Consider the following 65,119-nt stretch of genomic DNA (forward strand, 5'->3'; position numbering starts at 1 on the left):
CATCATTATGCTTCTGACGAAGATGCTGAGAGAACTGTGAGACGCTGGTTGTGGAAACAGAGTGTCGACTTCTTCCGTGACGGCTTCAGAAAACTTGTTCATCCTTGGCAGAAATGTATCCAATTGTCTGGTGATTATGTGAAAAAGTTTATAGTGGTAGCTAAAGAGCACATTCTGAGGATTATTTCTGCGTTTGATTTATTAAAATAGTCCCATCCAAACCCAAGTAACGAAGGTGGAGGCATTACTTTTCATTCAACCCTCGTACTGTATTTCCAGCTATTGTCAGAACTGGTAGGCATTGGTTATACAATTCAAATACAGTGTTCATTTACTTATCGCGGGTGTTATGTTCCAGGACCATCCACGAAAAGTGAAAATCCGCAAAGTAGGGACGCTATATTTATAGCGTCCCTACTTCGTCTAGCCTTTGCACTTCCTTACCCGCCTCTTCTGCACTCGCCTGGTGTGTTGGTCCCACTAGAGCTGGAGAAATGGACTCAAGTGGCAAAGGGAAGGAGGTCGGCCCTGGCTCCTCCTCCCTCTCCCTGCTAGATCTGCCTTTGTTTTTGCTGCTGCTGCTGCCTTTGCCTGTATTGTTGCCACCGCCTTACCTGATGCCTGCACCTTGCAGGCCGAGGGCAGGTGCCCTCCTCCCCAAAGAGGCGTCCCAAAGGCAAGATGTATATGTCCTTTGTAATCCATGCAACTCTTAACTACCACCCAATAAACACCTCTGGAGCTACTTCCAGGGTCGTGATAGCGCAGTAGGCCGCACCACCCTCTCTTTCTTTCCCATTGGCCACCAGGTAGAGCCTCACTCCATCCACCACTGCATAAATAATGTAATGTAAAAAATCGCAAAACAGGAAGTCCATGAAAAGTGAACCACGAAGTAGCGAGGGATTACTGTACTTTGCATATTATTTGTCAAATACAATATACGTTATCCTTTCTGTCGTCTTTTTCTTCATAAGTCAGATCATTAAAACATTGCCTCATTCCCACTCTGTCAACTTTCATACGAAAAATTATTTGATTAGTTTCAACCAGACGCAGAGCCTTCACAGCAGTGGCACCATCACTCTGGAATACTCTGCCACCTGAAGTCCATGCCTTGCAGAACTTAACAGCTTTCCGCAGGGCATGTAAGACACACCTGTTTCGACAGGCTTTTAATGTTTGATAGTGTTGTTTTTAAATTGTTTTAAATTGCTTTTAAATTTTGTTAGATTTTAGCTATTCTTGTAAGCCGCTCCGAGCCCCAGGGGAGTGGCAGCATATAAGTTTAAATAATAAATAGATAAATAAATAAAATAAAGGGTAATCATCCCAAGTGAAATGTACCCGAATTGGGTTGTTGTAGGTTTTTTCAGGCTATATGGCCACGTTCTAAAAGCATTCTCTCCTGACGTTTCGCCTGCATCTATGGCAAGCATCCTAGAGCTAGCTACAGCAGACAAGAGTTCTTTGTCCCACCCTGGTCATTCCATAGATATATAAAGCCATTTTCCTAGTTCCAACAGACCTCACAACCTCCGAGGATGCTTGCCACAGATGCAGGCGAAACTTCAGGAGAGAATGCCTCTAGAACATGGCCATATAGCCCCCAAAAAAACCTACAGCAACCCAGTGATTCCATCCATGAAAGCCTTCGACAATACATTGTACCCGAATTCCTAGCTCAAGAGGTTTTTTTGTTCCATTCTCTACCAAGCAATATATTTTCTAACAGGTTTTCCCACATGCAGGTTACGAACAAGATAGATTCTGTTCTTGAGCTGAATTTGTATGTAAGGCAGAACAGGTAACGCCAGACCAGTGGTTCCCAAAGTGTGCTCCACATTCAGTGCCATAGACACACAACATATATAGGCAGACACACAGAGGCTATTTAACTTTCCAGCCTCATGAAGGCATGCTTTGAATTCCGGCCACCGGGGGAGCTGCCACTTCACCATCCACTTGTGACACCAATGGAGTACTTCCTCATTCTTTTGCATGGAGCTGGAGAGTTTTATGGTGTCGTAAATTGGTTAAATTAGCCTCCCCGCATAAACTCTACCTAAATTTCCTACTTGACAGATGCAATTGTATTTCAGGCTACAAAGGTCAACAGCAAGCTAGACAAATGGTCAGGAGCTTACTCCAACCCGGGCTGGCTTCAAACCCATGACCTTTCAGTCAGTAGTTATTTTAATGCAGCTGACTCCCAACCAGCTGAGCAACAACCCAGTATTACATCTTTATGCTTGAACAGCCATGTATTTATAGAAGTTTCATTCCATAAGCTGTTGATCACAATTAATTATTAATGCATAGAAAAACTAACTTTAATCAATTCTGAAAATCCAGTGTCAGCTGGGATGCATGCTCAGGTCATATTACCACATCCCCTATGACCTCATGCTGGTCAACAGTTCCCAGATCTCTTGCTGACTTGTCCCAGATTAAGTAATTTATTTCTTATTTCTCAGAGATACGTAAAACTCATAATTCCTATACGGTCTCTAGTGTAATCACATTTTTTTGGTTGTGTCAGGAGCGACTTGAGAAACTGCAAGGCACTTTTGGTGTGAGAAAATTGGCTGTCTGCAAGGATGTTGCCCAGGGGATGCCTGGATATTTTGATGTTTTACTATCCTTGTGGGAGGATGTGGACTCTTCTTGATTGGTGTTAGCCTTGTGTTGACTTCCTTCTTAACATAAGGAATGTTGCAAACATTTCTCTTAACTTGAAATAACCATTGTCACAGTCCTTATCAGAGTTTCTTTTCAGTTCTTATTAGCAACTTTTAATTACAGTCCAGCAAGCAGGTAGTTAGTCATTGCAGGCCTTAATATTATACTGCTGTCCTCAAAATTATTAACTTCATCCATACATTCTTCCACTCATGCCCACACATCATATTCAATTCACGTTTCTCAAATCTGCATATTAAATATTTGTGACACATTGTGGTGGGGAGAGGTCGGCCATGTGGAAGAGAGCTCCAGTTTGTGGGCGAGCGATTGAGGAGAGGCTCTAGCACGTCTTACTGAAGACGTGTACCTGTCTGCAGAGAGAGAGAGCTAAAGAGGCAGTTGGGATCTCTCCACGGAGTACATACACAAGTAGCTACCACCACGTTCCTCTCCTTTGCAGCTACTCAGCCAGGTGTGCGTCCTTGTCCTCCCCCACCTCCCAATCGTAAGCAACAATGGCACAGATTCTTACACTTCGTCCTCCTAGACACAGACACGAGCTCATTCATTCATTCCTTTGGCTGGCACGCTGCAATAATAGACTGGACACCAACAGGTATGGCCAGACGAGGCCCTGAAGGACAAGGAGCAAAACAGGCACATTCACACACAAGGCAGGACAGTGGGATGCCACTACTATATATTAATTTTTTCTTTGCTGCCACCAAATATTTATTAAGGATTCTTTTGCTGCCACCACTTATTGATTAATAGGTCACTTTCTTCAATAGAATGTTTAAAAAGCCACTCAAACTCTTCAGATGAAATAAAATAAGAATATTATGTTTATTTTGTTCTTGAACAGTAAAGATGCGTTTGTTGTTCATTCGTTCAGTCGTCTCCGACTCTTCGTGACCTCATGGACCAGCCCACGCCAGAGCTCCCTGTCGGCCGTCACCACCCCCAGCTCCTTCAAGGTCAGTCCAGTCACTTCAAGGATGCCATCCATCCATCTTGCCCTTGGTCGGCCCCTCTTCCTTTTTCCTTCCACTTTCCCCAGCATAATTGTCTTCTCTAGGCTTTGCTGTCTCCTCATGATGTGGCCAAAGTACTTCAACTTTGTCTCTAGTATCCTTCCCTCCAGTGAGCAGCCGGGCTTTATTTCCTGGAGGATGGACTGGTTGGATCTTCTCGCAGTCCAAGGCACTCTCAGCACTTTCCTCCAGCACCACAGCTCAAAAGCATCGATCTTCCTTCGCTCAGCCTTCCCTAAGGTCCAGCTCTCACATCCGTAGGTTACTACAGGGAATACCATGGCTTTGACTAGGCGGATCTGGTTACATTAAATTGTCAGAGAATGGTGTTATAACTTGAGTTTCTTATAAGGCATGTTCCACACACAGGAATACAAACAGGATATTTTGAACCTTTTGAACCCTCTTTCCACACCAGCACTCTTAACACTATAGAGGCCTACTAAATTTCTTATTCCTTCTCCCTGAAGGCTTTAACTATTTTCCTCAAAGGTATCTTCCTAACAAACAGTTCCCAAAACTCTTCTTTCCTTCCCCTTCAAATATCTTAACTATTCAAACAACAAACTCCCAACTGACAACTGTGGCTGTCTTAACTCCTTCCTTTCCTTCTGGCTCTACCCATGTTCAGTTGCTAGGCAACTCCCTCCAATTTCAACAGCCAATCAGACTGCACTTGCAGCTATGAAGGTGCCTGATCGTGCCACCCCCCTGCTCTCCTTAGCCTTTCCAAGCCAGGCCAGTTTACTGCCTTTACATCAGCCCTGTAAGGTAGGCTAATCCACTACATATGCGTTCTCGCTAGCCCTTCAACCTCCCTCTTTAAACAGGTTTGTTTATGCTTAAAGGGGGGAGGGGGAAGGGGAAGGGATAGTGAAGATGGCAGGAGGCCGCCCATGTGCCCTCAGTAAGAGATGCAACAGCAGAACATCAGGGTGGCTGCGGAGCCTTTCCTCATCCGCTCACCCACCAGCCTTTGCTTCCGCTTTCTCCACTTTGCATCCAAAGCTTGGCCCGTATGCAGAGGCGGCCCTAGGTAATTTTCAACGGTATTTGGGCGCCCCCCCCCCCCACACCAATCATTGATATATATTTTCTATTGGTCGTGGGAGTTCTGTGTGCCATATTTGGTTCAATTCCATCATTGGTGGAGTTCAGAATGCTCTTTGATTGTAGGTGAACTATACATCCCAGTAACTATACTTGCTGCACTTGCTCCCTTGCCTGGCCCGCTTTGGGTGCGGAGGCGTGCCTGAAGACCCTGGCGTGTGCACCAAAAGTCACCTCTTCTCCTGACTTTCTCCTCAGCCATTGGGACCAAGAGAGAGAGAGAGAGAGAGGTGGAGATGCCCACCTTTCCTGAAGGTAGGCGCAAAAACAAAGGAGGGAGCGGAGGTGGGAGATACCTCCAGCCGGAGGGGCTCTCTCTCTCTCTCTCTCTCTCTCTCTCTCTTGGTCCCAATGGCTGAAGAGAAAGTCAGGAGAAGAGGTGACTTTTGGTGCACACGCTGGGGTCTTCAGACACGCCTCTGGACCTGAAGCGGGCCAGGCACGGCGGCTCTGCCCCTTGGCCCACCCGTGGATTGGGGAGAGGAGAGGAGGCAGGTGGTGCGCTGGGGGATCGGGAAAGGGAGCTGGTCATGGGGAAGGGATCGAACGCGGAGAACGATTGAGCACCGGCTCTGCTCGCGCACCCGGTGGCCGGGTGGAGCAGGAACGAGAGGGGCTAGGCGAGGCTCAAGGGCCCGGCCCCTTTGGGAAGAGGATCGCCCGGCAGCGAGGCAAGAAAGCCGAGGCTCCCCCCGGACTGCTAGGGCTGTTGTGAGCTGAGGGGGCGCTCCTCAAGTGGTGGTCGAGGGGCATTTACAGAGGAGCCTCTGCGCCCCTGGCAAAAAAAAGTGTTCTGCGACCGCTTACTTCGTGTAATGGACGAGCCGCCCCTGCCCGTATGCCCTTGGAGGAGGAGGAGGAGGAGGAGGAAAGTGCAGAGCCCCTCAGTTAGTGCTTCAGATGCACTCTACAAAAAGAAAAAAAATATACCGTATATACTCGAGCATATGCCGACCCAAATATAAGCCAAGGCACCTAATTTTACCACAAAAAACCTGGGAAAATGTATTGACTCTAGTATAAGCCAAGGGTGGGAAATGCATCAGCTACTGGTAAACTTCATAATAAAAATAGATACCAATAGGTAAAGGTTTTCCCCTGACATTAAGTCCAGTCATGTCCGACTCTGGGGGTTAGTGCTCATCTCCATGTCTAAGCCGAAGAGCCAGCGTTGTCCGTAGACACCTCCAAGGTCATGTGGCTGGCATGACTGCATGGAGAGCTGTTACCGTCCCGCCACATAGAATCATAGAATCATAGAGTTGGAAGAGACCTCATGGGCCATCCAGTCCAACCCCCTGCCAAGAAGCAGGAATATTGCATTCAAATCACCCCTGACAAATGGCCATCCAGCCTCTGTTTAAAAGCTTCCAAAGAAGGAGCCTCCACCACACTCCGGGGCAGAGAGTTCCACTGCTGAACGGCTCTCACAGTCAGGAAGTTCTTCCTAATGTTCAGATGGAATCTCCTCTCTTGTAGTTTGAAGCCATTGTTCCGCGTCCTAGTCTCCAGGGAAGCAGAAAACAAGCTTGCTCCCTCCTCCCTGTGGCTTCCTCTCGCATATTTATACATGGCTATCATATCTCCTCTCAGCCTTCTCTTCTTCAGGCTAAACATGCCCAGTTCCCTAAGCCGCTCCTCATAGGGCTTGTTCTCCAGACCCTTGATCATTTTAGTCGCCCTCCTCTGGACACATTCCAGCTTGTCAATATCTCTCTTGAATTGTGGTGCCCAGAATTGGACACAATATTCCAGATGTGGTCTAACCAAAGCAGAATAGAGGGGTAGCATTACTTCCTTAGATCTAGACACTATGCTTCTATTGATGCAGGCCAAAATCCCATTGGCTTTTTTTGCCGCCACATCACATTGTTGGCTCATGTTTAACTTGTTGTCCACGAGGACTCCAAGATCTTTTTCACACGTACTGCTCTCGAGCCAGGCGTCCCCCATTCTGTATCTTTGCATTTCATTTTTTCTGCCAAAGTGGAGTATCTTGCATTTGTCACTGTTGAACTTCATTTTGTTAGTTTTGGCCCATCTCTCTAATCTGTCAAGATCGTTTTGAATTCTGCTCCTGTCCTCTGGACTATTGGCTATCCCTCCCAATTTGGTGTCGTCTGCAAACTTGATGATCATGCCTTCTAGCCCTTCATCTAAGTCATTAATAAAGATGTTGAACAGGACCGGGCCCAGGACGGAGCCCTGCGGCACTCCGCTCGTCACTTCTTTCCAAGATGAAGAGGAAGCATTAGTGAGCACTCTCTGTGTTCGTCCACTTAACCAATTACAGATCCACCTCACCGTAGTTTTGCCTAGCCCACATTGGACTAGTTTCCTTGCCAGAAGGTCATGGGGGACCTTGTCGAAGGCCTTACTGAAATCCAGGTACGCTACATCCACGGCATTCCCCGCATCTACCCAGCTTGTAGCTCTATCGAAGAAAGAGATCAGATTAGTCTGGCATGACTTGTTTTTGATAAATCCATGTTGACTATTAGCGATGACTGCATTTGTTTCTAAGTGTTTGCAGACCACTTCCTTAACAATCTTTTCCAGAATCTTGCCCGGTATCGACGTGAGGCTGACCGGACGGTAGTTGTTTGGGTCGTCCTTTTTTCCCTTCTTGAAGATTGGGACCACATTGGCCCTCCTCCAATCTGCTGGAACTTCTCCCGTTCTCCAAGAACTCTCAAAGATGGTTGCCAATGGTTCCGAAATGACTTCCGCTAGTTCCTTCAATACTCTTGGGTGTAGTTGATCTGGCCCTGGGGACTTGAACTCATTAAGAGCGGCCAGGTATTCCTGGACGACTTCTTTCCCCATTTGGGGTTGGATGTCCTCCAATCCCTCATCCACTCCATCTTGCTGAGGTTGAAGACTCTCTTTTTGTGAGAAGACCGAGGCAAAGAAGGCATTAAGTAGTTCTGCCTTTTCCCTATCCCCTGTCAGCATTGCCCCATCTTCTCCTCGAAGAGGTCCTATCGCCTCCTTGTTTTTCCTTTTTCTACTGACATAAGAATAGAAGCCCTTTTTATTGTTTTTAATGTCCCTGGCAAGTCTGAGCTCGTTTTTTGCTTTAGCCTTGCGGACCTTTTCCCTACAGGTGTTGGCTATTTGTTTGAATTCTTCTTTGGTGATTTCTCCCTTTTTCCACTTCTTGTGCATGTCTCTTTTGTGTCTTAGCACAGTTAGAAGTTCTTTGGACATCCATTCTGGCTTCTTTGCACTTGTCCTATTTTTTCTCTTTGTTGGCACGGTTTGCAATTGCGCCTTGAGTATTTCACTCTTGAGAAATTCCCATCCATCCGTAGCTCCCTTGTCTTTTAGTATCTGTGTCCACTGAATGCTGCTCAGCGTTTCCTTCATTTTTTGGAAATCCGCTCTCCTAAAGTCCAAAATGCGGGTTTGACTTGTCTTAGTTTCGGCCTTCCTTTGTACCTCAAATTGCAGGAGCACATGGTCACTTGCCCCTAAGGATCCTACCACTTCGACCGCATCGATCAGGTCCTCCGCATTTGTTAGGATGAGATCAAGAGTAGCCAATCCCCTTGTTGCCTCTTCTACCTTCTGGACCATGAAATTGTCTGCAAGGCAAGCGAGGAATTTGTTGGACCTTGTACTCTTGGCCGAGTTTGTTTTCCAGCAAATATCGGGATAGTTGAAATCGCCCATGACTACTACATCTCTTCTCTGTGCCTGTTTGGTCAACTGTTGGCAGAAGACTTCATCAAGATCTTCCTCCTGGCTTGGGGGTCTGTAGTAGACACCTACAACGACATCTTTTTGAGTCCCAGTTCCCTTGATTCTTATCCAGATGATTTCAAGCTGGTTTCCCAGATTGCTGTCTTGAATTTCTTGTGCAGCATAAGAGTTTTTGACATATAAGGCTACTCCGCCTCCTCTCCCCTTTGTTCGGTTTCTGTGAAAGAGGTTATACCCCTCGATATCTACATTCCAGCGATAGGAGTCATCCCACCAGGTTTCAGTGATGGCTATGATATCATATTTGTGGTGTTGTGCTAGAAGTTGGAGTTCGTCTTGTTTATTTCCCATGCTCTGTGCATTAGTGTAAAGACATGTGAGCCCCTGGGATCTTCCCTTGAGCTGTTTAATTGGTATTATTGTGCTTTTGGTACGTGGTCCTTGTTGTGTTTGTGCAGCCCTCCGTTTAGCCTTCTGGCGATTCCCAGACATTATGGGTAAAGTAGTGTTCGCAAGGCTGTTGTCCCCCTCCCCCGGTGGACCTAGTTTAAAGTGCGTCTAATGAGGTTTGCGAGTCTGTGAGCAAAAAAGTGTTTTCCTACTTGTGTGAGATGCACCCCATCCCTTGCCAGTAGGCCATCCTCCTGGAATAGCAGGCCATGGTCGAGGAAGCCAAAGCGTTCCTCCTGACACCATTTTCTAAGCCAGTCATTGACCTGTACTATTTTTCGGGCTCTTGTGGGTCCGTGCCTTACAACAGGGAGGAGGGATGAAAAGACCACCTGTACATTACATTCTTTTAGCATTGCTCCTAGAGCTCGAAAATCATTTGTGATCTTTTGAAACGTATGCCTTGCAGTATCATTGGTTCCTACATGAATCAACATGAGGGGAGGACGGTGATAGGGCTTGAGGAGCCTGGTGAGCCTCTGAGTGATATGGTGTATTTTTGCCCCCGGTAGGCAGCATATTTCTCGAGCCATCCCATCCGGTCTGGAAATGACAGCTTCCGTTCCTCTAAGGAGGGAGTCGCCTACTACCAAGACCTGTTTACTTTCAGGAATGACAGCGCCCCTTTTGTGCAATGTAGTGTGTAGGTCTCCAGAAAAGTGATCCTGTTGGTGTGAATTGTGTAGGTGAAAAGTGTTGTCCTCCTCCTCGACATCCCCGGTGCATTCGTCAAGGACAATCCATTGAGATTGGTCCAAGAGCCTATGGTTCTCCTGTATGTGTTCCTGTTGCTCCTGGTCTATGGTTGGGGATGGTACACCTGCAGGATTGTGCAAGTGTGAATGTTGTGAAGTGTTGTCCCAATCAGGGCTGTCCCCCGCACACTGATCAAGGATGAGCCACTGATCAGTATCTAAGCCATTCTGGTCTTCCCCAATATGTTGTGTTTCTTGGTCAGGTGCTAGTTGTGTGAGAATTTGGAATCTATTGTGTAACTGCAGCTGAGCAGAGGTATTCTGAGGAGGCTTCTGGGTCCTATGTGTCCTTCTAAGGGTGACATTTCTCCAAGCCTGAGGGTTGTCCACATCTGAGGTGCTGTTCTGTTGAGCCTCCCCATAATGTTGGTGGTGCCACAGCAGTACCTATTGATCTACTCACATTTGCATAACCTTTACCTATTGGTATCTATTTTTATTTTGAAATTTATCAGTTGCTGCTGCATTTCCCACCCTAGGCTTATACTCGAGTCCTTTTTGGAGTCTTGCTTCTCCAACATAAACGGGTTGGATAAGCAAAAATGTTGGATAATAGGGAGGGATCCCTGGTGACGCCATCGGTTAAACTGCTAAGCTGCTGAACTTACTGAAAGGTTGTTGGTTCGAATCTGGGGATTGGGATGAGCTCCCACTGTTAGAATCATATAATCATAGAGTTGGAAGAGACCTCATGGGCCATCCAGTCCAACCCCCTGCCAAGAAGCAGGAATATTGCCTCAGCTTCTGCTAACCTAGCCATTTGAAAACATGTAAATGTGAGTAGATCAATAGGTACCGCTTCTGCGGGAAGGTAACAACATCCCAATCCCTGTATATTTCCAATTTTCTATTCCTGGATTGCAACTCCCAGCAATCCTCCAGATATATAAGATAGATAGATTAGATAGAGGTAGGTAGATAGATGATAGATAGATAGATAGATAGATAGATAGATAGATAGATAGATGAGAGAGAGAGAGAGAGAGAGAGAGAGAGATGATAGATCAGGAGGACTGCTGGGAGTTGCCATCCAAGAATAGATAGAGAAGGAAGAAAGGGGAGAAAGAGGAAGGGAAAGAAAAAGGGGGGGGGAAGGAAGGGAAGAGTAAGGGAAGGAAGGAAGGAAGGAAGGAAGGAAGGAAGGAAGGAAGGAAGGAAGGAAGGAGAGAATAAAAGAAAAAAGGGAAGGAAGGAGAGAAAGGAGAGAAAGAGGGAGGGAAGGTTGGGCACAACAATGTGTGAAAGTCATGCTGGCTACATGACCTTGGAGGTGTCTACGGACAATGTCGGCTTTGGTTTAGAAATGGAGATGAGCACCAACCCCCAGAATCAGTCACGGCTGGACTTAATGTCATGGGAAAATCTTTAACTAGCTAAGGAAGGATTAAGGAAAAGCCTATTAAAAAAGCAAATTATGTTATGTTATATTATGTTATGCTTTTACAAATTAAGCACCAAAACATCATGTTTTATAACAAATCAACAGAAAAAAGGAGTTCAATACAATACACAATAACGTTATGTAGTAATTACTGTATTTACGAATTTAGCACCAAAACATCGCAATGTATTGAAACAGCTGTGGATCCGGGCAGGAGGCAGACTGCGTTGGATAATACAGAATGTTGGGTGAGCGAAGGTTGGATAAGCGAGGCACTACTGTAATAATAATAAAACTTCATTTGTATCCCGCCCTATCTCCCCATGGGGACTCAGGCTGGCTTCCAACATAGCATTTATTTATTTACTTACTTCATTTCTACCCTACCTTTCTCAATTCGGGAGGGAAATCAAGGCGGCATACAAATCCGGCAAGAATTCAATGCGGCACAGGTAAACAATAAAACATATTTCACAAAAATATAAACAATCTAAGCATATAAGCAATTAAAACTCATATCAATCTACCTAGTAACAGGCAAACATTCAATGCTTATATAAACAATGCAGAGTTAGATATAGATCTAAAATTATATATACTAATTTCACCTATGCATTTCCCTATGTATCTATGTTTATAACTATCTAGACGTCTCTCTCCATATGTGTGTATGTCTGCATATCCCCCTGTAATATTTGCAAGCTCTATCTATCTATATTCATATCTATGTAGACATATCTATATATATTTGTGTATGCATTTCTCCACTATAATATTTGCTAGTTTTAAACATCTATATTCATATATATCTATCTAGACATCTTTATATATAGATAATTATATCTATATTAGATTTGCAGTGACTTGCACACGTGGGGGGAAATTTCATATATAAATATATAGATAAATAGATAGATATAGATATAGAACTAGCAAATATTACAGTGGAGAAATGCACATGCACACACACACACAGATATACAGATATATATGTACCTCTATATTTATCGATATCAATATCTATATCTATATACGATTTGCAGAGATTTGCAAATATTTGAGGGGAAATTCATATATAAAAATAATGTATACATATAGATTTATTTATTTATTTATTTATTTATTTATTTATTTTATTTATCGTGTCATCAGCAACCATTGTATTACAATTCTAACAGAGCAAAACAAACACAGAGATTAAAAAGAAAAAGAAAAAAAAGAAAGAAAAAAAACCACACAGATTTTGTAAATTTGGTATTTGGTTAAATGTCCTTTGACCAGTATCTGGCCACTTGGAGTGCCTCTGGGGTTGCCGCAAGAAGGTCCTCCATTGTGCATGTGGCAGGGCTCAGGTTGCATTGCAGCAGGTGGTCAGTGGTTTGTTTTTCTCCGCACTCGCATGCCGAGGATTCCACCCTGTAGCCCCATTTCTTAAGATTGGCTCTGCATCTCGTGGTGCCAGAGCGCAATCTGTTCAGCGCCTTCCAAGTTGCCCAGTCTTCTGAGTGCCCAGGGGGGAGTCTCTCACTGGTATCACCCATGAATTGAGGTGCTGGGTTTGGGCCTGCCACTTTTGGACTCTCGCTTGCTGGGGTGTTCCAGCGAGTGTCTCTGTAGTTCTAAGAAAACCATGTCTTGATTTAAGTCGTTGACGTGCTGGCTGATACCCACACAGGGGATGAGCTGGAGATGTCTCTGCCTTGGTCCTTTCACTATTGGCTGCTACTTCCCGGCGGATGTCAGATGGTGCGATACCGGCTAAGCAGTGTAATTTCTCCAGTGGTGTGGGTCGCAGACACCCCGTGATAATGCGGCATGTCTCATTAAGAGCCACATCCACTGTTTTAGTGTGATGAGATGTGTTCCACACTGGGCATGCATACTCAGCAGCAGAGTAGCATAGCGCAAGGGCAGATGTCTTCACTGTGTCTGGTTGTGATCCCCAGGTTGTGCCAGTCAGCTTTCGTATGATGTTGTTTCTAGCGCCCACTTTTTGTTTGATGTTCAGGCAGTGCTTCTTGTAGGTCAGAGCATGGTCCAAAGTGACTCCCAGGTATTTGGGTGCGCTGCAATGCTCCAGTGGGATTCCTTCCCAGGTAATCCTCAGAGCTCGGGATGCTTGTCTGTTCTTAAGGTGAAAGGCGCATGTCTGTGTTTTAGATGGATTAGGGATCAGATGGTTTTCCCTGTAATAGGCAGTAAGAGCACCTAGAGCTTCGGAAAGCTTCTGTTCTACCATCTCAAAGCTCCCTGCTTGAGCAGTAATGGCACGATCGTCAGCATAGATGAAACTCTCTGTCCCTTCTGGCAGTGGCTGGTCATTTGTGTAGATGTTGAACATGGATGGAGCAAGCACGCTCCCCTTGAGGCAGGCCGTTCTTCTGTTTCCGCCATCTGCTTCTCTGGCCCTGGAACTCAACAAAAAAGCTCCTGTTTTGTAGCAGGTTTCCTATGAGGCGGGTGAGGTGGTCGTCCTTTGTGATATTATACATTTTTCTCAGGAGGAGGCGGTGGTTCACAGTATCATAGGCTGCTGACAAGTCTATGAAGACAGCTCCTGTGATCTGCTGCCTTTCAAAGCCATCTTCTATGTGCTGGGTCAGGTTCAGCACTTGCGATGTGCAGCTTTTGCCTTTTCTGAAGCCAGCTTGCTGTGGGATCAGACAGGGGTCTATATTTTCCATAAGTCTCTCCAGAACTTTGTAGAGGTGGCACAACATGGAGATTGGTCTGTAGCTTTTTGGGTCATTACGGTCTTTGCCTGGCTTCAAGATGGCGATGACTCTTGCTTTCCTCCAGATTTTGGGGATCTGACAAGATGCAGTGCAGTTGTTCATCAGCTCCAGCAGCCAGCGCCTTGCTTTTGGACCAAAGTTCTTGATTTGTTCCATCCGTAGATCATCCAGGCCAGCTGCTTTGCCATTCTTACATTTGTTGAGAGCCATGTCCAATTCAGTAGATGTAAAGGGTTCATGGAGGTTGTTGTTCTCAATCTCTGGTTGTCTGGCTATTGGTTTCTTTCCTACTTTGGTGGCAAGGTTGGGTTTCCCATTCTTCAAGAGTTGGTGTGCCATCTGATCTGCCTTTATGTTGGCATGGGTATTAGTTTGTGAGGGATCGTTGCTCAGGCGTCTCAGCAGCCTCCACGCCTTCTGGCTGCTCCTGCCAGATATATAGATAATATATACATATATATTATTGTGTGTTATTGTGTTATTGCCCCAACTTTATTCTCCATCTTCATCGCTATGATACTTCACCTTGTTGATGGGAAGCTTCCCACCGGAGTGGAAATCATCTATCGGACAGATGGCAAGCTATTCAACCTCAGCAGACTGAAAGCCAAAACCAAGGTCACAACAACATCTGTTATAGAACTCCAGTATGCTGATGACAACGTCGTCTGTGCGCATTCAGAAGAAGATCTACAAGCCACTCTAAACACCTTTGCAGAAGCATACGAGAAGCTCGGCTTGTCATTGAACATTGAAAAAACCAAGGTGCTTTTCCAGCAGACACCAGCCAACCCCTCTCCAATGCCAGTGATACAGCTTAATGGTGTAACATTCGAAGATATTGACCATTTCCGCTACCTTGACAGCCACCTCTCCACCAAAGTCAACATCGACGCCGAAATACAACACCGCCTGAACTCTGCAAGCGCAGCATTTTTCCGAATGAAGCAGAGAGTGTTTGAGGACCGGGACATCCGTAGGGAGACCAAGGTGCTTGTTTATAAAGCTGTTGTCCTGCCAACCCTGCTATATGCCTGCGAAGCGTGGACTGTCTACAGACATCACATGCAACTCCTGGAACGATTCCATCAGCGCTGCCTCCAGAAAATCCTGCAAATCTCTTGGGAAGACAAGCGGAAGAAGCAAAGACCACCAGCATTGAAGCAATGGTCCTCCGCCACCAACTCCGCTGGACCGGCCATGTTGTCCGGATGCCCGACCACCGTCTCCCAAAGCAGTTGCTCTACTCCGAACTCAAGAACGGAAAACAGAATGTTGGAGGACATGAAAAGAGATTTAAAGATGGGCTCAAAGCCAACCTTAAAAACTCTGGCATAGACACTGAGAACTGGGTAGCCCTGGCCCTTGACCGCTCCAGCTGGAGGTCAGCGGTGACCAGCAGTGCTGCAGAATTTGAGGAGGCACGAGTGGAGGGTGAAAAAGAGAAACATGCCAAGAGGTAGGCGCATCAAGCCAACCCCGACCGGGACCGCCTTCCACCTGGAAACCAATGCCCTCACTGCGGAAGAAGATGCAGAGCAAGAATAGGGCTCCACAGCCACATACGGACCCACAAGAATATTGGAAGACAATCATCCTCGGAAAGCGAGGGATCGCCTAAGTAAGTAAGTAAGTAATATACATATATACAGGTACATGGAAATCTCTAGGTATCTATATGTATATAGGATTTGCAAAGACCTGCAAGCATGTGGGGAGAAAATTCATATATAAAAGTATTGCAGATAGATAGATAGATAGAGATATATAGGTACATAGGGATTGCAAAGGCTTGCAGGGGAAATGTATACATATCTATAGGAAAGATTAACAAATATTTCAGGGGAAAGTGCTTTTATAAGACACACACACACATATAGAATCATAGAGTTGGAAGAGACTTCGTGGGTCATCCAGTCCAACCCCATTCTTCCAAGAAGAAGGAAAATCACATTCAAAGCACCCAAGACAGATGGCCATCCAGTCTCTGTTTAAAAGCCTCCAAAGAAGGAGCCTCTACCACACTCCGGGGCAGAAAGTTCCACTGCTGAACGGCTCTCACAGTCAGGAAGTTTTTCCTAATGTTCAGATGGAATCTCCTTTCCTGTAGCTTGAAGCCATTGTTCCGCGTCCTAGTCTCTAGGGCAGCAAAAAATGCAAAACAAAAACAAAAAAAGCTTGCTTCCTCCTCCCTATGACTTCCCCTCACCTCTTGATATATGGCCCTCATCATGTCTCCTCTCAGTCTTATCTTCTAAGGCAGTGTTTCTCAACCTGGGGGTCGGGACCCCTAAGGGGGTCACGAGTGGGTGTCAGAGGGGTCGCCAAAGACCATCAAGAAACACATTATTTTCTGTTCGTCATGGGGATTCTGTGTGGGAAGTCTGGCCCAATTCTATTGTTGGTGAGGTTCAGAATGCTCTTTGATTGTAGGTGAACTATAAATCCAAGTAACCTCAAGCCCCTGGTGGCGCAGTGGGTTAAAGCACTGAGCTGCTGAACTTGTTGACCAAAAGGTTGCAGGTTCAAATCCGTGGAGCAGTGTGAGCTCCTACTGTCAGCCTGAGCTCCTGCCAACCTAGTAGTTCGAAAAAATGCAAATGTGAGTAGATTAATAGGTACCGCTCCGGCAGGAAGGTAATGGCACTCCATGTAGTCATGCTGGTCACATGACCTTGGAGGTGTCTACAGACAATGCTGGCTCTTCAGCTTACAAATGGAGATGAGCACCACACCCCAGAGTCTTTACCTTTACAACTCCCAAATGTCAAGGTCTATTTTCCCCAGACTCCACCAGTGTTCACATTTGGGCATATTGAGTTTCCGTGCCAAGTTTGGTTCAAATCATCATTGCGTGAGTCCACAGTGCTCTCTGGATATAGGTGAACTACAACTCCCAAACTCAAGGTCAATGCCCACCAAACTCTTCCAGTATTTTCTGTTGGTCATGGGAGTTCTGTGTGCCAAGTTCAGTTCAAATCCATTGCTGGTAGAGTTCGGAATGGTCTTTGATTGTAGGTGAACTGTAAATCCCAGCAACTACAACTCCCAAATAACAAAATCAATCCTCCCCCAACCCCACCAGTATTCACCTTTGGGTGTATTGGGTATCTGTGCCAAATTTGTTCCAGTGAATGGAAATACATCCTGCATAGTACGATTTATAAAAGTAGTAAAATGACAGTTATGAAGGAGCAACAAAAATAATGTTATGGTTGGGGGTCACCACAACATGAGGGACTGTATTAAGGGGTCACGGCATTAGGAAGGTTGAGAACCACTGTTCTAAGGCTAAACATGACAGCTCTTTAAGCCGCTCCTCATAGGGCTTAAATATCTCCATACCCTTGATCATTTGAGTTGCCTTCCTCGGGACACATTCCAGCTTAGAGACAATAATACTGGAGAGATTTATTTATTTATTGTATTTGTATACCACCTTTCTCAGCCCACAGGCGACTCAAGGAGGTTTACAGGGCAACAATTCAATGCCCACAACAACATAAATACAATTTAAAACATTAACATATAATATAAAAACCATAACAAAATCAATAGAACTATAAATCATTAGCGTCTCCTTGTTAAAAACATTGTCCTATGTAAGTTACTCTGCATTTGCAAACGCTTGCTCAAAAAGCCACGTCTTGACTTTTTTCGGAATGTTAAAAAGGAGGGGGCTGATCTGATATCTCTAGGGGAGGGCATTCCATAGCCGAGGCGCCACCACTGAGAAGACCCTGTCTCTCGTCCCCATCAGACGTACTTGTGACGAAGTATTCTTGAAACTGTTGGGGATAGAGCAAGCCCTCCGTTCTGCATTTCACCCCATGACAGACAGGGCCACTGAGAGGGGACAAAAAACCTTTCAACAATTTTTACATTATTACAGTAATTATCAACAGGATGATTGGGTAGATTTTCTACCTCTTTGCTGAGTTTTCTTATAATAATTTGAATCTAAACCATAAGACTCAGAAATGAAATGTGTTTTGGCAAGGCAAGCCATATTTCCAACATGCAGTTTTGTCAGCAAAGCGACATAAAATGGTCACTATGACACAGCGGATACCAGATAAACCACATACATGTCTTTCTGGCATGAAGCAAGTATGTTTTTATTTCCGCTGGTTTTATTGAAGTTACATGAAAAGGTGGATACAACCAAATGCCATTAGAATTACTTTTGTCAAACTTTTATTACTCTCTGCATATAACATTTGTTCTTGTTCTCTCCTCTCAATGTCTTCCATTATCAAATTTATATTCTCTCGTTTCTTTTTAGGTTTTGCCTTCTGTTTTTCACTTTCATGGGGGTCCTCTGCCCCTAACCAGAAAATGTGGATGGATAACTGTATATGTTGTGTTGAAAAGCTGAATGCTAAAAAGCCAAAAAGAAAAAGAAAAAAAAAAGAAAAAGGAAACGCTTGTGTATCACCCACTTATCTATATTTTTAAACTGTATGTCCTTATAAAAATGTATAAAACTTATAAAATTATTATTTCTCAATAGAAATCTGATCTTCCATTTGAACCTGCAGCTGGGCGTGCACTTTAAGGAAAGAGGGCCATTCCCTCCTACACTGCAGAGGCCTACAGACTATGGAATATACATTATCTCCGCACCCTTCACAAATGTTTCATCAGTACACCTTTCGGACCACAGTTCTTCTCACTCACAGAAGACAGAGACCTTATGAAGGCCATATGAGTTCTCTGGTGTCTACTCAACAGATGTCGCCAAGGGAAGCCTCTTCCACATTCAGAGCACAATAGGGTTTTTTTTCCAGTTTGAATTCTCCGGTGGACAATCAAATGTGCACTCTGTCGGAAGCATTTCCCACATTGAGAACATTCATAGAATTACTCTCCAGTGTGAATGGTTCCCCAAGGCCTTTCTCTTAGCAAACCTCTTGCCACACTGAGAGCATTTACAGGGTTTCACTCCAGTATGAAGTCTTTCATGTGTCTTTAAGCTAGATTTCTGAGTGAAACATTTGCCACACTGAACATTGATAGGGTTTCTCTCCAGTATGAAGTCTTTCATGCGTCTTCAAGGTCTTTCTTTCAGCATAACTCTTGCCACACTGAGAGCATTTATAGGGTTTCTCTCCTGTTTGAAGTCTTTGATACATCTTTAAGTTAGATCTCTGAATGAAACATTTGCCACACTGAGAGCATTTATGTTGTATGTCAACTTGTTCATCAGCCTGTGATTGCGTCTAATGCTCATGATGGGAATGATACTCATGATGATGTTCATGTTGAGAATGATGTTCATGTTGATTATGTAGATTGGGAATGGGGATGATGTTACTGATGGTGAGGGTTTGCCCAGGCCGGAGTTAAGTTCAGAAGAGAGGTCCGAGCAAGGACACATTTCATCGCCTTTCTCAGAGCAGCAGCCTGAAAATGATGCTGAGATTCTTGTGTCAGGTGCAGAAGGAGAAGATAGTGAAACCTTGGACAGAAAGCAAAGTTTAGTAAACAGAGGCAAAACTTTCAAAATCTCAGGCACTCTGCTCGTTTACAGCAAATGAAAGAGAATAAACCCTTATTTAGTGGGAGAATGAGAAAGAATGCTTTCCTGGTGGTTTCGGCCTTTGGAAAGTGTTTATAATGATTTATGGGAGACTAATGCCTTAGCTGAGTCAACGTTGTTAATTCATGCTGGTTTCGTTTTCGAGTGCTCTATGTTTTATATATCTAGTTGTTGCCAAGTTTAAGTTTTTGACTGAGAGTTCCTGCTGTTTTGTTTCATGGTTTCAAGTTTGTGGCTTCATAGATTTCTAACAACGTTGACTCAGCTAAGGCATTGGTCTCCCATAAATCATTATAAATCATTATTAACGTTGTTAATTCATGCTGGTTTCGTTTTCGAGTGCTCTATGTTTTATATATCTCGTTGTTGCCAAGTTTAAGTTTTTGACTGAGAGTTCCTGCTGTTTTGTTTCATGGTTTCAAGTGTGTGGCTTCATAGATTTCTATGTACTAATTGACCTGGTTTACTTCTAAATTCCTGGATTTTCTTGGATTTTGGATTTTTACTGTTTTACTGTTTTTTACTGCTTTGCCAACATATATTCTACAATAAAGTGGTTGCTGATTTTACCAAGCTGGTGTGGTGTTTCAAGTGCAGTACAATAATTTCTAGAGTTTCTCTCCGGTATGAATGATTTGATGAATCTTCAGGGTCTTTCTTTCAGCAAAACTCTTGCCACACTGACAGCATTTATAAGGTTTCTCTCCAGTATGAATTCTTTGATGGTCCCTCAAGCTAGTACTTCGAGTAAAACACTTGTCACACTGCCAGCATTTATAGGGTTTCTCACCTGTATGAATCCTTTGATGCGTCTTCAAGTTCTGTCTGTCAGCAAAACTCTTGCCACACTGAGAGCATTTATAGGGTTTCTCTCCTGTATGAATTCTTTGATGCTTCTTCGAGGTCCTTTTGTCAGCAAAACTCTTGCCACACTGAGAGCATTGATAGGGTTTCTCTCCAGTATGAATTCTTTGATGGACCTTCAAGCTAGAACTCCGAGTGAAACACTTGCCACACTGAGAGCATTTATGGGGTTTCTCTCCAGTATGAATTCTTTGGTGCCTCATCAAGCTGACTCTCTGGGTGAAACACTTGCCACACTGAGCGCATTTATAGGGTTTCACCCCAGTATGGCTTATCTGGTGCCTCACCAGCTTCTCTTTCTGGCTGAAGCATTTCTCGCACTGAGAACATTGATATGGCTTTTGTCCAGTGTAACTTTGCTGGTGGATTACCAGGTGTGCTCTAGATTTGAAGTCATTCTCACTAGTAGCACATTTATGCAGTTTCCTTCCTGTAGGAAAATGTTGAGATCTCTGTAAAGTCTGTCCGTGGTTCTTGCTTCCTTCTCCATCTTCAGCATCTTTCTTTCTTGAGTTCAGATCAGCAAACTCATCTGGCACATTGTGGTTTTTTCTTCCATACTTGGAGAACAAGGACTTCTCCATGTCTGTGGAGGCCTTGTTGTCGTCATCTATAAGGCCTTTGGTGTGTTTCCTCTCCATCTCCACTAAATTCTTCGACTCCTGACCTCTAAGCTGGTGTCTCCTCTTCTGAATGTTGGATGCCATAGGGAAACCCCTCTGAGACACTTCTGCTGGCAATGTCTCCATTGGCTGAAGTATCTTCATCTCATTCCAACATGCCATTTCATCACCTGAAGAGAGAGAAAGGGGATATTTGTTTCTGTTCTGGCCACTAACATAAAATATGTGTGCAGATTTGTTAAATGTGGATTTAATATGTGTTTGGTATGAATGTGTTTGGTATGAATGAACTGAGTGAAAGGAATGAATGAATGAGAGCTAACAATTTTGGAAACACCCTTCTGAAGGTTAAGGCCTGCAATGTCTAAACCATTAACTCTCTGCTTGATGAATGGCAATTAAAACCTGCTAATGAGAACTGAAATGATTGACCTGCCCTAGTAAACTGTGATAGGAGAAATGTTTACATCTGTTTACATCTGTCAACATTTGCTGACTGGAAACCGGATTAACTCAAAAGGAAATTATCTCTGGTAACGTTACTCAAAGATAATGCTCTTTTAAGATTAATGATTGGTTTCGATATCACCAACTGCATGAAAGATACAAAAAAGATTTGAGGATTGGATTTGCAACCAAAGAATCAGAATTGGAAAGAATTTGGAAAAGGGGGGATAAAGGGTTAATCTCTAGATTATATAAATACATACTAAGTTATAACATGGAGGACAACAGAGTCAAGACAGTAATGATATCCTGGGCCAAGGACCTAGGCAGACCAATAGAATTGGACAAATGGGAATACCTATGGAATAAAGAATTTAAATTTACTTTATCGGGTTCAATCAGGGAGAATCAATACAAAATGTTTTACAGATGTTATATCACTCCAGCTACATTGGCTAAAATAGACAAATCACAACAAGGTATTTGCTGGAGGTGCAGGAAACAGAAAGGGACATTTCTCCACATGTGGTGGACCTGTGTGATCATACAGGAATTTTGGGATAAGGTAATTAAGGAGACAAATAAAATGTTACATAACAAGATTTAAAAAAGCCCAGGACTGTGTCTGCTAGGTCTACAGAGAGAAAATAATAATCAAAAGGACCAAGAAATATATCAATATAGCTTTGCAGCGGCAAGATTGACCATAGCCAAAGATTGGAAAGGGGAAAAAGGTCTAACCAAAAAGGATTGGAGGGAAAGAATGCGAGAATATATGCTAATGGCCAGACTAACTTATAACAGGAGGAATAAGAGTAATGAGGACTTTCTAGAAAAATGGAAGTTGGCCTTAGCATATCTGAATAGAGAGTCAGTAACATAGAGGTGCTCCATTAGGAATTTAGGTTTACCATGAATAAGGATAGATAAATAGGCTTAAAGGCTTCATAGTGTTTCGGTGCGGGAAGTCATGGTGAAGGGTGCACTGATTTCCTGTATGTTATGAAAAAAATTAATATTAAGCTCTGACTGAAAGCAGTGGAAAACAGCCAGAAATAGCAAGTTTATGTGTATTAAGATATGTAAATGATAATAATTTGTACATAACGTCAAAATTAACTGATTGATTGAATAAGGTAGATAGGCATGTACACGTCAAAAATATTGGTACCTGATTATATCTGGTATGTCCCAGATTTGCCATGGTTTGCTTTTCTGTTATGTACCATAATCAAAATAAACAGTTTTAACAAACAAAAAAAATGCTCTTTTAAGTCAAAGCCAGAACACAATGGTTTGCTACCTGAAGACAAACATCTATGTCAGGGAGGTGCAGACTCCAGATAATTTCAACAGGACAATGATCTACAGCTTTTTGGAACAACATCAGCAGAATATTCCTATAAAAGACTCAATCTAATAATTCTCAAGTGTGACAGACAGCTGTACCGTTCACCTGCCATGTTCTATTGACAAAGGTGGCATACCTTTGGAGAGTGTCAGATCTACTATGGGAAAAGCAGGATTCTGGACACTTGTCTCCTTTTATTTATTTATTTCAAACATTTTACCCCGCCCTTCTCAACCCCTAGGGCTTGGGTTCTCAACCTGGGGTCCCCAGATGTTTTTGGTCTATAACTCCCAGAAATCCCAGCCAGTTTACCAGCTGTTAGGATTTCTGGGAGTTGAAGGCCAAAAACATCTGGGGACCCCAGGTTGAGAATCACTGCTCTAGGGGGACTCAGGGCAGCTTCCAATTGGCAATAATTCAATGCCGCATCATAAAATACAAAATAGCAAATATAACAATTAAAACATGAACATTAAGAAAGAAAGATTAAACAGTATACTTACGATCCATTTGGCTATTGCTAGTCTGTTGGCTATTTATCTAGCCATATACTAATGATTACTTTGCTTAACTTATCCAAATCCACTTCCAAGCCATAGTCAAACATTATAAATTGCCCTTTAACCTAATTGCCTGAAGGCCTGGTCCCACAACCATGTTTTTACCTTCTTTCTAAAGGTGAGGAGGGATGACGATGACCTAATTTCCCCGGGAAGCGAATTCCACAGGCGGGGGGCTACCACCGAGAAGGCCCTGTCCCTCGTCTCCACCAAACATATTTGAGACAAAGGCGGGGCCAAGTGCAGGGCCTCCCCAGAAGATCTTAAGTTCGAAGGTGGGACATACCCTGGACTGAAGTGGGACAGGTACGCTGGACCGGAGTCGTATAGGGTTTTATAGGTCAAGACCAGCACTTTAAATTGTGCTCGGAATTGGATCGGCAGCCAGTGGAGCTAGCACAGCGGGGGGTGGTATGCTCCCTGTATGACGCTCCGGTGAGTAATCTAGCTGCCGCCCGTTGGACTCATTGCAGTTTCCGAACAGTCTTCAAAGGCAACCCCACGTAGAGCGCGTTGCAGTAATCTATTTGGGATGTGACAAGAGCATGGACCACCGTGACCAGATCCGACTTCCCAAGGTACAGGAGAAGGTGGCGCACAAATTTTAATTGTGCAAAAGCTCTCCCGGCCACCACCGAGACCTGGGATTCCAGGCTCAGCATTGAGTCCAGGATCACTCCAAAGCTGCAAACCTGCATCTTCAGGGGGAGTGTTACCCCATCCAACACAGGCTGTAACACTGTGCCCTGTTCGGCCTTACGACTGACCAGTAGGACCTCTGTCTTGTCTGGATTCAATTTCAATTTGTTAGCTCTCATTTAACCCAACACAGCAGCTAAGCACCCCCTCTGGCTTCTTTTACCAGCCAGGATGGGCAGGGGTCTAGGATGCATGTGGTAGGTCTCACCTCTCCAAGGATCCTGTCCACATCCTCAAGCTGAACCAATTGAAATGAATCCAATAAAACCGGACAAGCAAGTGCTCGTGTCACATCCTTTTCTCAAGGGAAGAGAAAGGAGTGTGATTCTGGAGTCATGATAAGCTTTCAAGGAGTCTGTTTCTGCTGTAGGGAAAACAGAGATCTGATCCATGGCATTGTTCTTAGGGAAAGAGGATGCATTTTGGAAGTTTTGGAATTGTGCGTTGGCACACTGCAGAGAAAACAGGGTCTAGCCTAAGCAGGCACTTCTCCTAGGAGGGAGAAAAGATATGGTCATATTTGAATGAATACATGATGATGAATGAATGTTTATATCTGTATGAATATTGAGTAAAAATGCAATCCGCCTCCCATTGCCTGGGCTGGCCGCTCTACCTGCGGGAACTTCTCCCACCACCAAGGGGGCTGCTGGGAAGAAGAAGCCCCTTCTGGCACAATGGCGGAAGAATGAAGTTTCCTTTGGCACCATGGCGGAGGAAGGAAGGCAAGGAGGGAAAGTGAGTAGGGGGAGGATGGCTGTGAGGGTGCAGGGAAACCCGCGAAACACCGAGTCCGCGGTACGTGAACCACAAAGCGGCGAGGGAACACTGTAGTTCATTTTACATGATTGAGCAAGCGTTTACAAATGCAGAGTAGCTAACATAGGAAATCGAACGATTTGACAATGGAACTGGACAATGCTTGATAATAATGAGACGCTAATGATGTTATTTTTATTGCTTTTGTGGTGTTTTATATTGTTTAATGTTTTAATCTGTATTATGTTTTTATATGTACTGATTGTTGGAAACCACCTTGAGTCGCCGATTGGCTGAGAAAGGCGGTATACAAATACAGCAAATAAATAAATAAATAAATAACTATTGAATTTTCTGCTCCCGCCTCCCCAAAAAACATGGAAGTTCTGCTGAACCGCACTGTCTTTAAAACATCGACTGTGACTGAAAAACAACAGAACTTCAAATCAATCAATCTATTGCACTTCATGAAGAACACACACACACACACACACACACACACATTAGGGCTGTCCAAACACGGAAAAATTTGTTTCTAAACTCGATTCGTTTTTAGGGTTTTTTTGCATTTCGTTATTTAAAAGAATTCCGAAATTTTCCTTTAAAAAAGTTCGATATTTACGAAATTTCGGAAATCATAAAACAATTACGAAACAATTAATGGCGGCCGTGATCGCGCAATACGCTAAAAAAACTTCTGAAGCTTCCCTCTCCCTCTGTTGTTGACTGTTGGTGTAATAATTATATTTGTTTTCACTGAGAAAACAAACAGCAACCCTAAAACTTGCACCAGACATGCGGAAATAATAACAAAACATTTACGAATCAATAACGAAACAATTACGAAACAAATTGGAAAAATTCGTTTCGTTTTTTAGTTGCTCCTGAATGGTTCAATATTGCTTTGTTATAAAAAAATACGATTTTTTAACGAATTACGAAATTACGAAACCGCCCAGCCCTAATACACACACACACACACACACACACACACACACATACATACATACACGCGTATTATCCCGTTTGCCTTTTTCTGGCACCAGAAGTTAAAAGTAACTCATTTGACTGCACAAGTTTGTTTGTTTGTTTGTTTATATATTTACTATATTTGTATACAGCCCTTCTCAGTCCTTAGATGACTCAGAGCGGTTGTTTTTCCCAGGCAGAGTTTCTTTATGTTCAGACCAATGCCTAACTTCCTTTCTTTTAAGTTATCTATAATAATTGGAAGAGTTTGAGAGAAGAAAATGATTCCCATAGCTGCTGAGAAGTCTCTGAATCCAGAAATCAGCTTCTAGGTCTTTATTCTACCTAGGTATTTTGTTTTACAATTGTATTATATGGTTTTATATTTTATTATTGTTTCTTTCCCATGTACATTGAGAATAGTATATAAATTAACAGTAATATATGTTTTTATTCATATGTAACCCACTCTTGTAACCCACTAGAGAACATGGAATCATGCAATGATTTTGGATGATGTGATTTCAATAAGTGTTTTAAGGTTTAATACTTTAATACTGAAGATTTATACTTTTATCGGTGTTAATATTGTATTTAATGTTATGTATGCTAAATGTTTTAATCGTTTTTTATGTTATTGTGGGCATCGAATTGTGCCAATTGTAAACCACCCTGAGTCGCTCTCGGCTGAGAATGGTGGTATATAAATATGTTAAATAAATAAATAAATATCCATTTCTAAGCTGAAAAGCCGGCGTTGTCTGAAGACATCTCCAAGGTCACGTGGCAAGCATGACTGCATGGAGCACTGTTACCTTCCTGTCGGAGTGGTACCTATTGATCTACTCACATTTGCATGTTTTAGAACTGCTAGGTTGGCAAAAGCTGGGGCTGACAGCGGAAGCCCATGCCGCTCCCCGGATTCAAACCTGTGACTTTCGGTCAACAAGTTTAGCAGCTCAGCACTTTAACCCACTGCGCCACCGGGGGCTCCGTTTGCAGTTGTAGTTGCTGGGATTTATAGTTCACCTAGAATCAAAGAGCATCCTGAACTCCACCAACGATGGAATTGAACCAATCTTGGCACGCAGAACTCCCATGACCAACAACAAATACTGGAAGGATTTGGTGGTCATTGACCTTGAGTTTGGGAGTCGTAGTTCACCTACATCCAGAGAGCACTGGGGACTCAAACAATGATGGGTCTGGACCAAACTTGGCACAGGTACTCAATGCACCTAAATATGAACACTGGTGGAGTTTGGGGAAAATAGAACTTGACATTTGGGAGTTGTAGTTGCTGGGATTTATAGTTCACCTACAAAGAGCATTCTGTACTCCACCAACGATAGAATTGGGTCAAACTTCCCACACAGAAACCCCTGCCTTGAAGAGACTCACTGGTACGAGTCTTTCACCAGCCTCACATGCTCTCCCTTGCCTGCATATGCACACCATGCTGCCATGCACCAAGCACGCCTGCTCTCCCCTTCCCGCGTGGAGTCTCTGAAACAGCCCTCCCCTTGGTTGAGAGGACTGAGAGGCGAGCCAATCACAGCAGAGAAGGGCGTTTGGTGGGAGAATTCACCATCTGTTTCCAAAAACAAAGAGAAGGTCAGACGGAGAAATCTTCAGCCTTCTCTGCCAAAGGGGTTCCCAAGACCACCAGAAATATATGTTTTCTGATGGTCTTTGGCAACCCCTCTGAAACCCTCTTGCGAACGCTAGGTTAAGGAACGCTGACCTAGGGGTTACTTTTCAGGCCTCTGGATCCTGAAAATGTCACCAAATAAGGCACTACAAAATGCTCTCCACAGAAGAAAAGCTACTGTTTTTTCTACACAAAAGATGGTCAATATATCCCAACATATGTTAAGGGTTTTCCAAGCAAAGGGAACGGCCCAACTACTATACGCAATACCGGTTTGGATCTCAGGCTTCCCATCCCAATAGAACAAGTCCTATTGATGTTTCTCAGAAAACCATTTGCAGTTCCTAGCTGTGTTCCCTTCACAGTTTTAAGACTGCAAACAGGAACAGTTTAATTGGAATCAATAGCTTGGAGGAAGGCTCTAGGATACTGAACTGAGAGGGTATATAAGGAGTTTGAAGTGGGGGACACACACACAGAGGGTTGAATGAAAAGTAATGCCTCCACCTTTGTAACTCCTCAACAGATGGCAGTACTGGTATGCAGCAGGTACTGGCTTGTTCAGTAGACTCTCCTCTACAATTCCATTTTGACTGGAAGCCTTAGCATTGAACACTTGTGTTGTTAAAGTGCGAAGTATGGAACCCTGCACAGACAGTCGGTCAATGCAACTTAAGCAACAAAGTCTCCAATCCCCCACCCAACCCCATCAATATTCAAATTTGGGCGTATTGGATATTTGTGCCAAATTTGGTCCAGTGAATGAAAATACATCCTGTACACCAGCTATTTACATTACGATTCATAACAGTAGCAAAATTACAGTTATGAAGTAGCAATGAAAATAATTTGATGGTTGGGGGTCACCACAACATAAGGAACTGTATTCAGGGGTTGTGGCATTAGAAAGGTTGAAAACCACTTCCCTAAGACATAATTTCTCTATTTTGAATCATAGAATCAAATCAAAGAGTTGGAAGAGACCTCATGGGCCATCCAGTCCAACCCCCTGCCAAGAAGCAGGAATATTGCATTCAAATCACCCCTCACAGATGGCCATCCAGCCTCTGTTTCAAAGCATCCAAAGAAGGAGCCTCCACCACACTCCGGGGCAGAGAGTTCCATTGCTGAACGGTTCTCACAGTTCCTAGAGTCAACCTAAAGAGGTTGACTCTAGAAACCTCTGTTAATTCGAGGGATGAATTAAATTTTGGAGATGTTCTCAGATGGGCAAGCTTTTGCAGCAGTGGTCAGGACCACAGGGAAAGTATATTTCACCTTAAGGTTAAAGGCAGCAAAGTATTGGTACCAGGGAAAATTTCAGAGGGTTGGATTTGAACTAGAGTCTGAGGTTCACACATTAGGATCGACATTAAACCATTTATTACATGTTAAAATATTCCATATTCAGCTCCTTGCATACATTTAATCACTAAACATCTATTTAGTTTGAAAAACAATTTTAATCGGCTTCAACTGGTTCAGTGCACACTACAAAATGAAGGAATAAACTGGTTCAGTGCACACTACAAAATGAAGCCAACATGCCTTAGTCCTGTCCTGTGTATATTTGAAATCTGGGAAAGTGTTGCCATGGAAGCAGGAGCAATGCAGGATGAGGCGTCACGGAAATAAACTGTCAGTTGGAACTTTGTTGCATTCTCTAATGCATACTTTTGAATTAAAGCCTACCGACTTTCTTTGTGAGGTAATTTCTTCACCAGAAAGCTACAGATCCAGACACTGAGTGATACTGTCCCCATGCTGTGGCCCCTCATCACTTTGCCAAACCCTTGGACTTCCCACCCTCTTTAGTAGGAGTAAACTGGTTCAGTGCACACAACAAAATGAAGGAGTAAACTGGTTCAGTGTATACTACAAAATGAAGCAAACATGCCTTAGTCCTGTCCTGTGTATATTTGAAATCTGGGAAAGTGTTGCCATGGAAACAGGAGCAATGCAGGATGAGGCGTCATGGAAATAAACTGTCAGTTGGAACTTTGTTGCATTCCCTAATACATGCTTTTGAATTAAAGCCTTCCGACTTTGTGAGGTAATTTCTTCACCAGAAAGCTACAGATCCAGATACTGAGTGATATTGTCCCCATGCTGTGGCCCCTCATCACTTTGCAAAACCCTTGGACTTCCCACCCTCTTTAGTGGGAGTAAACTGGTTCAGTGTACACTACAAAATGAAGCCAACATATACATCTTTGCTAAACAGGTATAATTTATTCTACTGTTGTTGTAAATAGATTTATAAAGTTGGGAGAGACCCGAGGACCATCCCGTCCAATCTTCTGCCATGAAGGGGTCCCTTAGGGAGATAGGGCAGAATACAAATAAAGACTTACTGGTCACCTTTCTCTAGACATCCTCTTTGTTATCGATATCATTCTTGAATTGTGCAGCCCAGAAGGGTTATCCAGCTGAGGTCTGACCAAAGCGGGATAGGGCAATAAGACTTCTAAGAAATGGATAAGGAGCTGTAAACAAGCAGAGACTGATTTCATGGTGCCTTCCCCTTTGCATAATGGCTAGCACATTATATCTCAGTCTGGCATCGGGGAGGGGAGGGAAGAGGCTAAGCCCGAATACTCAGAAATGAAACGTGTCAGCAAAACCACAAATGTGGTGCAAAATGGTCACTATGATACAGTGGATACCAGATAAACCACATACACATCTTTTTGGGATGAAGCAAGTATTTTCAGGTGACTGCTTTTTATTTCTGCAGAGGATGTTTCTGGGTGGATTGCAGGTACATGAAATGGTGGATACAACTAAATGCCATTAGAATTACTTTTCTCAAGCTTTTATTACTGCCTGCATATAGATTTTGTTCTTGTTCTCTTCTCTTAATTTCCTCTATAATCAAGTCCACATTCTCTCGTTTCTTTTAAAGTTTTGCCTTCTGCTTTTCACTTTCAAAAAAATGGAAACATGTGTAACACCCACTTATCTAGATTTTAAAACTGTGTATCCTGACTTGTAACATTATGGGGTTGTAGGTTTTTCGGGCTATATGGCCACGTTCCAGAAGCATTCTCTCCTGACATTTTGCCTGCATCTATGGCAAGCATCCTCTGAGGATGCTTGCCATAGATGCAGGTGAAACATCAGGAGAGAATGCTTCTAGAACGTGCCCATATAGCCCGAAAAACCTATAACAACCCAGTGATTTCAGCCATGAAAGCCTTCGACAATACATGTAACATAATTATTTCTCAACAGAAATCTGGTCTTCCATTTGAACCTGCAGCACTTTAAGGAAGGAGGGCCCCCAATTCCCTCCCATCCTGCAGAGGCCTACAGACAATGGTGTATACATTATCTCAGACCCTTCACAAACCCTGATGTTTCATCAGTGCACCTTTCGGTCCACAGTTCTTCTCACTCACAGAAGACAGAGACCTTATGAAGATCATATGAGTTCCGTGGTGCCTATTTGGCAGGTATCGTCAAGGGAAGTGTCTTCCACCTTCGGGGCACAATAGGGTTTCTTTCCAGTATGGATTCTCCAGTGGATAATCAAATGCGCGCTCTGTCGGAAGCATTTCCCACATTGAGAACATTCATAGGGTTTCTCTCCAGTATGTATTCTTTGATGCCTCCTCAAGCTGTCTCCGTGAACGAAAGACTTGCCACACTGAGAACATGCATATGGACTCTCTCTAGTATGAATTCTTTGATGCGTCTTCAAGCTGCGTCTCTGATTGAAACTCTTGCCACACTGGAAACACTCATAAGGTTTCTCTCCAGTATGAATTCTTTGATGGCCCTTCAAGCTGGATCTCACAGTGAAACACTTGCCACACTGAGAGCATTCATAGGGTTTCTCTCCAGTATGAATTCTTTGATGGTCCTTCAAGCTAGATCTCAGTGTGAAACACTTGCCACACTGAGAGCATGTATAAGGTTTCTCTCCAGTATGAATTCTTTGATGGTCCTTCAAGCTAGTGCTCTGAGAGAAACACTTGTTGCACTGAGGGCATTTATAGGGGTTCACCCCAGTATGGATCACTTGGTGCCTCACCAAATTATATTTTCGGCTGAAGCTTTTCTCACACTGAGAACATTGGTATGGCTTCTGTCCAGTGTGACTTTGCTGGTGGCTTGCCAGGTGCACTCTAGATTTGAAGCCATTATGCAGTTTCCTTCTTGTAGGAGCATTTTGGTATCTCTGTAAAGACTGTCCGTGGCTCTTGCTTCTTTCTCCATCTTCAGGACATTCAACATCTTTCTTTCTTGGCAGCTGGTATTCCATCTTATGAAAGTTGGGTGCCACAGGCAAACTCCACTGAGATGCTTCTGGTGGCGATGACTCTACCTGCGGAGATATCGTCATCTCCTTCCAACACCCCTTTTCATCACCTGAAGAGAGAGAAAGAGGACATTTGTCTCTATTCTGGCCACTGCTTTCCTAATTTGTGACATCTGCCATCTCTTGATTTCCATCTGAATCAAAATGTCTTTGCTCACCTTGGATCATGTAAGTATATGTTTATGCATGTGTATTGATACCTCACCCCCACTTTACATTCTGAGCTTTCTGCATTAAACCTAGCATTAGAAAATTAAAGGCAAACATGGCTGATTTATAGAAAAGCTGCTCCAACTAATCATGTGGAAAGTTACTTGGGGCACTGAAGACACGGCCGACCCTTTCCATTTCCTTCCACATCATCTGCACATATGCAAGTCTTACAAAAGTCGCAGAACTGAATGCATATTCAGTTCCATGACATATGTTTAGTGTTCCTAGTCAAAGCCAGTCTCCTCTTTACTAACAAGATTTATTTATTTATTGTGTCAGAAGTGAGTTGAGTGTACAGTTAAACCGCATTTAAAAACACAAAGTAAGTTTTAAAAAAGAACTTGGCATTCTATTAAATGTCCTTTGACTAGAAGCTGGCCATTTGTGAGTGCCTCTGATGTTGCTATAAGAAGATCCTCCATTGTGCATGTGGCAGGGCTCAGGCTGCATTGTAGTAAGTGGTCTGTGGTTTGCTCTTCTCCACACTCGCATGTTGTGGACTCTATTTTGTAGCCCCATTTCTTAAGGCAGGCTGTGCATCTCGCAGTGCCAGAGTAGTCTGTTCAGCACCCCCCAATCTTCTGTGTGCGCAGAAGGGGGTTTCTCATCTGGTCTCAGCTACTGATTAAGGTGCTGAGTTATAACCTGCACTTTTGGATTCTCACTTGCTGAAATGTTCCAGCAAGCATCTCCCTCGATCGTAGGAAGGTGTTTCTTGATTCATGCCATTGGCATGCTGGCTGATAACCAAACAGAGGATGGGGCAGAGATGTCACTGCCTTGGTCCTTTCATTATTGGCTGCTACTTCCCAACAGATGTCAGGTGGTGCAATGCCAGCTAAACAGTATAATTTATAGATGCAGGCGAAACGTCAGGAGAAATGCCATATAGCCCGAAAAAACCCACAAGAACTTAGTATAATTTATCGTGTGATAATGTGGCATGTCTCATTAAGAGCCACATCCACTGTTTTAACATGATGCAATGTATTTACACAGAGCATGCGTATTCAGTAGCAAAGCGCAAGGGCAGATGTCTTCACTGTATCTGGTTGTGTTCCCCAGGTTGTGCCAGACAATCATGCCATCAGTGCTCAGGCAAGGAGCTTTGAAGTGGTTGAACAGAAGCTCTCGGAAGCTTTAGGTGCTCTTACTGCCTATTACAGGGAAAACTATCTGATTCCTAATACATCTAAAACAGTGCTTTTCCTAGTTCCAACAGACCTCACTACCTCTGAGGATGCTTGCCATAGATGCAGGTGGAACCTCAGGAGAAATGCCTCTAGAACATGGCCATATAGCCCGAAAAAACCTACAACAACACAGTGCTTTTCATCTTATTTATTTGCAGTATTTGTATACCCCCTTCTCAATGCCAAAGGGGAGTCAGGGTTGTCACAGTGTTGACAACAATTCAGTATTATGAACAGACAAGCATCTCAAGCTCTGAGGATTACCTGGAAATGAATCCCACTGGAGTACAACAAGCACGCCAAAATACTTGGGAGTCACTCTGGACTGTGCTCTGATGTATAACAAGCACTGCTTGAATATCAAGCAAAATATCAAGCTGACAGAGTGGGTGCTAGAAATAATATTGTACTAACAAGATGAAAATAGCACAATTCAATATTCTCAATGGCTCTAAATTTGAGTCCCTGAAATGGTATGTAACAAAACCAGCACCATATGAGCTACCTAGCTGCTTCTCAAAGATCTTTTACTGGGGTGATAAAAACATCATCTAAAATAACAGAATATAATGACAGTGCCAGTCCCCGTTGAGAGTGATGATGATGTATTCTCTTCAACCATGGTTCTATACTTCAAAAATATCTGCTGATGAAGGGATCAAAAATATTAATGAGCTTCATAAATGCCAGGGTAGCAAATCAGGACACTCCTCCCAATCTTGGTCCTTTTGAAAGATCTCCATCTTGAGTTCTCAGAAATGCAATCAGCTTTAACGGCTTTACTCTCCAGCATGTCTCTTCTGATGCCTAGTCAATTGATGTTTCCATCTGAAACACTTCCCACACCAAAGGCATTCGTATGGTTTTTCACCAGTATGAATCCTCTGGTGTCTCATCAAGTTCTCCCTGCGGTTAAAACTTCTCCCACACTCAAGACATTTGTACGGTTTCTCTCCAGTATGGATTATCTGATGTCTGGTTAATTCTGTCCTACTAGTAAAGCTTTTCCCGCACAGAGAGCATATATACAACTCTCTCCTTGAATCACCCTTCCGATGCTTCTTCAAAGTTTGTCTGTGTTTAAGGCTTCTCTGATCTGCCAGACAATCATAAGGTTTCTTTCCTGGGTGGATATTCTGGAGTTGAACAGAAATATTTCTTTGATGGGGACTTTCCCCACGTGTGGAAATGACTTGCTGGTTCTCTCCTTTAAGCATTTCCTGAGGCTGACTGAGAAACGATTTCGTCAAGATATCTTCCCCCGACATGGGGCATCCTATAGGGCTTCCCACCAGACCTGTGACCCCAAGATCAGACTTGTAGCAGGATTTTCTTCCACTCTTGGGAAGCAAGGCCTTTCCTCCTTCTACGGGCACTTGGGAGGTTTCATCAGCAGCACATTTAAGACTTCGAGTCAGCCCACTGGGTTCTTTGTGTTTCTCATCTGGTGGCTTTCTCTTCTGTCGTCTCTCAGACCCATATCTGGGGTCCTGGATTTTGGGTGTCATGGGGACACTCTGACGAAGAGTTTCTGCCCGCACCTTGTGCCTTTTATTTGGCAAAGATTCCCCCGGCTCAGAGGTCCCTGTCTGGATCCAACATCTCTTTTCATTACCTAAAGAGACACAGAGAGTAATTTCGTCCAAGTCCTCGTCACCTTTCTCATCCCCCAAATTCTGTTTCCTTCTACTTCTCATTACTGATACTTCTATCTCTTAATTGCCACTTCAGGATTTGTTATTTTCTTATTCTCTTTACATACATTTCACTTTTGCTTTGAGAGAATGTGTGATTCTGCTTCTGTTCTGGGAGGAAATTAAAGAAAAAGAGAGCCAACTTGGCTTCCTTCACTGGTGGCTACTCCATGTGTTTTGCTGGACATAATAATTCTATAATCGAGACATTTGGAGATTCTTTCCCCCTCCTGATGTGGGAATAATTCATTTTTTAAAAAAGACATGTTCTGGGTTTTCATGAGGTTTATCTTCAATTCAATCTCCCTGATAGTTCAATGAACTTGATCTCAGGGAGACATTTTCTCAATATTTAGGATACCTATGTTTCCCTTCAATAGGAATTCTTCGTTGACTCAGAATGTTCTGTTCATTTTTCCTGCGTTTACTTCATGAATATTGTGTTCTCACCCTCTATGGCTTTCCTTGTACATGTCAACCTCCTTTGACGCTGATCAGGGTCAGCTTTTGAGATGTTCTTCTTGGTTTTCCAGGAGACTTTGTGACTCTGTGAATCCCTTTGACTACATTTGGGGAACCAGAGCCTTCACCTATAAAACCTTTTACGGTTCAGACCCCGTTTACCCATCCGAACGTATTCTCCCCTACAAACCATCAAGGGTGTTAAGATCTTCTAGAGAGGGCCTGCTCTCGGTCCCACCACCTTCACAGTTGCGGCTGGTTGGGACGAGAGACAGGGCCTTCTCTGTGGTGCCCCCCCCCCCCGGCTATGGAACTCTCTCCCAAATGAAGTTAGATCTGCCCCCTCCCTCCTGACTTTTAGGAAGCACGTGAAACCTTGGCTGTGGAATGAGGCATTTGCTGAGACCGGTAAATGACTAAAGTACTGACCACAATGTGTGGACTGAGTTGGATGTTGTTTTATTTTGGCAAATTGGTTTTATATGTATTTTTTTAAATTTTAACCTATTGTTATGTATTATGTTTTAAATTGTTTTATTGTTAGCATTGAATCCTTGCCGTGAGCTGTTCTGAGTCCCTCCACAGAGGTCAGAGAAGAATGGGATACAAAAGTTGTAAATAAATAAATAATAAATAAATTCACCAAAATACCACCTCATGGTTTTGTTTAGCCTTTTCCTGCCACAAGAAATGCCTAGCCTTCCTAACTTCTTTGGAGCTCACAGAAAGCCCTTCCTTTCCCCCCTTGGACTCACTTCTTTGTCCACACGTCTCCTCCGTCAACAATCCGTCTCCTTGGTTTACAAGTGGCACTGCCTCAGGCCTCTCCTCCAGCTCACCCCCTCCATGCTGAGACGCCTCCACCTTGAGAGAAGTTGGCTTCCCCTCACCTGCAAACAAAGAGGGAAGAATTTTACATAGGGACCACCAAATGCAGCGCCAAAACACAAATCAAGGAACATGAAAGGCACTGCAGACTACTTCAACTAGAGAAGTCAACCATAGCAGAGCACCTGATGAACCAACCTGGACACAGCAGATTATTTGAGAACCCAGAAATGCTGGACCACTCTCACAACCACCATGTTGAGAAGCCATTGAAATCCATAAGCACGTGGACAATTTCAACAGAAAGGAGGAAACCATGAAAACGAACAAAATCTGGCTACCAGTATTAAAAATACTCCCAAATTATAACAGCAAAACAACACTCAAACACTGGGGAACTCCAGAGAGGAAACCATCAAGTACAGCTAATCACCTCTCAACAAAAGATTCCCCCAGGCACTAACAAGCCACACTAAAAAAACTGCCAGGTCATCAAATGCTAATCAGGGTGGCCAACTGAAACATTCACACCTAGTTCCAACAGGCAAGGGTTCTTTGTCCCACCCTGGACATTCCACAGATTTTTAACCCATTGTCCTAGTTCCAACAGACCTCACTACCTCTGAGGATGCTTGCCATAGATGCATGTGAAACTTCAAGAGATAATGCTTCTGGAACATGGCCATATAGCCAGAAAAACCTACAACAACCCAGGGAAGAAATCTGTCCATGCTCAGAAGGCTTTGTCCTGAACTGTCTCCTGCACCTTTTCCCAACCCTAGCTTCTCCTTCTGCCCCCGGGAGAAGTTAGCTACGCCCATTTCATTATTCTGTTTCATGAGTATGTCAACTTTGTACAAAAGACTATGTCTCACGATTATGTCTGCATCTCACAAGTTGATACATACTAAAGGGGGAATGCCAATGTTCTGAACAAAAAATATAAAGGAAATAGCTGTCCCCTGCCTTGCGTTGCTGTGGCCCACATTAGGGTTCTTTGTGGGAGGTTTGGCCCAATTCTATCATTGGTGGGATTCAGAATGCTCTGTGATTGTAGGTGAATTATAAATCCCAGCAACTACAACTCCCAAATGTCAGGATTCTATTTTCCCCAAACTCCACTAGTGTTCACATTTGGGCATATTGAGTATTCGTGTAGAGTTTGGTCCAGATCCATCATTGTATGAGTGCACAGTGATCTCTGGATGTAGGTGAACCACAACTCCAAAACCAAAGGACACTGTACACCAAACCTTTCCAGTATTCTCTGTTGGTCATGGGAGAACTGTGTGCCAAGTTTGGTCCAATTCCATCGTTGGTCGGGTTCAGAATGCTCTTTGATTGTAGGTGAACTATAAATCCCAGCAACTACAACTCTCAAACGACAAAATCAATTTTATTTTTTTAGTGAAGGACATACATTGGGTTGTGTGTCTTGTGTCCAAATTTGGTGTCAATACATCCAGTGATTTTTGAGTTCTGTTAAGCCCACAAATGAACATTACATTTTTATTTATATAGATTTCATGTTTACAGTTGGGTCCCATGTCCATGACTCCTCATTACGTACAAGTAAATCTACCCTGGGCTAGGAATCCAGAGAACACTTTTTAGAAATCCCTAGGTGCTGCAGCACGACTCTATGGTCAATGTCTGCTGGAAACTGGTCGCAGAATTGTACTGGGGGATCCTAAGGAGAACATTATAATTAAATTCACGCACAATAAAATCTGCAAATGTGGAGGGCTGGCAGTAATACTTGAACCCGTTTCTCTTTCTCTCTCCCCTCTCAATTTCTAAAAGTGACAGGTTATGGATCTGAGCTGCCCTTACCAAACAGCTGGGCGTTTCCACCCTCCTCCTGCAGGACTTGCCAGAAGATGGTCTGTTGGCCCGGCTGGGACAGCGTCCGCTCAACCCTGTGCAAAGAGACGGCTGTGTCTTTGCAGTCCAGCAGACCCTGGAAATGCAAGACATGCCCATCAACAAAAGTCAGGCCCTCCTGCGTGCGCAACAGTATTGACATAAAGATTCATCTGCTTGTGGTTCCGTTGCATTAACTCTATAGTGTAGATGCATCCTCAAACAGGCTGATATTCCTCTTACATTTTCTATCTAGAACAGGCATGGGCAAACTTCGGACCTCCAGGTGTTTTGGATTTGTTCATTTATTTATTTATTTATTTATTTACAGTATTTATATTCCGCCCTTCTCACCCGCAGGGGACTCAGGGCAGATCACAATGCACACAGACATGGCAAACATTCAATGCCATAGACACACAACATATATAGGCAAAGACACAAAGGCTATTTAACTTTCCAGCTTTCATGAGGGTATGGTTTTTGAATTCTGGTCACCGGGGGAGCTGTTGCTTCACCATCCACTTGTGACAGTGATGGAGTACTTCCTCATTCTTTTTGCACGCTGCTGGAGAGTTTTATGACGTCCTAAATTAGTTAAATTAGCCTCCCCGCATAAGCAGTACCTAAATTTCCTACTTGACAGGTGCAATGAGCTGCAAAGGTCGATAGCAAGCTAGACAAATGGCCGGAAGCTCACTCCGACCCGGGCTGGCTTCGAACTCATGACTTCTCAGTCAGTAGTGATTTTAATGCAGCTGTGCCACAACCCTACCGACTGTTAGGAATTGTCAGAGTTGAAGTCCAAAACACCTGGAAAGCCCAAGTTTGTTCATGTCTGATCTAGAGCATGGGTTGACAGAGTGAATTTTCTGCAGTCTGTATTTGGGTTCTTGAAAGTAGCATTCAGGATCTAGCAGAAGAGTTCAATAAACTGTGAAGCCCTAAGCCAGTGGTTCTCAACCTGGGGTCCCAGATGTTTTTGGCCTTCAACTCCCAGAAATCCTAACAGCTGGTAAACTGGCTGCGATTTCTGGGAGTCCTGGGGACCCACAGGTTGAGAACCACTGCCCTAAGCTATCTGTGGTATCCATAGAGGGCTAAGAAATCCAATACTTGCAGATACCACGGACGTACTTTTGTGAGGTCCGACCAAAACATAAGAGAGTGAGACTATGACTTTCTTCGATCCCAGACACTCAACTTCTATGAATGCAGCCAAGAATTGCGTTGGCCTTTTTAGCTACTACATCAGACCATTGGTTCATGTTCAGTTTGTGGTCTATAAGACTCCTGAATGATCCCTTACTGTTATTATTAGCCAATATTATTAGCCAATTATTATTATAATTATTATTATAATTATTATTATAATTATTATTATTAGCCAATATTACTGTAGAATAATACTTTGGATTTGGGCAAAACTAAATGAGATTACTTACCTCATCCAGCCCAGCTTCTGTCTTAACTTGTCCTTCAGGAGGAAACACAGAAACGGAAGGACTTGGGCCTTTGATTTCACCACCTGCAAAGAATAAATGGGGATTCTTTTTAGAAAGCAAATGGGTTGGATAGAGCCAAAGGAAGATGCTGGGCAAGTGCAGCCTACCCTCCTCTCCAATTCATTAAAAAATGGTTTTCAAAAAGAAATTGCTCAAACACCTTTTCACCTCATGGGCCATGTTTGTAGTTTTACAAGGTCTTTAGCCTTCTTTGCCAAAGAGAGCTGTTGTCTCCCTAATTTACAGCTCCAATAATAATAATAATAATAATAATCCCCCAAGTGAAGAGTTTTTGGAAGGATATATTTCTCGAAATAAACAACATTATAGGATCAGATATTACGCTGGATGCCAGGTTAGCATTATTAATGGACACCACGAAGCTGAATTTAGAAACAACTAAGAAAGAATTGGTGATTATTTTACTCACAGTGGGAAGAATTATAATAGCAAAGAACTGGAAAATAGTAACTAATCAAACACTGGATGCATGGTATAGGGAGGTATGGAACGTAGCCTTAAATGATAAATTAACAATGGAAATGAGGGTATTCAGGGGGAAATTAACAGATCGGATTTTGAGGTATACTGGTCGGTCTTTATTAAATATGCCTTAGTGAGCGAAAATGGAAAACAACAGAACTTTGTTGGTCAGGAATTTTGGATATGACATTTGATTAATGGTTGATTTATAAATACATGGTGAAGGAAAGGATACTTGTTCAGGCCTTGGTGGTGGGGCTATGTGTTTGTACAATGTTCACTGTTTTGTGTTTTGTTTACACTGTAAGCTGTTATTGTATGTAAATAAAATCTTACAAAAATTTAAATAATAATAATAATAACTTTATTCATATACCCCGCCACCATCTCCCCAAAAGGACTTGGGGTGGCTTACATGGGGACCAAGACCAGCATATAAACAAGGGTTACAAAATAAAACACAATTAGAAACATATAACTAATAATAATAATAATAATAATAATGAACATGCAAATAAATATGAACATGCAAAAATACTGTGGGACTTTCGAATCCAGACTGACAAAGTTTTGAAACACAATACACCAGACAGCACGACTGTGGAAAAGAAAAAAGTCTGGATTATTGATGTCGCCATACCGGGTGACAGTCGCATTGAGGAAAAACAACAGGAAAAAACTCAGTCGCTATCAAGACCTCAAAATTGAACTGCAAAGGCTCTGGCATAAACCAGTACAAGTGGTCCCAATGATAATGGGCACACTGGGTGCCGTGCCAAAAGATCTCAGCCAGCATTTGGAAACAATAAAAATCAACAAAATCACGATCTGTCAACTGCAAAAGGCTACCTTACTTGGATCATTCGAAAATACATCACACAGTCCTAGACGCTTGGGAAGTGTTTGACTTGTGATTTTGTGATACAAAATCCAGAATATAGATCTCATTTGCTGTGACATACTGTGCTTTTGTGTCAATAATAATAATAATAATAATAATAATAATAATAATAAAACTTTATTTATATCCTGCCACCACTTCCCCAAAGAGTGACTCAGGGCGGCTTACATGAGGCCAAGCTAGATAATACAATTACAATAAAATGAATACAAAACAGCAAAAATAGCAACGCAATAAAATAAGGCAATGACGTAAGTGAACATAAGAACAAAACAGAGCAGTGCAAGATACAGTAACAAACAGACACAATGGGCGGGCCAAATGTACACATAAAGTGATAAAACCCTGGATGAGATGACAATGAAAAAAATGTGTTTGTAAGGGAGGAGAGCATGGAGGACGTAACAATATTAATATTATAAATAAACAATATTATTAAAATAATTAAAACCAGAAAAGTTTAAACATTATAAACATACATAATCAACTAACATCAACAACCAGTAACTGGAAAAAGTGGGCATGTTAAGTTTCGAGAGGACAGGGCAAGGGCTTGTGCAAATGTACTATGAGCCCATAGTATTGAGTCATATCAGTTAAAAGAATGGCAGACTATATGAATTCTACAAGGTAGGTGTAGCCTATGTGTGGCACATTCATTGTCACAGACCTGTGAAGCCTTACCTAGCAAAGGGATCGCGGCATATTTCACCGGCTGGGCTTCTTCATAAATCTGTCCCTGAGCAACATCTGCCGACTTCCCTTCTGACTCCAAGGAACCAACATACACATCCTGCGATGGTCCCTGAGAAACAGGAAGGGAGATTTTGGAAATGGAGAGAAGGAAAAGGAATTCTCTCAGGCGAGTGGGTTTGTTTTAGATTCGGTTTTGCTAGACAAAGGTAAAAAAATACCACAGCCTTATTATTATTATTATTATTATTATTATTATTATTATTATTTCATACAAAGGAAAGCCATGCTGTGGAGCAAACCTTACAAATGCTGATTTGTTATCAGTAAATATTTTATATACCCGAGATAGACTTTACATACTTATATATCCAGGTGATGTAGAAATTTGTCAGGTGAAAAGGGATGGCTCATGCAAAATTTCAAGACCTGCCTACCCAAACCCCACTCCACCATGCAACAATACACAATAGAAGCTCTCCCAACAGATGGCCACCCAGCCTCTGCTTCAATCGCCCTTGGAACCTCACCTGCCACTGGGTTGAATTGGTCTCTTGCTGCCTCTTGAGGAGGAAGTCCTCTGCCAGGGCCACAGCCTGGGAACAGGTCTCTGGCCCTGCGCCTCGGACCCATCCTTGCAGGTCTTGGGGAAGACTGGCCAGGAATTGCTCCAGGACCAGCAGCTCCAGGATCTGCTCTTTGCTGCGTCTCTCCGGCTTCAGCCACCGACTGCAAAGCTCCTGCACTTGGCTGTACACCCTTCGCGGATCCTCCACCACTTGGCAGCAGAACTGCCGAAAATGCTGGCGCTGTAGTTCCACTCTCAGGGCCTCAGCTCTCAAGATGGCTGCCTTCACCTTCTCGTAATCCTCCCTGTCTCTGGCTTCCAGGCTCTGAAAGGCCTGCTCTGCTTCTCCACTCAATGCGGGCAACAGCCGGGCTGCCCACTCTTCCTTTGGCCACCGACAGGCTTTGGCCACTTGCTCAAAGGAGGCCAGGAAGGCCTTGGCTTCGTCCCACGGCATTTCCTCTGTCGGTGGAAGGCTTCCCCATGCCAAGGAAGGTGACTGGAAGGTCTTCAGGAACTCCTGCCATTGGGCTTCCCAGTGCTGCTGCATCCTTTGACCTGGAAAGTCCTTGCCTTCTTCCAGTGTTTTCCATGTTGATCCTTCGGTCGCATATTCAGACTGAACCCTGATTCCGGCTTTCCCTCCTTCTCTTGGAGTACCTTGTTCCAGCTGCAGACTTGTGGGATATGGCTCATCCATCCCCTTCCTCCCTTCAAGCCAAACTCCAGTTCTGGGATGAAGAGTCACTAGCGTTGCTTCCATGCAAATACCCTGAACCAAAGAGTCGGCCGACCTTGCTTTGAATGTGCAGGAGCAAAGGGCTGCTGTTCTTTCCTTATCCAATGGAAGGACTCAATGCAGACAATTCCAGAAGCTTGGAGACATATTCCTGAGCTGAACAGGGAGATTCTTCCTTAATTAAAAAGAATAGATTAGATTAAAAATTGAGTTTGAATAGAATCTCACCAAAAATCTATTCTTTTGGCGGTAGGAATGAAACCATGTCTCTCACAGATCGTAGAGAATCACAAGAGATCCTGAGGGCCATCCAGTCCAATCTCATTTTGCCAAGCAAATCTCTCTCTCTATATATATATATATGAATATCTGTCTGTATATGTTTCCAAAATGGTTCCCACATCCAGAGAGCCCTGGGACTCCCACCAATAATGGATCTGAACCAAATGTGGGACACAGACACCAGACCAGGGGGAGGAAGGGCAATTACACTGGATTATAGGAGTTATAATTCACCCCCACCCAGAGAGTACTGCGAACCCTATCGCAGATGGAACTGGCCCCAACTTATCACACAGATCCACCAAGTCCAACTTTACATATTGGAAGGTTTGGGGGGAAATGACTCTGGAAGATAGGAATTGTAGTTCACTCATACCCAGAGATCACTATGAACTCCGCTGATGATGGATCTGTAGAAAAAATTGGCACAAAAACCTAACCAAGCAACATCAGGTAGCTAAGCTAATACTACATAGAAAGCGTAATTTAGAATCTATATAAATAAAAAATGTAATGTTCATTTGTGGGATTAACATTACTCAAAATCCACTGGACAAATTGACACCAAATTTGGACACAATACACATATCAGACCAACAAGTGACCATCACTCATAAAAAATACTGAAAAACACAGCAGGAGACTCTGAAAGCAAAAAAAAAAACAAAACCCAAAAATACATTGCAACGCATGCACAAAATCACATATATACACAAACACACACATATACGCATATATACTCAAATACACATACACAGACAGGGCCATAGCAAAGTGGCAGGGGACAGCGACTACTACTACTACTAATAATAATGATTTTATTTTATACCCTGCCACCATCTCCCTGAAGGGACTCGGCGTGGCTTGCAAGGGGACAAGCCTGAAAAATACAGATTAAAACAAACACAATAAAAATAACAGCAACACATCAGAAAAAAAAAACATTTCACAGTTACAACAAACATTTTAAAACAATATCATGGCTAAACAATTAAGTGCTGAATACGGAGGGCTCAGGGTATGTGCAATGGTTCCTAAATAGAGCCAAGGGAAAGTTCAAGATTCAATTCAATAAGGTCCAGCTGGGAGGGTAATATCCTTAGCCATGTAAAGTGTTAGGATTACAGGAAGGAGGGCCAACTAAAGTGCAAGTGAAAGTGTCATCCACATATCTGAACCATACAGTGGGATTTTTTTGTTGCTATTTCCAGGGCTTGTTTTTCAAAGTGTTCCATGTAGAAATTTGTTTGTTGTTTTTTAAAAAAGCCTTGTTTTACTCAACTGTCGAACATGCCTGCCCTGTTTAGCATAGGTCTGCCTATGCAAAGCAGGTGGACATAGCATTAAATGAAACATGCAAAATAATCACTGGATGTCTTAAAACTACACCTGTTTAAGACATCCAGTCCCCCCCCCCCCCCGAAAGACCTCACTACCTCCGAGGATGGTTGCCATAGATGCAGGCAAAACGTCAGGAGAGAATGCCTCTAGAACACGGCCATATAGCCCGAAAAACCTACAACAACCCAGACAAGAGTTCTTTCTCCCACCCGGGACTTTCCACAGATATATAAACCCCATTTTCCTAGTTTCCAACAGACCCTCACGACCTCTGATGATGCTTGCCATAGATGTGGGTGAAACGTCAGGAGAGAATGCTGCTGGAACATGGCCATATGGCCCGGCAAACCTACAACCCAGACAAGAGTTCTTTCTCCCACCCTGGACTTTCCACAGATATATAAACCCCGTTTTCCTAGTTTCCAACAGACTTCACAACCTCTGAGCATGCTTGCCATAGATGTGGGAGAAACGTCAGGAGAGAATGCTTCTGGAACATGGCCATATAGCCCGGAAAACCTACAACATCCCAGAATTGAAACCCTTCGTACAAATCTATGGGAAGATGCTACAAATGTACACAATCACTGCCTGGAATGGCACGCACAATACTCAAGAGGAAGCCAGGAAAAGGACATTCCCCACTCTCCCACCAAGGCTGTTTTGGTCCCCCACCTCCAGGCGAGGGGACCTTGGGAGTTCTAGTTTCCCAAAGGCCTTGAGCCTCCCCTGCCAAAGAGGGTCAGCTGCAATCCCTAGAGTACCATAAGCATGGTGCCAAAGGGAGGGAGGGAGGGAGGTTGGAAGAAAAGATGGATGGAAGAAGGGAGGAAGTGGAAACCTTCCCCGGGAGACCCGCGTGGGGCCAGGGGAGCGCCTGCTTGCCGGCCTACCTGCCCTGGCTTCTCCCCCGGGGCTCCCTCTCCGCCTCACCCGGAAGGAAGGAAGCTCCCCACCGCCCAGCTGAGCAGCAAGACAGAAGGAACTCCACCGGAAGGAAAGCCAAGGCAGGAGGGAGCGGGGGAGAGGGTTGGCCCAGGCGGAGCCGCAAGCGCGCTGCTGCCCCCCGGTGGCCGCCTGAGGCATTGCAGTCACCATCCCTTCTTTATTAAAAAAATAATTTTTGTATTGTCGAAGGCTTTCATGGCTGGAATCACTGGGTTGTTGTAGGTTTTTTCGGGCTACATGGCCATGTTCTAGAGGCATTCTCTCCTGACGTTTCGCCTGCATCTATGGCAAGCATCCTCAGAGGTAGTGAGGTCTGTTGGAACTAGGCAAAAAGGGTTTATATATCTGTGGAATGACTGGGGTGGGACAAAGGACTCTTGTCTGTTGGAGCTAGGCGTGAATGTCTCAACTGACCACCTTGATTAGCATTTGATGGCCTGGCTGTTGTTTGGTGTGGCTTGTTAGTGCCTGGGGCAGTCTTTTGTTGAGAGTTGATTAGATGTCCCTGATTGTGACTTACTCTATATACTCCTTTTACTCCTAGAGAAGTGCACTTGGAAAGCACCAGGACTTTTTCTATTTCTGCCCCTGCCTTATGGAATTCCTTGCCACCCTATATGAGAGCCATTCGTGACTTAGGACCTTTTACTCTAGCACTTAAGACCTGGCTTTCTACTAGAGCATTCGATCTCTGTTAATTTTTAATTTCTGTATGTATGTATTTTATCTTTTACAATTTAGCTGTAATTCGCATTCTAGAGCATTCTCAGATGGAGGGTGATTAATAAGTAATTAAATATGATGATGATGATTTTTTTTTTGGTCGTGTCAGGTATGACTTGAGAAACTGCAAGTCACTTCTGTTGTGAGAGAATTGGCTGTCTGCAAGGACGTTGCCCAGGGGATGCCCAGATGATTTGATGTTTTATCATCCTTGTGGGAGGCTTCTCTCATGTCCCCGCATGAGGAGCTGGAGCTGACAGAGGGAGCTCATCCGCTTCTCCCCGGATTTGAACCTGTGACCTGTCGGTCTTCAGTCCTGCCGGCACAGGGGTTTCACCACTGCGCCACCGGGGGCTCCATGATGATGATGATGATGATGATTGTTTCCCTTCTGTTGTTTTGCTGTTGTAATTTTAAAGTGACCCATTTAAGGTGGAATCAGGTGTCAAACAGGGATGTGTTATTGCCCCAACTTTATTCTCCATCTTCATCTCTATGATACTTCATCTTGTTGATGAGAAGCTTCCCACCAGAGTTAAATCATCTATCAGGCAGATGGCAAGGTATTTAACCTCGGCAGACTGAAAGCCAGAACCAGGGTAACAACAACATCTGTTATAGAACTCCAGTATGCTGATGACAATGTTGTCTGTGCACATTCAGAAGATCTACAAGCCACTCTAAACACCTTCGCAGAAGCACTCACGAAGCTTGGCCTGTCACTGAACATCGAGAAAACCAAAGTGCTGTTCCAGCAGTCACCAGCCATCCCCTCCCCAATGCCAGAGATACAGATTAATGGTGTAACATTAGAAAATGTTGACCATTTCCGCTACCTTGGCAGCCACCTCTCCACCAAAGTCAACATCGACACCGAAATACAACACCGCCTGAGCTCTGTGAGTGCAGCATTTTTCCAAATGAAGCAGAGAGTGTTTGAGGACCGGGACATCCGCAGGGAGACCAAGGTGCTTGTCTATAAAGCTATTGTCCTCCCAACCCTGCTTTATGCCTGCGAAACGTGGACTGTCTACAGATGTCACATGCAACTCCTGGAACGATTCCATCAGCGCTGCCTCCGGAAAATCCTGCAAAACTCTTGGGAAGATAAGCGGACAAACATCAGCGTGCTGGAAGAAGCAAAGACCACCAGCATTGAAGCGATGGTCCTCTGCCATCAACTCCGCTGGACCGGCCACATTGGATGCCTGACCACCATCTCCCAAAACAGTTGCTATACTCAAGAATGGAAAACGGAATGTTGGTGGGCAGGAAAAGAGATTTAAAGATGGGCTCAAAGCCAACCTTTAAAACTCTGGCATAGACACTGAGAAGCCCTGGCCCTTGAGCACTCAGGCTGGAGGTCAGCTGTAACCAGCAGTGATGCAGATTTTGAAGAGGGACGAATGGAGGGAAACATGCCAAGAGGAAAGCGCACCAAGCCAACCCCGACTGAGACCGCTTTCCACCTGAAAACCAATCCTGCAGTTTCCCTTTTAGATGTCTTGCATAAATTTTACTGATAGTGTTAAGAAGGCTGATAGGTCTGTAGTTTGCTGGATTATCTCTTTTTCTCTTTTTAAAAATATATGGGGACAATGATTGCCATCCTCCAGTCCTTGGGAATTTGACTGTACTTGTCAATGCACGTGAAAAGTGATGCTAAAATAGGGGCCCAAAACTCTAGATCAGGGGACCTCAAACTTTTTAAACAGAGGGCCAGGTCACAGTCCCTCAAACTGTTGGAGGGCCGGATTATATTTTGAAAAAAAAAAAACATGAACGAATTCCTATGCGCTCTGCACATATCTAATTTGTAGATAAAAAAAACACTTTAAAACAATGCAAGAATTGAAATGAAGAACAATTTTAACAAATATAAACTTATTAGTATTTCAATGGGAAGTGTGGGCCTGCTTTTGGATGATGAGATAGGATTGTTGTTGTTGTTGTGTGCTTTCAAATAGTTTCAGACTTAGGTTGACCCTGAGCAAGGGCCGGGTAAATAACCTGGGAGGGCCATATCTGCCCCTGGGCCTTAGTTTGAGGACCCTTGGTCTAGATTATTCTTGATGGCTTCCAAGGGAATGAGATCTTTTCCTGGGGCCTTCCCTTGCTGTAATTGGTTGACAAGGCTCTTGAGCTCTGGGTTGCTGTAGGGTTTTTCGGGCTATATGGCCATGTTCTAGAGGCATTCTCTCCTGACGTTTCGCCTGCATCTATGGCAAGCATCCTCAGAGGTAGTGAGGTCTGTTGGAACTAGGAAAATGGGTTTATATATCTGTGGAATGACCAGGGTGGGACAAAGAGCTCTTGTCTGTTGGAGCTAGGTGTGAATGTCTCAACTGACCATCTTGATTAGCATTTGATGGCCTGGCAGTTGTTTGGTATGGCTTGTTGGTGCCTGGGGCAATCCTTTTGTTGAGAGGTGATTAGATGTCCCTGATTGTTTCGCCTCTGTTGTTTTGCTGTTGTAATTTTAGAGTTTTTTTAATACTGGTAGCCAGATTTTGTTCATTTTCATGGTTTCCTCCTTTCTGTTGAAATTGTCCACATGCTTCTTGTGGATTTCAATGGCTTCTCTGTGTAGTCTGACATGGTGGTTGTGAGAGTGGTCCAGCATTTCTGTGGTCTCAAATGTGTCCAGGTTGGCTCATCAGGTGCTCTGCTATGGCTGACTTCTCTGGTTGAAGTAGTCTGCAGTGCCTTTCATGTTCCTTGATTCGTGTTTGGGCAAGGCTGCTGTGTTTGGTGGTCCCTATGTAGACTTGTCCACAGCTGCATGGTATCCAGTAGACTCCTGCAGAGGTGAGAGGATCCCTCTTGTCCTTTGCTGAACGAAGCATTTGTTGGATTTTCTTAGTGGGTCTGTAGACAGCTTCCCTATGCAGTCAGTGGTTCCTTTTATGTATGGCAAGAACACTTTTCCTCTGGGTGGATCTTTGTCTTGACTCTCGTGGCTTGTTCTCGGTCTTGTAGCTCTTCTGATGTCTGAGGTGGAGTATCCATTGGCCTGGAGAGCCCAGTTGAGGTGGTTCAGTTCATCTTGAAGGAGGTGGCGTTCGCAGATTCTTTTGCACGGTGTTCCGTCTCCCAGGAGCCTGATTTGCCTTACTTTACAGTTGCTTGAGGTTGCTTCCTCTTGCATTTTCTCCCAGGGCTGCTGCAGCTTTGCAAGAGCCCTAAAGGTTAATAGTATCAGAGTCTGCAAAGCCAGTCTGCAGGCCTCCTTTGCAGCTATTGGTTCAGAAAGGTATCTTTTTGGGTCTAGGGACCGCCTTTTCTCCCAGGGAAGAGTTCTCCATTTTGGAATCTCCCCTGCCTTTTCAGTTTTTAGAGGAAAGGCTTCAGACGTGCTGATGGTTAGGCAGTTAGCTCTGGGATAACCATTGCAAAAACTACATTACAGATAAGTATTAAGCTATATTGAGTTAATATAGATAGTATATTGTGTATTGAGCTAATTGAGATATCATAGATAGATAAGCTTAATTGAGAAGACTGAGTTACATAGTTACAGAGAGAGAGTCTTTACTGCATTGTCTTCAGAACTACCCTTAAGTTATAGATAGGGGAAAAACTTGCCTTTTTCCTAACCACAATGGCTTAGGGTTAGGGTGTAAAGATTCCAGGATCTTATCTGCCATCTGGAGAAAAAGTTACCTCTGTAACTAAAGAAAAGGAAGAATATCTCTGTAGTTTCATTTATTGACTGTTTGTTTGCAATTTTGATGAACTGTGCCAAGTCTTCAGGGACTTTGTATAAATATCCTTTTTTGATGTTTAAAACCAGTAATAGTCTCAGTTGCCGAGTATCTCAAGCTTCTCAAGAAAGCCACTTGCAGTTCGCTCAGACACAGAGAGAAGCACGGGCAGACGGCACACATGGTCTGTCAAGGCTTTAATGGTGCTTCTTTTTTGACTTGGGCGATGGTTGGAGTTTTTATGTAGATATCTATCTGTGTGTGTGGGTTTTCTGTAAAGGGTGTGACCCAATTGTTGATCTGGTTTACGGATGACTAGGACAGTCTTCCTTCATTTTCTCTTTCCATGGTGAATTGGATGTTTGGGCAGATGCTGTTGAGATGGTCCAGGAACCTGTTGAGTTCTTCTTCTCCATGGCTCCAAATGGTGAAAGTGTCATCCACATATCTGAACCATTTCGTGGGCTTTTTTGTTGCTGTTTCCACTCTGTCAGAGTGACAGCGGGCCACATTGGGAGATTTTCCGAATCTAGGATGGAACGGGCATTCCCACCAGAATGATCCTTATACAGTATTGTTGTTCATTCGTTCAGTCGTCTCCGACTCTTCGTGACCTCATGGACCAGTCCACGCCAGAGCTCCCTGTCGGCCGTCACCACCCCCAGCTCCTTCAAGGTCAGTCCACTCACTTCAAGGATGCCATCCATCCATCTTGCCCTTGGTCGGCCCCTCTTCCTTTTGCCTTCCACTTTCCCCAGCATCATTGTCTTCTCTAGGCTTTGCTGTCTCCTCATGATGTGGCCAAAGTACTTCAACTTATATATGTCCTTATATATGTCTCAAAAATATGCTTCCCAGGACCCTGGGAAGATATGGCTTTCCATGGGGCGACGGACATAGTTAGATATACATGATATAATGTGCCAGAAGGTAGCTGGGTCTTTAGTTTGAATAGGTTTAATGAGCCATGACTAATTGTTTTTCGAGTCTTCCTTTTTTCTGAGCCAACAGGAGCTTATAGAGTCTCTTCTGATGGAGAAGCTCTTGTGCCGTTATTGCTGAATTATTTGACTGAAAAGCCTTGTAGGTAGAAGCAAGTGATTATTATTATTTTGCATTTATGCATTCCTTATCAAACCAGGATTTGGAGTGATGATGACGTTGCCTCTGTGGAACTGTGTTGGAGCTTCTTGGGTTATTGAGTTAAAGTCCTCCAGAAGAGCACTGGGGGTTGTAGCATATGTCACACCAATTCTTAGATTCAGTAGTTGTTCTGTCACCAACAGCTCAATAACTCTTTGGTTCAACTCTGGCTTTTCAAGGCTTTTCCAGCTGGATGTATGATAGGTTGGTAATGGTCCACTATTTCTTGAATAGGAATGGATAGTTCGAGAAGGATTGGGAAATGATCACTATCGAACCTTGGCATTATTTATTTATCATGTTAGGAGCAAATCAAACAGTTGTATTGCATTTTAAACAAACAAACAAAACACAACATTTGCAAGCTTGGTAGTTGATTAAATGTCCTTTGACAAGTATCTGGCCACTTGGAGTGCCTCTAGTGTTGCTGCAAGAAGATCCTCCATTGAGCATGTGGCAGGGCTCAGGTTGCATTGCATCTGTGGTTTGCTCTTCTCCACACTCGCATGTCCTGGATTCCATTTTGTGGCCCCGTTTTTTAAGGTTGGCTCCTCATCTCTTGGTGCCAGAGCGCAGTCTGTTCAGCATCTTCTAAGTCGCCCAGTTTTCTTTGTGCCCAGGAGGGAGTCTCTCCTTTGGTATCAGCCATTGATTGAGGTTCTGGGTTTGAGCCTGCCATTTTTGGACTCTCGCTTGCTGAGGTGTTCGTGAGTGTCTCTGTAGATCTAAGAAAACTATGTTTTGATTTAAGTCGTTGACGTGCTGGCTGATACCCAAACAGAGGATGAGCTGGAGATGTCTCTGCCTTGGTCCTTTCACTATCGGCTGCACAGACACCCCATGATAATGCGGCATGTCTCATTAAGAGCCACATCCACTTTTTTGGCATGGTGAGATGTGTTCCACACTGGGCATGCATACTCAGCAGCAGAGTAGCGTAGCACAAGGGCAGATGTTTTCACTGTGTCTGCTTGTGATCCCCAGGTTGTGCCAGTCAGCTTTTGTATGATATTGTTTCTAGCGCCCACTTTTTGCTTGATATTCAGGCAGTGCTTCTTGTAGGTCAGAACCTTGGCATGACTTCCAGGTATTTAGCATGTGGCACTAGATCCCTCAATATGCCAATATAATCGATGGTGCTCATTTTATGTCCAGAGAGATAAGTGAAGTTGGCTGGGTGGTCTCCTTCTGGGACGCCATTTAATATGTGGAGGTTTAGCCTGGCAGTTGTTTGAGCCAGGCATAGTCCTGCAAAAGGGGTATAGATCACCTCAGAAATTTAAAAATGTTACAAAAATGCATCAAATAAGTGCTGGAAGTGCGATCAACAAGCAGGTACTTTTTTCCAGGCATGGTGGACCTGCCCAAAAGCCAAAGATTTTTGGAATACTATTCAAAAAGACATACAAAAGCTTTTGAAAAGACAAATTTTAAAAGAACCAGAATATTTTCTTTTAGGAATTCTTGACTTTGAAGGAGAGAGAAACCAGGAAAGGCTGTTTAATTATCTAACTACAGCAGCCAGAATTGTATATGCTAAGAACTGGCAATTGAAAGAAACACCCAGAAGAGAACAATGGCAAAACAAGATCGTGGAGATAATGAGTATGGATGAATTAACTTATTGGCTATCACCAAACCAAGAGATCCCAAAGAAGCATACAAATTGGAACCTGGTTAAAGACTACTTTAGACAATGGAAGATAGAGATTATCATTTAAAAAAAAGTAAATCATAACTAAAGAAGCTGCGGAGAAGCAGATAACTTTCAAAATACAGAAAAAGACTTTAAAGACCACCAAAGTCTAGATGGAAGTCAACATTTTTTATTTTTTATTTTTACTTACATTTTAATTTTCTAATTTTTTTCCCTCTACTTGCCGGGTATTCTCCATTTATTTATATTCTTCTTTCTTCTGACTACTTTTCCTTATCACAAAAAATATGTTCTCCCACTTTTGATGTAAAAATTATTTTCTTATTTTAAGTTTTGCAAGATTTGCCAATAAAAATAATCTTTTTAAAAAGGGGTATAGATCATCTACTGGCTCAGGAAGGAAAGTCTTGTGTCGTCTGTAGAGAGAGATGTCATCAGGGCCCATCCTTGCATTGAAATCTCCCCCTAGAACTACCAAAGTGGTTGGGTTTTGAAGTATGAGTTCAACAACATACTTTCCCAATTCCTTCCACTGGGTTCTAATCTGTGTTTACCTCCTCGAAACTTTGTGTTTTTGTCTGTTTGTTTGTTTTGTTAAAAATGTAATACAACTGTCTGGTTGCTCCTGACACGATAAACAAATAAATAGCTCCTCGATGGGGGCATATATACATTAACTACCACCAGTGTGCGATGTTGGAATTGGAGCAACACTGCCAACAGAACCTCTAAAGATGCCGGTCACAGATGCAGGCAAAACATCAAGAGAGAATGTTGCTGGAACATGGCCATACATGGCTTATCCCAAACTATCTGGCAGTGGAGACTTATATAATCCAGTTCTAAGAAGATAACCTGGGATCAGACCCTGGGATATAGGACAATGCAGAAGGGGCCTCAAGCAGTGATGGAAATGTGGCCACAAAGCAAACAGCCCCCTTTCAAATATTTAAATGTAACTAGAATGTCCTCTCTTAATCTTTACTTTTCTAAAAACACCCAAATAATAATAATAATAATAATAATAATAATAATAATAATAATTTTTATTTATCGTGTCAGGAGCTACCAGAGAGTTGTATTACATTTTTAACAAAGCAAACAAACAAACAAACAAACAGACAAAACACAAAGTTTGCAAGCTTGGTAGTTGATTAAATGTCCTTTGGACAATAATAATAATAATAATAATAATAATAATAATAATAATAATAATAATAGGACATTAATAATAATAATAATAATAATAATAATAATAATAACAACAACAACTTTATTTTTGTATCCCACCACCACCTCTTCCTGCTGAGCAGTCTCTATACTCAAACAGAGATGAAAACAACACAATAAAAATTTCACAAATACAAACATTATAAAACAAAACTGTCAACCAACAACCAACAGCCTAATATAGTGGCCATATACTGAGCCAACGGGTGAGGCAGGGGCTTGTGCAATACAGTTGCAAGGACAAGGCTGGTGGAAAAGTGCAGGAGCCAGATGATAAGTCTGGGCTAGAAGGGCCAAATCAAGCAGAGCAATACAACTATAGGGCAGGGACAAAGGTTAAGTGCAAGAGGCAGATATGGAGCTGTGTCTGGAGCGGCCAAAGTATCCAGTCAGCTGGTTAATCAAAAGGACAGTGGAACATCCACGTTTTTACAGTAGTTCTTTATGAAAAGTAGACAAGGTGGGTGCTAATCAAATCCCTGAGCTATCCTCATAGGGATTCATGGCTTCCAAACATTTGACCATGTTGGTCACCCTTCTCTGGACATATTCTATATTGTCAATATCCTTCTTGAATTGTGAGGCCCAGAACTGGACACAGGGTTAACCAGTGAGGTCTGACCAAAGCAGAATAAAGGAGGCTATGACTTCCAAGGCAAAGTCATAGCCTCCTTTATCTGAACCTTGATAGTCAAAAATGAAAACATGTTTAGGCAAGGCAAGGCAAGGCATATTTTGAGTGTGCAGTTTTGTCAATAAAACCACAAATGTGGCATAAAACGGTCATTATGACACACTGGATACCAAGATCAGCCACAGACAACTGGCAACTGCCCTTTATTTACAGTAAGATCCCTGTTTCTGTGGAGGATATGTTCCTGGTTGGATTGCAATAACATAAAACGGTGGCTAAAACCAAATGTCATTAGAACTATGTTTTTCAAACATTTATGATTGTTTGCATGTAACATTTGTTCTTGTTCTCTCCTCTTAATTTCCTATATAATCAAGTTAACTTTCTCTCATTTCTTCTTGTTAAGTTTTGCTTTCTGTTTTTCACTTTCATGGGGGTCTTATGCCCCTAACCAGAAAATCTGGATTGATAACTGTACATTCGTTATTGTTTTGAAAAGCTAAATGCTAAAAAGCAAACAATTGGAAATGCTTGTGTAACACCAACTTATTTATATTTTAAAACCGTGTATCCTGACTTACACAATTATTATTTCACAGAAGAAATCTGGTCTTTCATTTGGACCTGCAGCTGAGGAACCACTTTAAGGAAGGAATGCCTCTAATTCTCTCCCATTCTGCAGTGGCCTAAAGACTACTGAGTATACATTATCTCAGCACCCTTCATAAATACTCGTGTTCCATCAGTGCATCTTTCGGACCACAGTTCTCCCCACTCACAGAAGACAGAGACTTTATGGAGGTCCAATGGGTTTTCTGACGTCTATCAACAGATATCACCAAGGGAGGCCTCTACCACATACAGGGAACTATAGGGTTTTCCAGTATGGATTTTCTGGTGGAAAATCAAATGTGAGCTCTGTCGGAAGCATTTCCCACATTGAGAACATTCATAGGGTTTCTCTCCAGTATGAATTCGTTGATGCCTCTTCAAGCTGACTCTCCGAGTGAAGCACTTTCCACACTGAGAGCATTCATGGGGTTTCTCTCCAGTGTGAATTCTTTGATGCTCCTTCAAGTGATGTCTCTGAGCAAAACACTTGCCACACTGAGAGCAGTTATAGGGTTTCACCCCAGTATGGCTTGCCTGGTGTCTTACCAGCGTACCTTTCTGGCCAAAGCATTTCTTACACTGAGCACATTGGTATGGCTTTTGTCCAGTGTGACTTCGCTGGTGACGTAACAGGTGCCCTCTACATCTGAAGACATTCTCACAAGTCGCACATTTATGCAGTTTCCTTCCTGTAGGAACATTTTGGGATCTCTGTAATGACTGTCCGTGGCTCTTGCGTCTTTCTCCATCTTCAGGACATTCAGCATCTTTTTTTCTTGGGTTTAGATCAACAAACTCATCTGACACATTGTGGTATTTTCTCCCATACTTGGAGAACAAGGCATTCCCCATGTCTGTGGAAGCTTTATTATCAGCAGCTATGAGGTTTTTGGTGTGTTTCCTCTCTGTCTCCACTAAGTGCTTCGACTGCTGATCTCTGAGCTGGTATCTCATCTTAAGAATGTTGGATGTCACAGGCAAACTCCACTGAGATGCTTCGGCTGGCAATGACTCCACCTGAGGAGATATCTTCATCTCTTTCCAACATCCCTTTTCATCACCTGAAGAGAGAGAAAGTGGACATTTATTTGTAGTTAATTCAGACTGCTTTCTGTATTGTATATGTGTGCATTGGTATGCTGTTTTTTGCCAAGTGTGTTTTGCTTATGGGATTTTCCTGCCGTTTTCTTTCATGGTCTCATGTGCCTTGCTACATAGGTTTCTATACACTCATCGATCTGTTTCTCCATTGTAGCTCACGAACTATTTTGTATTTTTACTGTTTTACTACTTGTTATTACTTTGCTTACATCTATTTTACCAAAAATTGCTTTCTGATTTTACCATGCTGCTGTGGTGTTTAAGGTCAGAGGTGTTCCTGCTCTGGTGTATGACAATTCATGAGGTTTATCCTGATAGTTTAACTAATTTGATCTCTGAAAGAGATTTTCCCAACATTTAGGACACCTAGCTTTCCTTTCAATATGAATTCTCTGTTCATTTTTCCTGCATTTACTTCATGAATATGGATTTCTCTGCCGTACAGCTTTCCTTTCTACCATTTCTCTTTTATGCATCCTTTGATGTTGATCAGGGTCAACTTTTGAGATGCTCTTCTTGGTTTTCCCCAGGAGACTCTGTGACAATCCCTCCAACCACATTTGGTGAAACAGAGCATTTCCCAAATTACTGTTCTGTGATTTTGTTTAGCCTTTTCCTGCCACAAGAAATGCCTAGACTTCCTGCCTCCTTTGGAGCTCACAGAAACCCCTTCCTCTCCCCCCTTGGACTCACTTCTTTCTCCACACATCTCCACCGTCAACGGTCCATTTCCTTGGTTTACAAGTGGCACTGCCCCGGGCCTTTCCTCCAGCTCATCCCATCCAGGTTGAGACGCCTCCACTTTGAGCGAAGTTGCCTTCTCCTCACCTGCAGACAAAGAGGGAGGAATTCTGTCCATGCTCAGGAGTCCTTTACTCCAAACTGCCTCCATTTTAGGAACCCTTAGGTCTTGCAACACAACTCTATGGTCAACATCTTCTGGAGGCTGGACACAGAATCATATTGGGTGATCTAGAGATTCCTAAGGAGAACATTTAAATGAAATCCACGTATTATACAATCTGCAAATGTGCAGATCTCTCTGGGTTATATGGCTCCTCTCCACATAGCCATATAACCCAGAATATCAAGGCAGAGAATCCAAAATATCTGCTTTAGACTGGAGTCCACACTGCCATATAATCCAGTTTAATGTGGATTTATACAGCTGTGCGGAAGGGCCCTCAACTTCATAAAGTCATGGATCTGAGCTGCCCATACCAAACGGCTGGGCGTTTCCGCCCTCCTCCTGCAGGACTTGCCAGAAGGTTGTCTGTTGGCCCGGCTGGGACAGCGTCCGCTCAACCCTGTGCAAAGATACGTCTGTGTCTTTGCAGTCCAGAAGACCCTGAAAACACAAGACATCCCAATGAACGCAATGGGCAGGCTCTTCTCCTTCGTAACAGCACTGACATAAGACACTGATCTGCTTGTGCTTATGCTGCATTAACTCTACAATGTAAATGCATGCTCAAATGGGCTGACATTCCTCTTGCATGTTCTACCTAGAGCATGCATGGGCAAACTTCGGCCCCCCAGGTGTTTTTTTAAAATAGATTTTATTAGATTTTACATATACAATAGAAAAGAAAATTACAGTAAAAAGTATCAACACCCCCAGGTGTTTTGAATGAAAACTCCCACCTTTCCTAACAGCCTCAGACGCTTTCTTTTTCCCCCTCAGCCACTTAAGAATGGGTGCAAAAGTTTAACAAGACCTGTCTAATCCAAACTCCATTCGGTTTTGTGAGAGAATACAATCAAAGCACTCCCAACAGATGGCCACCCAGCCTCGGCTTCTATCACCCTTGGAGCCTCACCTGCCACTTGGCTGAATTGGTCTCTTGCTGCCTCTCGAGGAGGAAGTCCTCTGCCAGGGCCACAGCCTGGGAACAGGTCTCCGGCCCTGCGCCTCGGACCCATCCTTGCAGGTCTTGAGGAAGACTGGCCAGGAACTGCTCCAGGACCAGCAGCTCCAGGATCTGCTCCTTGCTGCGTCTCTCCGGCTTCAGCCACCGACTGCAAAGCTCCTGGACTTGGCTGTAAACCCTTCGTGGATCCTCCACCACTTGGCAGCAGAACTGCCGAAAATGCTGGCGCTGCAGCTCCACGCTCAGGGCCTCCGTTCTCAAGATGGCTGCCTTCACTTTCCCATAATCCTCCCTGTCTTCGGCTTCCAGGCTCTGAAAGGCCTGCTCTGCTTCTCCACTCAATGCAGGCAACAGCCGGGCCGCCCACTCTTCCTTTGGCCACCGACAGGCTTTGGCCACTTGCTCGAAGGACGCCAGGAAGGCCTTGGCGTCCTCCCATGGCGTTTCTTCTGCTGGTGGAAGGCTTGCGCATGCCAAGGAAGGTGACTGGAGGGTCTTCAGGAACTCCTGCCATTGGGCTTCCCAGTGCTGTTGCATCCTTTGACCTGGAAGGCCGTTGCCTTCTTCTGGAACTTTCCATGTTGGCATATATTGGGACTGAACCCTGCTTCCAGCTTTCCCTCCTTCTCTTGGAGTTCCTTGTTCCAGCTGCAGACTTGCAGGATTCGGCTCCTCCATCCCCTTTCTCTCTTCAAGCCAAACGTCAGTTCTGGGATGAAAAGAGTCACTGGGATGAAAAGAGTGTTGCTTCCAGGCAAATACTTTGACCAACAGAGTTGCCTGATCTTGCGTTGAATGTGCAGGAGTAAAGGGCTGCCACTCTTTCTTTACCCAATGGAACAACTCAACATAGGCAGTTCCGGCAGCGTGGACACATATCCCTGACCTGAACAGGGAGTTTCATCCTGAACAAAAAAGAATGAAATTCAGAGGGGGAAACAGAATAAAAATTCAATTTGGATGGAATCTCTCTCCAAAAATCTATCCCTTTCCCTTCTCAAAGAGCAGTAAGAGTGGAATAACTTCATCTCTCACTGAATCCTAGAGTTGCCAGAGACCCCGAGGGCCACCCAGTCCAGTACCATTCTGCCAAGCAGGGAGGCACAATCCAAGCCTTCCCAACAGATAGCCATTTGGCTTTTATTAAAAAAAACCTTCAGAGGAGGAGACTCCATCACACTCCAAGACAGCACCACTACCAAACAATTCTTAACTTCAGGAGGGTTCTTCCCAAGGTAAAGGTGGAATCTCTTTTCCTGTACCCAATACCAAGAAAGGAGACCTCTCTGGCAATCTCTAGGTCCTCCAATGCACCTCTGTAGCAGGCTGGGTTCGGAAGTGAGGACGTTTGAATTTAATTTATTGGTGTTCATTTGGATCTGCAGTTTCAAGTAACTGCGGTCCGGCCAAGAAAACATCTCCTGTGGATACAGGGGTTTTACTGTATTTTATATTGTTTTTTGTAAGCACCCAATACAGTAGAGTCTCGCTTATCCAACATAAATGGGCCAGCAGAACATTGGATAAGCAAAATTGTTGGATAATAAGGAGAGATTAAGGAAAAGCCTATTAAACATCAAATTATGTTATGAAATCAAAACTTTATGATTTTACAAATTAAGCACCAAAATGTCTTGTTTTTCAACAAATGACAGAAAAAGTGGTTCAATACACAGTAACGTTATGTAGTAATTACTGTATTTACGAATTCAGCACCAAAACAGACAAGGGTTCTTTCTTTCTCTCACCCTGGACACTATTCCGGGCAGGAGGCAGACTGCGTTGCATAATACAGAAAGTTGGATGATAGAAGGTTGGATAAATGAGACACTACTGTAAATAAAAGTATGTCTGGATGTATTTTCCAAGATGGCTCCCACATCCTGACAGCCCTATGATTCCCGCCAATAACAGATCTAGACAAAAAGGGGGACATACACATGGGGAGGGGGGAGTAATTACAGTGGGATGATAGGAGTTATAATGTATTGTTGAAGGCTTTCACGGCCGGAATCACTAGATTGCTGTATGTTTTCTGGGCTGTATGGGCATGTTCCAGAAGCATTCTTTCCTGACATTTCGTCTGCATCTATGGCAGGCATCCTCTGAATTTGAGAGCACTGTGAACCCCACCAAAATGGATCTGGATCAAACTAGGCACAAAAGACCCACCAAGTCCAACTTTAACTCCTGCTGCAGTTTGGAGGCACTGACAGGTGATGATGAGAGTTGCTGTTTACCCACCTCCTTATGTTTTTTCTATTGTCTATATAAATAAAAATGTAATATTCATTTGTGGGATTAACATAACTCAAAAACCAAACTGACACCAAATTTGGACACAATACACCTATCAGGCCAACAAGTGAGTATCACTCATAAAAACACTGAAAAAAACAGAAGAGGCTTAAAAAATAAAATATATATATATATTACAGCACGTGCACAAAACCACATACCTACATGCAAACACACATATATACACAAATATATATACACACATATACACGTATACACACACACACAAAACACATATACACAGGCTGGGCCACAACAACGCGTGGCAGGGGATGGTTAGTTTCTAATAAACAGCACTGCAAAACCAATACAAAATATTATAATTTTTATCATCACAAAAGACCTAAGCTAATACTAGACTATATTTATTTATTTATGGCATTGATATGCCTCCCTTCTCACCCCGAAAGGAACTCAGAACCGCTTACTATACACACACACACAAATATATATATATATATATATATATATATACATACGTTAAATTATTAGCATGGCACAATATCAGTATTATATTACTATATTGTACTATACCGTTATATTATAAAATTATTAGTAATATTACATGTAATTATAAATATATATAATTATAATATGGTATTATTAGTAGTATTATATTGTATTACATTATAATATTATAAATAACACTTATTCCATCAGCCCACTTTGGTTGGGATTGAATGTTTACTTTTAAGCTTTTTTTGTATTTATATTTGGAGTATTGTATGTTTACTTTTAAGCTTTTAAATTGTATTTCTATTTGTATTACTTCTAAGCTTTTTATTGTATTTATATTCAAATTATTATGTCATGTTTATTATTGTATGTTTAAATTGATATGTTAATTGTTTAAATTGATATTTTATGTTTATTATTATATGTGTAATGCGGCATTGTATGCCATGGATTGTAAACCGCCCTGAGTGCCCCATTAAGGTGAGAAGGGCGGGGTATAAATGTATAATAATAATAATAAAATAATAATACAATATAGTATAGATTGATACTATATAGAAAGCTTAATTGACAAAGAGAGCGGTATTATATTACTATATTGTACTACACCATTATATTATAATAGTAATATTACATGTAATATAAAATATATAATCATAATATTGTATTAGTAGTAGCATTATATTGTATTACATTATAATATTATAAATAATACTATATAGTATAGATCTATACTCTATAGAAAGCTTAATTTACAAAGACAGCCGTTTTATATTACTATATTGTACTATACCATTATATTACAATATTATTAGTAATATTACATGTAATATAAAATATATAATTATCATATTGTATTATTAGTACTATTATATTGTATTACATTATAATATTATAAATAATACTATATAGTATAGATGTATACTATATAGAAAGCTTAATTTACAAAGAGAGTCGTATTATATTACTATATTGTACTATACCATTGTATTATAATATTATTAGTAATATTACATGTAATATAAAATATATAATTATAATATTGTATTATTAGTAGTATTATATTGTATTACATTATAATGTTATAAATAATACTATATAGTATAGATCTATACTATATAAAAAGCTTAATTTACAAAGAGAGCCGTATTATATTACTATATTGTACTATACCATTATATTAATCCATCTAAAACACAGACATGTGCCTTTCACTTTAAGAACAGACGAGCTCTGAGGATTACCTGGGAAGGAATCCCACTGGAGCATTGCAACACACCCAAATACCTGGGGGTCACTCAGGACCGTGCTCTGACCTACAAGAAGCACTGCCTGAACATCAAGCAAAAAGTGGACGCTAGAAACAATATCAAACGAAAGCTGACTGGTACAACCTGGGGATCACAACCAGACACAGTGAAGACATCTGCCCTTCACGCTATGCTACTCTGCTGCTGAGTATGCATGCCTGGTGTGGAACACATCTCACCACGCTAAAACAATGGGTGTGGCTCTTAATGAGACATGCCGCATTATCACGGGGTGTCTGCGCCCTACACCACTGGAGAAATTACACTGCTTAGCCAGCATTGCACCACCTGACATCCGCCGGGAAGTAGCAGCCAATAGTGAAAGGACCAAGGCAGAGACATTGCCAGCTCATCCCCTGTTTGGGTATCAGCCAGCACGTCAACGACTTAAATCAAGACATAGTTTGCTTAGATCTACAGAGACACTCGCTGGAACACCTCAGCAAGCGAGAGTCCAAAAGTGGCAGGCCCAAACCCAGCACCTCAATTCACTATATAGAAAGCTTAATTTACAAAGAGAGCCGTATTATATAACTATAATGTACTATACCATTATATTATAATATTATTAGTAATATTACATGTAATATAAAATATATAACTATCATATTGTATTATTAGTAGTATTATTATATTGTATTACATTATAATGTTATAAATAATACTATATAGTATAGATCTATACTATTTAGAAAGCTTAATTTACAATGAGAGCCGTATTATATTACTATATTGTACTATACCGTTATATTACAATATTATTAGTAATATTACATGTAATATAAAATATAGAATTATAATATTGTATTATTAGTATTGTATTACTTTATAATATTATAAATAATACTATATAGTATAGATCTATACTATTTAGAAAGCTTAATTTACAAAGAAAGACGTAAAACATCACAAAGGTTATTGTTAAATAGAATGAAACAGGGCCTAGTATTGAAATCTATGGGAGATGATACCAATCTATGCAATAGCCCCCACTACAGGCAGGCACAAGAGGAAGCCAGGAAAAGGACTTTTCCCACTCTCCCACAAAGGTTATTTTGGCCCCACCTGCAACGCCGTGGCTCCAGGAGAGGGGAGTGTGGGAGTTCTAGTTTCCCAAGGCCTTGAGACTCTCCCACCAAAGAGGGCCAGGCGAAAGGGAAGGAACGCCGCCGGAATGCGAAGGCAGGAAGGAGGGAAAGGAGGAAGTTGGCCAAGGCGCTGCTGCCCCTCGTGGCCGCATGAGGCATTGCATGTCCCTTCCAGAGACAGAGAGGGGATGGACCAGGGCAGTGCTTCTCATAGAATCATAGAATCAAAGAGTTGGAAGAGACCTCATGGGCCATCCAGTCCAACCCCATTCTGCCAAGAAGCAGGAATATTGCATTCAAATCACCCCTGACAGATGGCCATCCAGCCCCTGTTTAAAAGCTTCCAAAGAAGGAGCCTCCACCACACTCTGGGGCAGAGAGTTCCACTGCTGAACTGCTCTCACAGTCAGGAAGTTCTTCCTCATGTTCAGATGGAATCTCCTTTCTTGTAGTTTGAAGCCGTTGTCCCGCGTCCTAGTCTCCAAGGAAGCAGAAAACAAGCTTGCTCCCTCCTCCCTGTGGCTTCCTCTCACATATTTATACATGGCTACCATATCTCCTCTCTGCCTTCTCTTCTTCACGCTAAACATGCCCAGCTCCTTAAGCCGCTCCTCATAGGGCTTGTTCTCCAGACCCTTGATCATTTTAGTCGCCCTCCTCTGGACACATTCCAGCTTGTCAATATCTCTCTTGAATTGTGGTGCCCAGAATTGGACACAATATTCCAGGTGTGGTCTAACCAAAGCGGAATAGAGCGTGGGTAGCATGACTTCCCTAGATCTAGACACTATGCTCCTATTGATGCATAGTGTCAGGATGGAGGAGGACAGTGCTTCTCAACCTTCCTAATGCTGCAACCTCTTAATACATTTCTGCACGTTGTGGTGACCCCCAACCATTACATTATTTTCTTTGCTTCTTCATAACTGTAATTTTGCTCCTGTTATGAATTGTCATGTAAATATCTGATATGCAAGATGGGTTTTCATTCACTGGACCAAATTTGGCACAAATACCCAATACACCCAAATTTGAATACTGATAAATGTCAGCGTGCTGGAAGGAGCAAAGACCACCAGCACTGAAGCGATGGTCCTGTACCATCAACTCAGCTGGATGCCCGACCACCGTCTCCCAAAGCAGTTGCTCTACTCCAAACTCAAGAACGGAAAACGGATTGTTGGTGGACAGGAAAAGAGATTGAAAGATGGGCTCAAAGCCAACCTTAAAAACTCTGGCATAGACACTGAGAACTGGGAAGCCCTGGCCCTTGAGCGCTCCAGCTGGAGGTCAGCTGTGACCAGCAGTGCTGCAGAATTTGAAGAGGCACGAATGGAGGGAGAAAAAGAGAAACATGCCAAGAGGAAAGCACGTCAAGCCAACCCCGACCGAGACCGCCTCCCACCTGGAAACTGATGCCCTCACTGTGGGAGAAGATGCAGGTCAAGAATAGGGCTCCACAGGCACCAACGAACCCACCCCCAGGACACCGAACTTGGAGGACCATCATCCTCGGACTACGAGGGATTGCCTAATGGAAAAATGGAGGACTGGGGGAGTTATTTGTGAGTTGTAGTTGCTGGGATTTATAGTTCACCAACAATCAAAGAGCATTCTGAACTCCACCAAGAATGAACCCAACTTGGCACACAGAACTCCCATGACCAACAGAAAATACTGGAAGGGTTTGGTGAGTGTTGACCTTGAGTTTTGGAGTTGTGGTTCGCCTACATCCAGAGAGCACTGTGGACTCAAACAATGATGGTCGTCTGGACCAAACTTGGCACAGATACTCAATATGCCCAAATGTGAACACTGATGGATTTTGGGGGACTAGACCTTGACATTTGGGAGTTGTAGTTGTTGGGATTTATAGTTCACCTACAATCAAAGAGCATTCTGAACTCCACTAGTGATGGAATTGAATCAATCTTG

General features: G+C 43.0%; 1 protein-coding gene across 5 annotated transcripts; it reads right to left on the reverse strand.

The window, feature by feature from the left end:
- Nucleotides 1-17,264: 17,264 nt before the first annotated feature.
- On the reverse strand, nucleotides 17,265-58,931 carry LOC132765892 (zinc finger protein 397-like). Of its 5 annotated transcripts, none has more exons than XM_067465201.1 (7): nucleotides 45,303-45,410; nucleotides 42,010-42,961; nucleotides 41,471-41,591; nucleotides 39,343-39,425; nucleotides 37,868-37,994; nucleotides 35,962-36,096; nucleotides 17,265-21,054 (listed from the first exon to the last, which is right to left on the reverse strand). In XM_067465201.1, exons 2-7 carry the CDS (start codon nucleotides 42,808-42,810, stop codon nucleotides 20,006-20,008), a joined length of 2,316 nt encoding a protein of 771 aa, XP_067321302.1. In that variant the 5' UTR covers nucleotides 42,811-42,961; nucleotides 45,303-45,410; the 3' UTR covers nucleotides 17,265-20,005. The 5 variants fall into 5 exon arrangements, with proteins under 5 accessions (XP_067321302.1, XP_067321304.1, XP_067321303.1 ...); XM_067465202.1 differs by lacking the exon at nucleotides 17,265-21,054 and adding an exon at nucleotides 30,425-31,694; XM_060760168.2 differs by lacking the exon at nucleotides 17,265-21,054 and adding an exon at nucleotides 33,184-34,665.
- Between the last annotated feature and the right edge of the window lie 6,188 nt (nucleotides 58,932-65,119).

This window comes from Anolis sagrei, chromosome 2 (genome assembly GCF_037176765.1).
Source record: "Anolis sagrei isolate rAnoSag1 chromosome 2, rAnoSag1.mat, whole genome shotgun sequence".
NCBI classification, from domain to species: Eukaryota; Metazoa; Chordata; class Lepidosauria; order Squamata; family Dactyloidae; genus Anolis; species Anolis sagrei.

Coding starts and splice junctions, on each gene's coding strand:
- LOC132765892 (XM_067465201.1), bottom strand. CDS start 42,810: ATGGAAGCAACGCTAGTGACTCTTCATCCCAGAACTGGAGTTTGGCTT. Junction 39,426..41,470: donor TGCCGCGATCCCTTTGCTAG/GTAAGGCTTCAC, acceptor TATTCTTTGCAG/GTGGTGAAATCAAAGGCCCA. Junction 37,995..39,342: donor CAGAAGCTGGGCTGGATGAG/GTAAGTAATCTC, acceptor TTGCATTTCCAG/GGTCTGCTGGACTGCAAAGA.